Below are 65,981 nucleotides of genomic sequence, written 5' to 3'. Positions count from 1 at the left end.
CGAGCTCACTTTATGAGACTGGCAAGCGGACAAGAGCACCGAGGCCATGAGTGAGGCGCACGGGGCGCAGGGTGGGTGCCCTGCCCTGGGTCCCCAGGGCACCCACCCCCAAGCAATGTCGCCTCTCCCAGCTCGGCCGCCCAGCAGGCCCAGCGCACTGTGTCCCCCAGCGTGTCACCACTCCGTCCCCCGAGGCGGGGGCCATCTTGCATCCTGGCCGAGCCCACCCCTCCATGTGGGCTTGATGTCCCCTCCTCCCACCAGGAGCCTCAGGCGCAGCCACAGCCTCGCAGCTGGACCCTCCCTGGAGATTTGCAGCTCTGCCACAGGCTCAGGCATCGCGTCTAAAAACACCGTCCGTGTGGACTGCACGCCAAGCCCCGTGGCCGCCCCCACGTCCCCCGTCACAGCCGTATTTCTCAAAGGACCAAAGCTGCTGACTCTACTCCTCCCCCACTCCCACTGGCTCCCCCAGCAGCGACCCCTCGGGGTCCCGCCACACCCACATCTGCCCACGCTCCACATGCTCCCCTCTGCACCCCCTGGGACCCCCAGGCCCCTCCCATGCCTCCCGCCAGCCCCCCAAGTCCTCTCTGATTCAGGCACCCCACTCCCATCAGCCGCTTCTCACGGGACTCAGGCTTCCCGCCGGGGAGCATGGACGGGGGGCCACTGTCACTTTCTGAATCTCAGCAGAATCTGACCATTTCTGCCTCTCCAGCTGTTTTGTTTCTTTGCAAAAACTGGCAAACCAATTCTAAAATTCCTGTGGCAGTTTAGAAAAACCTGTCTCACAGCATACACAAAAATTAATCCAAACGTAAGAGCTGAAACTCTTAGAGAGCAGGAGTGAATCTTCCTGCCTTTGATGGGTTCTTAGCTACGACACCAAAAGCACAAGCAATTAAAGAAAAAAGGAATAAACTGGGCCGCATCCAAATTTTAAACTTTTGTGTGTCAAACACTGTTAAGTTGAAAAGACACCACATCGACGCGGAGAAAATGTTTGCGAATATCTGGCAGGGGCGGCACTGAGGCCACATGAAGACCAGCCCCCAGCTGCACGACGGCACGAAAAGACGCTCGAGTCTCACCGTCCGGAACATGCACGTGGAAACCGCGGGACACCACTTCACGCCCACACGCGTGGCCACGATCTGCTTTTAAACAAAACCGACAATAAAAAGAGCCGTGTGGGCCCTGGACCCTCAGCACTGCCGGTGGCCGGGGAGGCACACGCGCCTGGGGCGGGCGGCAGCGCCTCGAAGCCGGGCGGCCCACGGCTGCGCGCTCGGCACAGACCCGGGGGCCGCGCGCGTCAGAGGCGCCCGGAGCAGACCGCGCGGGGCCACGAAGCTGCGGGGACCAGGCCGAGGCGGGGCCGACGTCGCCCTCGTAACCCACGGGCACACACGCCCTCGGCGGCCCCTGCCCTGCGCCGCACGCAGCCCCCACGCCCCGCTGCACCTCAGAGCTGCACAGGGAACACCTCGGCTGCAAAGCCGGGCCCTGGGGGTCAGTGTGCACACATCTCTTCGTTTGAGGGGGAAAAAATGTTCTCCTGCCATTCGCCCCATTTTCACTGCTACTCTGGTTCAAGGCAAAGCCCGGAAAGGCAGGAAGAGAGGTTAGAACAAACATGTAGAAACAATTTGAAGCCACACGAAACCAACCACAGGTCGCAGGAGACATTTCGGGGCCCGCAGCTCAGAATCCCACACTGTGGGCCCAGGGAACCTCTGACCCCAAAGCCCCAAGGTGGGAAGACGGGCCCTTGGGGGTGACAGGGGCCCACACCTCTGCCCTCTGCCCTCTGCCCTCTGCCCTCTGCCCTCTGCCCTCGCCCAGTCGAAGCACCAATGGGAAACAGAACAAAAACAGCTCCAGAGAGACAGCTGCAAACCACGCCACCCGCTGGGCGCAGGCCATTCAGGGGCAGGGCAGGGTTGGTTACCCACCAGAGGGAACCCTGTCCCTCAAACAGTCCTGGTTTGCACTGCTTGGCCCGGCAGTGAGAATGAATGCGTGACGGTGACACTCAGTGTTCGGGAGCAAAGAGATGGCTGTGACTGGCAGAGGCCGGTCCCAAGGCCGTGCCAGCAGGGTCTGTCCTGCCCCACATCCTGCGAGCCCAGTTCCGGTCTGGCCTGGAGTGCCGTGGGGTGTCCCACGAAGCGTGGGTGTCAGGGGCCCTGCAGGGCGAGGAGGGGGCCGGTGTGGGTGTCGGCCCCGGGTGGAGGAGGGGTTTGAGCCAGTAACTAAATACACGAAGGGTCACGGCCCCCAACTTCTCGCTGCTGGAGGAAAGCCGCACGCACAGAAGGGAGAAATCCGGACTGCAGCCTGCGGGGGGCTGGAGGCGGCGTCCGTGTGAGTCGGCACAGGCGCGGTGCACGTGTGCGTGTGCGTGCACATGCGTGCAGCGAGGGGCCGGGGCACATGCAGCACCAGGCCCCTCCCCAGAAGGCTGGCCGCGGGGGCGGGGGAGCCTCTGAGGGCAGTGGCACCGGTTCAGGCCACGGAGGCCCGCTGCGGTGGGCAGTGCCGGGAGGCAGGGCACCGTGAGCACCTGAGTGACGTTATAATCCGGCGGTCACCTGGACCGCGTCTGCTCAGGTGTCAGCACGGTGAGCAGACTGGCCGTTTCAGAGTGCCCGCCACCGCTCACGGGGGGACAGCGACATGGCAGCAAGGGCTGCTGGGATGGCGCCATGTACACCAGCGACCTCACCCCTGGGTGTCCCCGACTCACCCACATCACGGGGTCCGCTGACAAACACAAACCGAAGCTCCACGAAGGGCAAAGGAGGCGCCGGCTGTCGGGACCGGGCGGGGCAGGAGCCCGGGCGAGGCCTGGGCGCTGCGGGTGCCGGTGGCTCTGCAGAGAACGCCCAGCAGGCGGCTGGGCCACAGGCCTGGACTCCGGGGGACTCTCAGGTGGCCCAGGAAAGACACTTTCATCCCGAATCCGCGCCATTTCTGTGAGTTTGACACTGTTTCGGAACCTGCTTTTAAACGTGACTCATGATTCGGTAGTGGGGGTCCGTGGGGGCGTCTGTGAGGAGTCGCCAAAGCAGCCAGCCCCACGTCCTCAGGCCCCTCAGCCATGGGGCCAGTCCCCAAAGCCCAGCATGGCCGAAACGTCCTGGCCGTGACTGGCTTCCCCAGACACCGGCACTGCCCTTGTGAGGACCTGACGGCTGTGCCCCGCACGCACGGGCCCCCGCGGGCACCGGCCATCCCTGCGCCCCCTCAGCCAGCCCAGCGGGCCAACGGGGCTCTGTCGCCGGCTTCGGAGTCTCGAGGTCTCGGGGTGGTGCTGACACCCCGCCCAGGGGCCAGCTTCGAGCGGGAAACACAAATAGGGCCGAGGGGCAAATCAGGGCAGGTTTTGCTCTTTTTCCTTCCATTTTTTAAAGCTGGAATCCAGGGAGAGGCAAAGCGAAGACCTGCTGAGCAGAGCGAGACGGGCCCTGCCGGGAGCCAGCGAGGGTGCGGGGCAGGGCGCGGCCGAGTCCTCAGCTGTGCACGTTTCCCTCATTACTGTGCTTCCAAATCAGCCTCGCCGGCACTTTCTCTATTCAGTAAAAGCCAAACGCAAGCCATGTCCCTTAATCGCTCCAACAGCAGCTCACCGCTGAGAAAATAATACGGAAGGGACCTCCAGCCTGTACACTTTCTTTTCCATTTATATGCAAATAGTGACCTTTCACCCAGGCTGTCTCAAAGAAGCGTTTCCTTAAAAATGCAAATAGCATGTTGCAGGCAGTCTTTCACGTGTTATTATTATTATTTCTCTCAGCCTTGCCCGCACTGTGAAAAGCACAGCTAGTAATCACGACATCCCAACCGAATCACAGGACAACTCCCCAGGCGCCTGTCACGGAGCCACGCAGCGGCGGGAGGGGCCCAGCCTGCCAGAGGGGGGGGGAGGAGGGGGTGCTCCACCCAGGGAGGCCAAGGGTCCCGGGAGAGGACCCCTAGTGTCAGCGGCTGGTCAGTCACCTCGATGCCCGCCCAGTACATGCTGCTCCTCCCCCAGGATGTACAGGTTTCGACCCCGGGGGGTCCAGCGGTGCACCTCCAGACTGGGCTCCGTGCAGGTGCTCCTCGGAGGGGGAGACGGGGAGGTGACCCCTAGGCCAGCAGGAAAAGCCAGGAAAAGGGGGGAAGGGGGCAAGGGGCACGGACTCGGCCACCCCCTCACTCCCCTGACCAAGCCGGGCCACGGGCCAAGTGTCACCTGCATCCGCCTGCAGCACCTGGAGCTCGGGCCACCCCTAGGTACTCAAGAAAGAGGGCAGTGGACGGCCACACTCACCTCTGGCCTCCTCACCGAGCCGTTGCCAGAGCCCGTTCAGAGCAGGAGCATGAGCTGACGTCTGACCCGGGGTGCAGACGGGGTGCAGAGGGGGACAGGCGGTGGGAGGGGACGGGACAGCGCAGGCTGCGTCCCACAGACGGGGAGCTGAGACCACTAGGCCAGGGCCGTCCCTCCAGGTCCGGGGCCGTCTCTGGAATCCTGGTCCCACGCCACTGGTTCCCGAGCCCTGGGACCCCTGTGTTACTCAGCACAGTCTGCCCAGGAGGCCACTGCCCGCCCCGAGGTCGCCCTCGCCTTGGGCTCCTGATGGCGCCACCCAGGACGCGCTCTCGTGCAGAGGCCGGCGATGGGCTCGGGGCTCCCGCAGGGCCTGTCTGTGCCCTGGCTCGTGTCCCGTTAAGAAAGGACAGTCCAGGCAGCTCTGGGGCAGCAAAGCCTGGGGTGGGGGACAACCGTCTCCCACCAGCTCCTCTGCCTCCAGCAAGGGAAGCACGTCTGCTTGGGGGACAGCGGCCAGGTGGCTGGTCAGTAGCTGCTCCCTGGAGAGTCTGACCGCAGCCCAGCCACAGGCCCCGAGTGGCCGTGGGGTAAGGGCACCCGTCAGCCTCTGGCTCTGCCCAGCAACGACGCACTCTGCTGCCCTGTGGCCCAAGGCCTGGCTCTGGGCAGGGAAGGGCTGCACCAGGAGGGGCGGGCTGCGGCCAGGACACAGCGGGGCCCTCGGGAGTGCCCACCCCCGGGTTGCTACTCGCACCCAGGGGCCTCCCCAGCCTTGGAGACCTGGGGACCCAATAAAATGGGGAGAGGCGAGGACGCAGATGACTTTGGCCAGAGCCCTCAGACCGATGTGGAGCAGGGTCAAGGTGTGAAGCCCAAGGTGATGGGGTGATCTGTCAGCAGCTCAGGCCAGATGGTGTCCCTGACACACCTCCTGACACCGAGACCACACAGTGCACGTTCACAGCCCACCCAGCACCACGAGCCATGCAGACGCCAGGGGCCACGGGCGACCCCACTGTCCCAGGGCACAGCCCCAAGCCAGCCCTCTGCGCAGCCCCCAGCTCCCGGGGGCTGGCCGACCCCCACCACTGCCCACTGGGCCTGAAGGCGGGGCCTCAATGAGGAGGCCCCAGGCCCCGTGTTGGACACTGCCCCGCTGGACTCCGCCCCCTGCCAACCCCGACAGAGGCCTCCACTCACACCGGATTAAGAACAGCCTCAGTTACTGTCATTCCCTCTGACTAAAGTAGCCCCGCATTTTTCAAGTGCAAATTTACAGATGAGAGTGGGGTGAAGGGTGGGTCCAGCCACCACAGTGAGGGCAGACAGGGCTCAGACCTGCCCCTTTGCCCCAGCAACAGGCACTTTCTGTTTGCAAGTGTCATTTGTCTATTCTCTCCGGAGCAAGCTCCATGCAAAAGTGTCTCAAGTCAGGTGACAAACGTCTCTCTCGTTGTTTTGAGTGTTTCTTAAGCTACATTTGTTGAATGTCCGTGAAAGACAAAATATGCTGGGAACCTGGAGACAGTCCACTCCAAAGCCCCCGCGCTCCGGGCTAGGCGGCGGCTGCCCCAGAGAGGGTCTCAGACTGGGCCCCCACCCCACAGGAAGCAGCACTCCCCTCCCCGGGCCCACTAATCCCCCAGCGGTGCCAGCTCCAGAGACAGTTTTCCTGTAAACTCGCACCACAGAATTCCCGTTAAAATTACATCTGTAGACACTGAACTTCTGGTTTATTCATGAGCGAGTTCACCGTAGCAGCGCAGGGAGGGCCAGGAGTGGGTGTGGAGGGCCCCCAGGCAGGACCCCTGGCTCTGCTGCCCAGCTTTCCAGATGAAGCCACCAGAATGGGGATCGAGGTGGGGTGGCCTTTATCTCCCCAGCCCGAGTGACAGCAAGTGTGCCTGGGCCCAGTGCCCTGTCTGCCGCGATCAGGTGACTGTCTGCAGCCCCGCCCACCAGCCGGTTCCCTGCCTCCCCGTCCACTGTCCACTGCGGCCCAGTACTGACCGGAGCATTCTGGCCAGTCCTAGCTGAAGCCTTCCCGGCAGCCCCACACCTCGCTCACTTCTCTCCAGCACGTCACCCAGGTGCTCGGCCCCCAGCCTGCCAGCTATGCGCTGTCGGTCTGCAGAGCCCGACCTGCTCCTCTGCCCAGTGCTGGGCCGTGCACCCAGCTTGCACACTGTGTGCCATCGGCCAGGTGTGGGCAGAAGCGGGGGGCTGGGGGGCCCGGCGCTGGCTGCCTGCACCATCCAGCCTCCCTGACCAGAGCTGGCGCAGATCCCACGCCCCCACACGTCCTCACAGAGTCATGATGTCCTCGTGGGCACATGAGCGCCCCAGGCCCAAGGGGACAGTAGGGCCCAGAGGCCCGGGCTCCAGGTAGCACCAGGAGAGCACCCGCACACCCACCCGCTGGAGCGGGACGGAGCCCCGCTGTGGGTCAGCCACCAGGCAGTGCCCAGTGCGCACGCCTGCGCCAGCACCTCTGCCGGCCTCTCCCAAGGCCTCCGGGCACTGACAGGCCTCAGTGGAAGCCGCTCTGACACCCAGCGCCCGGCACCCAGAGCAGGCTCCCCGCAGGCCCCAGGGCCGTGGGCAGCTGCCGTCTTCGCCAGAACCTTCCAGCGCCTTGGCTCTGAGCACTGGGGCTGCCACCAGACCCATGGGCAACACCTAAGGGTCACACGGGCCCCTGGTCACACTTTAGACAGAGGCTCCTGCTGCCCACAGAAGCTCTCAACCCACGGTCTGGGCCCCGCAGCCCACAGGGTGAGCCCAGGAGGACCCACGACTGAGAGGCCTTGCCGGCACCGGCTCGGCCCCGACCAGCAGCCCCCTGACGCCCGGCGCTGCCCCGTGCGGATGGGGCCTCCTCTTTGCAAACGCACTGCCCTCTAAGCCCTGGCCCCACCCCCTCCGCACAGGATGGCCCGGGGAGCTGGGCAGGGTCCTGCCCTGTCGGAGCCGGCACCACACACCTCCAATCCCTGCTGTCCCAGTCTTTTGTTTACCAGTAATTACAGACCGCACGGAAGGAGGTGATAACCATGGCCGAGGACCAATGGGATGGGAGCCCGGGGCGAGGACACCCCTCCCCAGGCCAGAGCAGGGCAGGCCTGCCGAACACGCCTCTGGCCCCGCCAAGGGCTTAGTGTGCCGAGCTGCCTGCCTTTGTTCATGCAGCCGCCAGCCTCGGAGACCTTCTCAGGTTTCTTGGGGTTTTTTTCAACCACTGGGGCAAAATTTCTCACCCTCCTGTCCCCAAAGGGTGACGCTAACAACCGATGCCGTCATCGCCACCACAGTGACACAGTTGGTGGCCCGGGACCAGCCCACACCCTGCTGCCCAGCCCGCGTCCCCGACGCTTGGCTCAGAAATTCAGCACAACTTTAACAGCCAGTGGCGTCCACAGGGGACAAGGAATCTGTAGCAGCTCAGAAAGAGGGGCTTGGGGGAGAAGGACCCAGCGCCCCACAACACGAGAGCCACCGTGGGCTCAGCGATTTCTCAGAGTCACAAAGAAGAAAGTGAATCCAGTGGACAGAACACGCTACCTACAGGCATCAGCCCGACATGGTTCGGAGCTCACGCCAGCGGCCTGGCTGGCCCTGAGGGTGCGTGCGAAGTAGTCAGAGCCGGTCACGCCGACACGCGAACGGCCGCTCCCGTGGCCCACACACCACGGCCAGAAGCGGGCTGAGGAGCAGGGCCGTTTCCTTCTGCCCTCCTGCCTCACAGACACGGGCCCCGGAGTCATGCCTGGATCGGGGACGGGCGACGTGCAGACAGAAGGCTCACACGCCGTCCCGCCCCGTGTCCGGCTGAGCCCCACTCGGGGGGGTCTTTGGCTGGAAGCTCCACGCTGTCCCAGACGCAGAGTGGGGGTCCCACAGCTGCAGCTGCATCTGTGCTCCTCTTCCGGAAAGGCACTAAAGTTTCTCGGCGCAACACGAGGTCCCCCAATGTCTCTGCCAGACACACAACTAGACTCTCAGAGAGGCCCCTAGAGCCAGCCAGGGAGGCACAGCGAGGGGCGGAGGCAGCCGGGCAGACCCGGGGGGAGCAGGGAGCCTCGGCCCAGCAGGCGGCTTCAGAAAGCCACCCGACCCGTACCTAGCAGAGAGAGGCTTCCTCTGGGAAAGGAGCTGTCTGCGCCCTGTCCCCGGCCCCGGCCCCGGCCCCATCCCTGTCCCCGGTCCTGTCCCGGCCCTGTCCCCGGCCCCGGCCGTCAGATGGGAGAAGCCAGCACTGGACATCCGCCTTTGTCAGTGAAAGAAAGAACGTAACGTTGACTTACCTTTCCCCGAGCTATTGTCTGTCCTCTTTCAAAATGACATCACGGAAAGCAATCATGAAATTTACATGGGGGGTGTGGGCGGCCGGGGGCGGGGGAGGCAGCTGCCTCCTGACAGCGTCACACGCGGGGAAGCCTGTGTGCGGGTTTCAATTAAACGTCTTCTCCCCTCTGTGTGAGCTCCGAGCCAACACGGGCGACGTCTCATCTACTTAATGACCGCTCTCATTAGCGGCGGTGGCACGGGCTGGCAGAGAGGCTCCTTTGTAAATACGCTACCCATGAACCCTTGGGGCTCCAATATATCTGTTTACTCTCCGAGGTGAAATAAATTTACAGTGCAGCATCAGAGAGATGGGTCTGCTGACTTGGGGTGACGGGTGCCCAGGCCGGCAGAGCCCCTATCCCCTGCTCCGAGCCTCAGCCGGCAGAAAGCGCCTGCTCTCGCCCACCCTGATTTATAACTGATGTGCAGCATGATGGGGTTTTTTTTATGCAAAACACACAGAAGGGCAGAGAGCGTCTCCGCCGCCATGCTCACCCCCCTCTGCCTTCTCCAGCAGTGGTTCAGTCCGGTAATTCCTAATAGCACAACCGGAATGACAGATGCCCTGGGCCAGCACGGCTGCTGCGAAAGTGCTTCACAATATTTATTGGTGGTTAGGAGTATGACCTACCGTCATAAAGAGCGACTGCAGATTCATCACTCAGAGAACGGCAGGGCGCATCTGCATGTCCAAGGGCCAGCGGCTCAGACCTGCGTGCATTTTTTTAAGTGCCTAAAATAGCACCCATGGCCACAGACCAGAAAACAGAGGCGTGGACACGGAGGACAGATCTGGAGGAGATGCCTTTCTTTTAGCAAGACATTCCCTCTTTGTTCTGGGTTTCAAAATAGTAGAACCCTCCCGAAGAGACCCTGGGAACTCCCCGAGGCACACGCACACTGCGCCTGCAAACTGCTAAGTTTGTCCCAGCCAGAGGGACGAACGCGCTCAAGTTCTCTGCTCAAGATTTTCGAGTCTTTTTTAAACTGCCTGCACGGAGCTGTCCAATGAAAACCAGGAGGAGCATGCCAGACACGCACGACGGAGGCACAGCCCTCCCGAGGCCGCTCACTCCTGCTCTCTCGTCTGTCACTTTGGGGTCGCTCCCACACACAGGGCAAACGTACTGGCTGCCTCAGTGGGCTCCGAAGAGCCAGGGTTCTCCCACCCACTGTGAAAATCCCCTCCTCTCGCTGACAGATCGGGCTCGCACCTGTCCGTTACTCTGATCAGGTTGTTGGAAAGTGCACTGCGTAAGCTGAATTTCAGACCCCTGCAGAGGACGGCTGTCGCGGCCAGCATGCCACCGCTCAGAAGCTCAGTGCACAAATTTCAACAGACACAAATGTCATTTCTTGGTGAGTTATTCAGAGACACAGTGACGGTAATGGGCCCAGGCCCCCAAAAGCATGAGTGAGAAAGGACTGAAACATTTAGTCTTCTCTGAGAAAGTATGTTTTGAAAATCAGCTAAAACTTCCACAAGCAATTATTTTTAACATGTGGCGCTGTTGTCCACGTAGCATGTAAGGCAATGAGCTTCACCCTGAAAGCAAGTGTGTTCAGTTCCCAGACATGCACACACAAATGCACCCACGCACATGCACGCACATGCATGCACACATGCACACACATGCACACACATGCACATGCACACGCACACACACGTTCTCGACAAGTAGAGCGCAATGTGCACCACGGGCAATCCTCTGGACTGAGAGCCGGGAAATGAAGACAAGCCTTCACTGGTCCAGCTGGGGATGAAATGTTAATGAGAACGCTGGAGGCTCCCACAAGGACAGCCCACCATTGTTTTCATTCCCCATAAGCTCCCATCCAGTGGCATGGAAGGACACAGCCAGTCGTGAGCCTCCTGAAAAGCCACTTGCTGTCTCCCTGGACATGCCGTGAGCTCTGGGACACTCTGCATCCTGGACCGTTGGCATTCAGAAATCCTGCCAAACCCTTATCGGCAGGCAGCAGGCTCGGGCCTCCTGCAGACGGAGGGAGGGCCAGTGCCGAGTCAACCCAGTTCCCCACAACACTGGCCTTTCTGGAAGCACTTGATTCCGACATGTAGCGGCCAAGCTTAGGAAGCAACACAAAGGGGCGTGGGGGGCACAGGGGGCGGGGGGAGCGGCCCGCACCACAGAAGGCCTGGCGTGGCTGCTTTCCAGGCAACAGAAACTGTATTTGTGCAAACCTAAGCATCTCCGCGTCTCATGCCTCCCCAGCCGCTGTGCGGCTCTGGTGGGTGGATGGGCCTGGACCCACGGGGGTCTCTGGGGTGACTGTTCCCAGCGTGCTCAGAACCTTCCTACCAGTGCCAGCTCCCAGAACCCGCAGAGACGCCCTGGGGGTCCCACTGGGAGCTGATTCAGAAGATGGTTTTCGATGAGTGTAGGTTCGAAATCCTTCGCTGAGTCGTCAAGAAAACAAAGGGGAAGTTACAAGAAACGGCGGGGAGGGGCCTTGCGCGCCAGCCCTGCGCGGTGCGCTCCCTTCAGCCCGAGCGCCCGGCGGTCTGATCAGCACTTTGGACAGCGCTGCGCTGGCCCTCGGTCTCCGGCAGGCTGGACTGCGAGCTCGGCGCCCCGGACCTGCCGGCCGCCGGCTGCCGGCTAGGACAGGCACCGCCACGCCAGCTCCCAGCCGCTCCTAAGCGACGACAGCTTTCTTACACAGCTGAAAAACAGGAGTTTTAAATCGTAAAAAATGTTCTTTTGCATAACTACGCATTGAGATTGTTCCTTTAAGCTTTATTTTATAAAAATCTGTGGGGAAGTCCCACATGACGGCGGCATGTGGGGTGTCTGACTGGAGGGTCCTAGAACTCCACACAAAGACAGAGGTTTGCCAGACGGAACTCGTGGCCGGGTCCTTGCCGAGAGGTGCTTGGTGGGGAAGCGGGCTCAGTTGGTCACCTCGCGGGGGAGGCCAGTCCAGGCTGTGCAGCCGCGTGTGCACCTCTCTGCACACAGACGGCCCACGTCCCAGTTCATCTGCTTCATAAAAACTCCTTCGAGTAATTTCGGGCTAAATTTCGTGTATCTGTAATTGGCGCCACCTTCTCCAGTGACCAGCTGGGGGGTGAGGGTTTTCTTGTTTTTTTTCTGAAAGGGTCCTGCAGATGGGCGCCCGCCTTAACGCTGCAGACGACAATTAGGGCCGTTGTGTGTGGAGCCGAGACGGTCAGCATTAATATTGTATACGAACAGCGGGGGGGGGCGGGGGGGTGCCCCCAGGCAGGCCTGGCAGATGGAGCAAACAAAACCGGGAGGCGCTCTCACCAACACCCCGGGCTGACTCTGCCGTCTCACACACATGCTCACGCACACACTCTGGGCCGAACCGTGAGACTGCTTCACGCCGAGCCCTCAGACACACCAGCTCCGGACACTGTGTGAGCACGCACACGTGTGGGAGCAACCGTGGGGCTCACACACTCACCGTTGCTCCAACACTGAGTCAGCGTTGCACACGGTAACGGCACATGTAATGAGAACACAAGCAGCAGCACTCAGCCAGAGCCCCGCCACCCGGAGAGCAGCCCGGCCACACGCAGAGACGCAGAGACTAGCCGGCTCCTCTCCACCCTCCGCTCCCAGAGCCTCCGCCCTCCCCGCCTTCGACCTTTGCAGTCCAGCCGGGAAGGGCAGCTGACAGGGCTGGGTAAGCTGACGGAGGCAGCAGGCCGGTCCCCCAGGGCCGGGCCTCCTTCGGGAGGAAGCATGTGTCTGTCGCCTCCTCTGGGGCACAGAGCGGAGCACTCAGTGCTGACGAGACATAGCAGCTCAGCCCCTTGGCACCGCAGAGGAGCCAGGGAGGGGCGCGCGGGGCCGGGGGTACGCACCCAGGAAGGTCCCGCAGGGCGTCATCCTGGCTGGGTGGGCACGCCTCCACTCGGACGCCTGGACGCAGGGTCACTTCCTGCTGGAAAAAGTTGCTGCAAAAACTTCTGTGTCCCAGGGCCCTGGGGAGCCCCCTTCTCCTGCAGCCAATCAGAGCCAGGGAGCAGATAATCACAAATCGATGCCCTGCCAATGAGGCCTCTTCCACACACAATGGGCCCCAGGCGGAGACAATGAGTCCCGCCTGCAGGTGGCGGGAGAGGGGACCACAGCCCCAGAGCCAGGGCTGACGGAGGGCCCTCCCCCCTCCCCTCCCTCCCTCCCTTCCCCTCCCTCCGCTCGCTCCCCCAACCCCCCTCCTCCCGCCTCCCCCCCTCCCCCTCTGCTCGCTCGCTCGCTCCCCCCCCGCCCTCCCCTCATCCCTTCCTCCCTCTCCCCGCTCCCTCCCCTCCCCACTGCCTCTTCCCTCCTGCTCCCCCTCTCTCCCTGCTTCATCCCCAGTCAGGCCAGAAGCCGGGATGGAACAAGGTGGGACCAGGTCTGGGAGCCCCGGCCTGCCCCCAGCACTGTCACGGGCTGCCTGGGGGGCAGGCCCCTGCAGCCCTGGCCGGTGGACTCCACGCCTCCCAGGTCGGGAGCCCTGGTGGGGCGAAGGGAGGACCAGGAGCCAAAGCCTGAGGGTTGGGGGGAGGCACTTGGGCACTCCGGTGTCTGTCCAGACTGGGGTCAGGAGGGGGTGCAGGAAGCCTTTCTGGGATGAGTCCTCCTGCCTCGCCCCTGTCTGTGACCCCTTGCTGCCCACAGCAGCCCTTTGGACTACTAGCTTGGCCATCCCCAGACCCTGCTGGACACTCCCAGCTTCAAGCCTGGGTCTACTCACCCCTGAAAGACCTCAGGTGTCATCTCCTGGGGGGTAACCCGTCCCATCCTCTATTTCGGGCGCTCACCTGCCTGTGTGCGGGAGCCTGCCCCTGGCAGGTGGGGGCCTGGGTGCAAGGCCCACGGCCAGAGCCTGGAACCATAGCTTCCCGGGTTCCATAGCCTGAGAACGGATTCCAGAGGCGGCAGAAGGCAGATGAGGCCCGAGGCTCCTTGGATGATCCTCTGGAGCAGAAGACCTCAGAGCTGGCCCCTGGGGCAGTGGCATCAGGGGTGCAGTCATCAGAACTGGCCCCTGGGGTGGTGGCATCAGTAAAAAGGGCTGCGGGCCCACTCTTCGGTGAAGCTGTGAGTGACTCAGACCAGCCCCTCAGGCCAGCGTGAGCCTGGGCCACCTCATAAGCTGAAGGGACGGGTGCTGGCAGTCAGGCATCACTGTCCTGGAGCCAGGAGGAGGGGAATCTAAACAGAGCTGGTCAGTTGTCCCTTGACCCCTCCCAGCCCCACGACTGACAGCAAGCAGTTGAACGTCTCCGTGTCTGCAGTAAGGCCTCTGGGCAGAAGACGGACAGGTGGACAGGCGGCTGGTCCCAGGGGAAGCAAGCCCAAGTCGGGGTACAGGCTAGGGGAAGAGCCAGGCTCCTGGGAGTCTGCATATGGGGTGGGGACAAAACAAGGGCCCAGTGGGACTCTGGGTTTGGCCTGAGTCATTGGGTGGGGGCAGCGCCACTTCCTGAGGGGAAGGGAGCAGCTTTGCGGGACTCAACAAATCTGCTGTCCCCAAGTTGTCCCCAGGATGTGAGTTCCAGCCTCAGGCTCAGGGCCAAGATCAGGCTGGAAGTAAAGGTGAGTCGTCTGGTCAGAGGGCAGCACGTGACTGGGCGCGTTGCTGGGAGGTGGGCCGGGGTGCAGGGAGGAAGGGGCAGAGCAGGGGGATGGGGAGATCCCCTCTGGCCTGTCGCTGTCCCTTGTCTGCAGTGACAGGTGTGCTTACAAAGAACTGACCTTGGGCGAGTTACCCAGCTCTTCTGAGACTCAGTTTCCTCATCTGAAAAGTGAGGACAAAAGGGACAGCTTCCCTGTGGGTCCCCAAACAGGGTGGCCCGATCGGCTGGTGCCAAACCATGGCTGGTGGCCTCCCACACTGGACACCCCAGGATGCCCCAAAGCCTCCCTCCGGGCAGCACAGACACCAGGTGCCTGCAGTTAGCGGTTCTAGCTGCTCTACCTCATCCGGATTCCCTGACCTTCGGGAAAACGCGTTCTTCGGACGGAGTTAATTAAGACTGATTATTTAAAGAAACAGTGGGGGACCTGTGCACGCCTATGCTGTTTCTTTTAATAAAACCAAACGGCCTCCTAATCCATCAAATGGCAAAGCCACTTGGACAAGTTCAGAGTCAGATGAGACAAAGCAGCGGTTCCCTGAAGGCCTGAGGGGCTGCAGGGGGCGGGGTCCTCAAGGCCCCTCCGTCCCCCACTCAGCGTGAGGTCAGGGACCAGCAGGCCAGGGCTCAGGTCCACGGTCAGAACCCACGACCTGGCGAGACCACCAGGTGGCCGACAGCACCTACGTCTGAGGAGCCACAGTACCCTGGGAGAGCTCCCCGCCTGCGGGCTTCGGGGGTGGGGATCCGCCCAGCCTCTCCCACGGGGTGCCTCCGTCCCCCTTGACCAGAAGCCAGGACGGCCCTTGGCACCTCACCTGCCACAGCTGTAACCCCGCAGAGACTCCAGCAGGCAGCAGCACGCAGCACTGCAGGGCGGGTGGAGGTCACAGCTGAGCAGGTCTGCCTGCGGGGAGGGCACCCCAGCATCGTGGCCGTCGGCAACTCAGGCTGGCACCAGTGCCCAGAGGCGCTTGAGTGAAGCCCCAGCATGTGCCCCCAAGAAGCCCCTCGGATTGGCCTCTTTGGCTCCCGTGCCGGCTCTGCCAACACCAGGGCCTACCTGAAGCCTGTCAGAACATGGTCTGGGGCATAGAGGCCCGGGACACCCCCCTGCCTCCCCTCCCCACCCCAAGGCCCCAGGGGTTTCCAGAAGTGGTGACCGAGCCAGGAGCTGAAGGGTTACAGCATCCCACAGGGACACGGCATCCCGGCAGCCTCCGTGCAGGCTGGGGTCGGGTGCTGCCTGCCCACAGAGGGGGTTGCAGTGAGTGAGGGGTCGCAGTGCAAGCTGAGGGCAGCCACCCCCAGCTGTGGGGGCCCCGGAAGCTGGGTGCAGTGTCGGATGGCCCCCACCCCTGACCAGGCCATCGTGGGCTGGGAGAAGGCAGACAGATCCAGACACGAGGAGGGGGCAAACAGCTGCCCACTCCGACGGTCCTCGGTGCATCCAGGACAGGGAGCAGGGACCAGAAGCTTCCCCAGGGCCCAGTCTGCCAGGACAGAGAGGAGAGGGACAGCAGCTGACCCCGTGGGGAAGAGACGGAGAGAAGGCGAGGTGGTGCCGGGGAGGGGCTGGGGGCCGAGGTCGAGGGAGGGGACACAGAGATGGACATGAGCAGCAGGACGTGGAGGCAGAGGTGAGGCAGAAATCAGCCGGGAGGGACAGACAGGTGGACAGAGAAGTGAGGAAGGCAGAGAAAAGGGACAGACGGATGGCCACCAGGGCCCCTGGAAACGGTGACCCCTGGGTGGAAATCCTCCGGTTTTGCCCTATTGCGGCCTTGTACCCTGCAAGCGCCACACCTCATCTGCGTGTGAGCGTGCGTGCGTGCGTGCACGCGTGGGAGGAGGGCTCGCGCCTTGCCCTGCGCCAGGGTCTGGTTAAATGGCTTTGGGATTCTGCTCCCAGAACAGATGGCCTCAGAGATAAAGCCGCCTGGAGCCTGGACAGAGCGAGGCCACAGGCGGTTGCCATGGCAGGCCAGGCTCCTGGCGTCTGCTCACTATCGGCCATGAGAGTGCCGCCCACAAATGTCAAGAGAGCTCGTGTGGAGGGGAGCCCCCCAGCAGAGCCCAGGAGGGGAGCCCTCCTGCCTCAACACCGGCACCTCGGCCCTGCCGTGGAGCGTGCTGGAGCCCGTGGGCACCGGCAGGCCACCGGCTGAGGTGCGAGAACAGCCTGGCCACATCAGGAGGACACTCCCTTCAAGACTCCGTCCCCAGACGCCGGCGGAACTCAGAACACGCGACCCTGGGCTGTTCCAGCCACGGCCAGCGCTGGAGATCGAGGCGTCCCGTCTCCACAGGTGAGAGCAGCCTGGGACCGTGTAACCCCTGTGCGACCCTCCCACCACACACACTCACACACTCACGCACGCACGCACACGCATGCACACGCATGTACACTCACATGCACATACACATGTATACACACACGTACACACTCACATGCAGTCGCACACGCACACACTTGCACACATGTATGCACTCACGCACACATACACGCACTCACACATGCACGTGCACACTCCCATGCACATGTGCACGCACACGTACACACTCACATGCACTCACACATGCACATGTGTGTACATGCAGGCATGTACGCACATGCACGTGCACACTCACACATGTACATGCACGCATGCATTCACTCACATACGCACGTGCGTGTGCACTCACCTACACTCACTCTCACACATTCACACATGCACATACACACACTTGCTGACTCACATACACACTCGCACACACGGACACTCACCAACTCGCCAATGCACACACACGTGCAATGCTCACATACTCATCCACACACTCACACATTCACACGCTCACATTTGCACACACTCACTCTCACATATATTCACATGCAATCACACACACTCACACCTGGAAGCCTGAGCACATCCAGGCACGGCAACTCCAAGCCGACATGCTGGGCATCCTGGGTCTGGACGAGGAGAGAAGCCGATGGCAGATGGGGAGCAGATGTGGACCAGGTGAGCCCAGAACTCCCCAACCTTCGCCAAGGTGGTGAGCAGAACCTGAGGCCGTGAGGAGAGTGGGAGCCCCCGACCCACTGGCTCCCAGGCTGTTGGAAGGCAGACTGCCAAGCAGCATTCTAGAAATAGGGGTGCGTGTCCGACACTTACATCTGGAAGTGGGGCCCTTTACACAGTTGAGCGGTTCGTGCATGACTGCTGGGTTAATAACACTGAGACACACAGCAACGCAGGGCCTGGTGACGGGCCTGCCAAGCCTCACCGTCCCACCTGGCGGAGCACGACCCTGTTCAAAGAAAGCCCCGAAAGCCTCCCAGAGGCCTGTGTGAAAGCACAGCCGGGGCCTAAGGGTGACTCTGCCTGGCCACCTCCACCAGGCATGGGGCGCAGTCCCCTCACACATCCCGTCCCTCAGCCCCATCACCCCAGTTACGGATGAGGGTCCAGGGGGAGCTGATGGCAGAACAGGGCCTCCTCAGAGGCCCCGAGCCCCCGACCCCACATCCCCCACCAGCATGGGAGCGAGGCCACAGCTCCGCGGAGGTGGCAGTGGGACGAAACAGCTTTCTGAAGGGGCCATTGTCCCACCACCTGTGCTCCTGTGCTGCTGGCCCCACCCACTCTTCAGCTGCACCAAACAGGGACACCTGTATGCAAATCCCACAGAGGGCGGGGCGGGGGAGCAGGCCCAGAGGACCAGGGTGCAAGGGAGGGTGGGGTGGCCTCAGGGGAGCCCCAGGGATCCGGGGGTGACAAGCCCACACTCTGCGGGAATAAGCAGGACCATGGGGAGGGGCTGTGAGCCCTCGCTCTGAGCGAGAGAGCCCTGGGCTGATGGGCAGGGCACTTGGAGCGTGGGCGTGCCCTGGACCTTGGCACAGCGTCACAGCGTGAACTCGAAGCTGTTCACGCAGCCGTGAAGCCTCCTTGGCGACACCATAGTGGACGGTCTGAGTCCCGAGCAACGGCGATGACGACAGGCAGAGGGGCGGGAGGGGGGGCAGTGGCAGGCACGGCAGCGCCCACTCACGCCGTGGTCACTGTTCGCCGTCCCTGCGTGTCAGGGGACGCTGAGTCCACCTGCTGTGTGGGCCCGGAAAGGCTAACGGGCTTCTGGGAGGTCCGCAGAGTCGGGCCACAGTGGGGCCGAGGCACGGGTTCCCCATCCTGCAGCCACCAAGACGGCTCGGAAACTTGAAAACCACACCGATGTTTCCGTGTCCCACAAGGCACACGCAGAGCACAGGACAGGCACTCGTGGGCACACCGTCCACGCTGGGTGCAGGAGTGGGGCCGGACAGACACACGGCCCTGCAGCACGCACACGGGGACGGGGGCCAGAGAGGCGGCAGACTCAGCCGGTGTCCAGGGTGCTCAAAAGGGTCCACGCGCCCCGCCCTGCGGCCACCTGGGGCTCATCCTGGCACTCACTTCTAAATCCGGACCCCAGACCCTGGTTAGGCTCCAAGCTGACCAGGCCGCCCACACAGTCCCGCACGTCTCTCTGTGCTGCGGGACGCGCGTCGCTGACAACTGCAGAGGCGGACTCTCCAGGGCCAAGGGAGGCGATTGCGAGTGGAGAGCCAGGGTCCCGACTCCATCTTGCAAGGCCGGGGGCTCCTGGCAGCCACCAGCGCATGCACAGGGCAACGGGCTGGGGCAGTGCTGCAGCCAGCTGAGACCCACACCTCACCAGGGGAGGGGCTGCCATGCCCTCTGCTTGGCTGGATGCCAAGCCTGGTCTGGGTTCTGACTCCCCAACAAGGCTGGTTCTTCCCAGCCCCTTGGACGCCTGGACCCTGCTGCCCCCAGCACTCAGCACCCTGAACAAAGAATGTACCTGGATGGGCCAGGGGTCTCCTGTCCACTGAGGAGTTGAGTGCTCGGACACTGGACCTTCCAGAGCAGCTCCTCCAACGCCGGTGCAGTGAGTCCTTCCAGGTCATGCACGGCCGCCCAGGCGCCCCAGTGGCTGCCCGCAGAGACCCTTCCCTCACGCAGCTCCACGGCCAGGCCCTGCTGTCCCCTGTGCTGACGCTCCCCCCACCCCCGGCCAGCTTTCCCCTCCACCCCCAGAGGCCTCCTGACACCTGTCCAGCCACCCAGATGCCCCCTCCTGGGTCCGCATACTCACCCCAGTCCCCATGACCTAGGGTCGTTTTCCATGGCATGCCACCCTCCAGAAAGCAGGGCCCATCTCCCCCAGCACCCCTCAGGGAGGGCACCTCATGTCTCGGACAGTGCTCACCCAGTCCCCACGCTGGCAACACCGGCCACCGCGGGCTTACTGAATGAATGACGGCGAAGAGCCTGGGAGGGTGCAGCTCGCCCACTGAGCAGGCTTCGCCTCACACCTGCTGGGAGCCCTCTGGGTCCCTGTGTCCCTCGTGGAGCCAGGAGAAGGGGTGAGGAAGCCACAAACAGAAACAAGAAATTCTGTAGCCCGAGACCCCTCACAACCTGTCCCCAGCTGCCCTGGAGGTCTGCGGAGCCCCACGCGCTGAGTCACCCATGTCTCAGGAGACACGTGCGTTCCCCGAGAGGCAGAGAAACCAAAACCACGTCCCTGCGGTCAGAAATAGGGTGCTGATCCGGTGTCCTCCCTCCCGGCCCCCACACCAGTAAGATCCCACGCCGAGCCCTGGCAGAGCTCGGTGTGTGTGCGCACATCTGTGTGTACCTGTGTGCATACATCTGTGTGCACACTACATGTCTGTGTGTGCACATCCTGTACAAGTGTCCAGGCACATTTACATGTTCATGTGTGTGTGTCTGTATGTTTGTATACATCTATGTACATGTGAATTCTGTACAGCGTATATGAACATTTATGTGTGCGTGTATGTGCCTCTCTGTTGTGTGGGTCTGTGTGTCTACATTGGTGTGTGCATCTCTGCATGTGTGCTTATCTGTGCATGTGTGTACGCACATCGTGTGTTTACACACATGTGCATCAATGTGTGCACACATGTGTGCACGTCTCTGCATGCGCATGCATGTCTGTGCATGCACATGCGCATCTGTGTACACACACGGTTTCTGCCCCCATGGTGGGCCCTCGGCTGGAGAAAGCGCAGAGCTGCAGGTCTAGCCCCTCACCCACAAGAGGAACACATGTGCACCCGCCCCCATCAGCCCCCATGCAGTGGGCGTGCGTCTGGACATGGGCCGAGGTCTGGCCTCCCTCCCGCCCTGCCCACTGGTGTCTACATCTATGTCCGCCCAGGCCCATCACACTGCCCTGCACCACCCCACTCAGACTCCGAGGCCAGGTGGGCTGTGTGCGCCCCGGACTAAGGCCTCTTGGGCCTCCTGCTCCCACAGACACTTGCACGCGCTGGCCACAGCAGAGACACTCTCCAACTGCCCATCACTGAGGGAAGAGGCTGCATCTGAGGATCTCGGCTCAAGCGGCCCTCTGGAGGCCTGGCCGGGTCCCTCAGCCGGTCAGTGGAGCCCTCTGTGCACACTTCCCCTGGGGTGTGGTCTCCGACTGCGCCCCGTCTGCGTGTGCCTCTCCCACTGGGCTGCGAGGCAGGCATCTGGGCGCACAGTGCAGCCTGGCATAGTGCCTGTCGGCACCTTCTGGGTCTCTCCCTCCACCCTGACCTATGAGGGCACCCACAGGCCACAGCCACAAGCTGCCGCAGCCATCCGCCCCCTGCAGATGCCGATCCAAAGTCTTTACCTCCTTGCCTCTTTGGGGGCTGTTCACATCTGTCCTGCAGCGCGGGGCCATTACACGGGAAACTGGGAGGTGGGACTGTGTGAGGGGAGCAGTGAGCCCCAGGGAGAGGAGGTCCTGGCCCCCAGGATGCCTCCACCTCCCTCTGGTCTCGTCCTGCCGTCCTGCCGTCCTGCCGGTGGAGCTGGGGTTTGTGGGGACTGGGAAGCAGAGGCTCGCCGCCCACACCAGCGCACAGGGCCAGAGGGGGCGCCGGAAGTGAAGTCTCGGGTGTGAAGCCAGCCACAGAGGCGGCGTCCTCCCAGGCAGGAGCGTCCAACGCACTGTGATCTGAACCGACAGGGACAAGAGCACTGTCCTCAGCAGCTCTGTGGGTGGCGCCACCGTTTCCAACACAGTCCCGCTGGGGCGTGAGGTCACCATGTCTGGAGCCCACGGCCTTGTACCGGTCGGCATCCCTTCCTTAGAGGACCCTCCGGGGCGCACTCGCCTGCTCAGCAGGGCATGGACACTCGCATGTGCTCAGGCCCAGCACAGGCACCTGCGTGCTGGACAGCACAGCAGGACGGGGTGGCTGGACACGGGGCGGCGGGGGGAGCATTTAACAAGTGGGGGCAGGCCGGTCCACTCACCTCCTGACATCCAGGGTCAAACACTCCCAGAGCCCACCCCAGACCGTCTCAGCTGCCCGCCCAGCTTAGCCCCTGTGACATGTGAGGGCATGCGGGTGTCTCCACCGAGTCAAGCATGCACCTTCCTTGCCTGGAGAGCAGGTGGGGCCCATCCCACCCCTGCCCCCGCCTCCTGCTCCAGCACCTCCCTGCACCCACCTGGGTATAGCCGTGTCCCTGTCAGGCCCCATCCTTCCAGATAAAGGCCCAGGCCTCCAGCTGCCTGAAGGAACCCCGTCAAGCCACAGCCACCCCCCAACCCCAGCGCAGCCCAAGACAGCTTTGCCCCGTCCACTCCCGGGCAGGTTCGCCCCGCCCACTCCCAGGCTTTGCCCCGCCCAACCCCTTCCGGGGGCTCCTCTCCTATAGCCTTTCTGGGAAGCTCCGGTACGGTCAGGGCGTCTTCGGAGCTCTCCGGGCCCCTGGCCCCTCCTCCCCGCAGACAGAATCACACAGGAATTGTGTCACCGTTTGTCCAGCGTCCAACCGCTCAGGGAGAGGGTGACGGACAGCACGAGCATCTTGCCCAGCGCCCAGCGCAGCGCTGGCTCAGTCTCAGATCGAGGAGGGCGGGTGAAGGAAGGAAGGGGGTGGAAGGACGGCTGACGCCCCACACACGCCTGAAGGAGGCCGCGCGGGTGGGGGTGCCCCAGGGGAGACCCGAGAACAGGCCTCCTTTGAGAGGCCGGGGGAGTGGGGAGGGGCAGGGCCGGAAGGCTCGGTGGGTCTGGGCACAAAGGGTTCTGTCTGCAGAGTGGGCCCTGCACCTGCCCTCGCCCCCCAACATCTGCGCCCCCCCACGGGGCCCACCGCCAAGGGCCTCACCTCAGGGCGGCTCAGAAGGCTGTCTGCAGGGCACAGGGTGGGGCACCCCTCACCCTGGTGTGTGGAGTGCTGAGGCCAGAGCCCAAACAGAGGCTGGGGGTCCAGGGGGGCAGAGGCTGGCACGTCGCCCCTCCCCGCAGAAGTGGGAGCAGCTGTCGTGAGCAGGAATGTCACAAACTCACCCTGTGCCCTCACCACCCTGAGGACAGGGATGTCCTCCTCCTCCAAGCAGAGGCCTGGGAGGTCTGCGTGGGCACAGAGGGAGGCGGGAGGGGGCCCACAGCGGGGTCAGGCTCTGCATTTGCACCCAGCACCCTAGCTCAGGGGCTGAGCCTCTAACCATCTTTGTCACTCTGTCACCTGCACAAGCCAGCCCAGGTCAGTGTCTCTGGGTCTCTCCCCTGGGCGCACCCCTCCCCTCCTCAGACCCTCACCTCCTCGCAGACCCGGCGGAGCAGGCGAGGCCTAGGCTGGGTCTGTAGGACAAGCAGCAGCTGCGAGGCTAGGGGCCGAGGGGCAGGTGGGGACGAGCGCATTCAGCCTGCAGCAGCCTGGCTGCTAATTCTCCCTAATTGCTTTAAAGTTGTACTAATTGAACTGATTGGAGGCAGAGTCTGGGGTGGGGGCGAAGGAAGCGGGCCGGTGGGGGGGGGGTTCAGCCCCGCCCCCAGCCTGAGCTGGCCCTCAGCTGCTGGGATCTCAGCAGGGCGGCTTTGTCTCCACCCCGGGCTCAGGCAGCAGCTCCAGCTACAGATGTGGGCAGTGGTTTTTGCTTCTCCAGCCAGTGCACAAGCTCCAAAGCCTTGATCAGCACCAGGCCAAGATTTGCTGCTTAAGCCTCCTCCTCCAAACCTCTGGGGACTCGCTTGAACCCCCCCAGGCACCTGCCAGCCCCATGCAGGCAGACAGAAGCAAGTCCCCTGTTGTGGCCACAGGAGACGCGGGTCCTGCACTGCCCGCTGACTTGCCCCAGGTTCTGTGGCCTGTCTGCTGTCCCCATCACCACAGGCCACCGTAGGGCCAGGGGTCACGACTGCTCAGTCTGAGCATGGCATAGATCCAAAGCCAGGGCCCTCAGCATCACCCCACATGAACCCCACCAAGTCCCCAGCCCTCCTGTTCATCCCGGTCTTCCCTTTGGGGACAGGGCCCTGGCATCTGTCCTTCCTCCAGCCAGCTCCGGTCTGGACACCACCAGCCCATCTGGGCAGCTCTAATGATGTTTGGCCTAAGAAATGCAGGGTCAGTGGGATGGGAGTGGTCTGTCCCTTTTCTCCCAAGAGGCTCCAGTGCAGACATGTCCTGCTGGGCTAGGCCTTGCAACCCAGCTGGACTCCGGGCACGGAGGGACCACCCTCAAGGGAATATGCTGGGAGGAAGTGTTCGGCCAAGTTCTCTGTGCTGAGGGGCCTGGACAGGACTCCAGAAATGCCACTCAGACCTAGCTCAGGCCATCGTCTGCTCCACCCACCGGGTTGACCACCTCGAGCTCCACTTTGCTTCAGCCCCACTGAGGCACAGGGGACAAGGGAGGAGGGGACAAGAGCCCCCGGGAGAAGGCGGGGGCAAGACTGAATGAATGAATGAATGAATGAACAGACGGGAGACCTACTTCAACACTATAAGGCGCCTCCCAGGACACGGGGCCACACTGGGACCAAGGAGCAAGCAGCAGGGGCTGTTAGGGATGCGTCCTATGCAGGGAACAGGTGGGCCTCAGGCAGGGGGACGTGTGGGGAGGCCCCCTGCGAGCTGAGGGGCTGTGACAAGGGCGGGGAGAGAGGCAAGGCGAGGCCTGCAAGGAACCCCAAGAAGGGGAGCAGTCAGGGGAGGTTCGCAGGTCATCGTCTGGGTGGGTCACAGGGGCACGGACCCTTCTGGAGCAGGGACAGCAGGACTCGGGGATCCGGCAGGCTGGCCTGAAGGGCAGCTGCAGGGGTGGCAGGAACAACAGAGGGACCTGGGAAGTGGGGACATGGGAGCAGGAAGAGAGGTAGTGGATAATGAGCTGATTGGCAGATGAACAAACTAATCGCTTGATGGAAAAATGTTTATGGTGCAGTTAGCGGCTGTGCCATAAATAAAAGTTTAACTATGTTTATTATAAACTTGTTGAGCCACGGGAGACAGCGCTCGGTGAGTGAGCCCGCCGTTAGTGCGCTGTTTGCCGGTGCAGCATCCTCGTGCAGTGCACCCCACCCCGAGAGGAACTGACGCCCCCTGGGCCATGGCACGTGCCCTGCCCAGACCTCGCAGGTGCATACCCCCACCCCACTGCGCTCCAGGTTCCCGGAAATGTCCCTCTGATCCGATGTGACCTGGTCCACCAGCCTACGGGGAAGCCAGAAAGCCCCCTCCGCGCTTCCTCCTGCCGTGGGCTGCCCTGCCCGCCGCCCGGGGGACCTCCCTCAGCACGCTGCCTCCTCCACCCGGCTGTCAGCCTCAGAGTCTTTCTTCTTTTACGTTTTAAGCATGAAAATGTTCAAACACATGGATGACGATAAACTCGGAATTCACCACCCTCCCCAGAGCGAGTGTCTCTGAAACTGGCTCGTATCAGCTCTGCACGGTTTTAGTTTTCCACGCACATCCAAGAACAGCGCTTGGCGTCCTGTGCAGATGGCACTAACGCGACCACGCAGAGTGAAACCCTCGGCTTCTGTCACTGTTTCTGAGGTGTGTCAGAGTTGGTCTGCCTGGTTTTAACCCCGAATGGCGTCATACGGAATTAATAAAATCCATTTTCTTGCCGAAGGACTCCCAGGTCCACTTCTTCTGTCACAATAAGTACATTTTCCATGACCTTGTCTTCTCGCTGCTGGGCGTGCGGACGACCCCGGGTGCCCGGCGGCGGCTCCAGGCTGCGTGGCGGTCGCCCCCCCTTGCTACACACGAAATTCACCAGCTCACGCATCCACTCGCCCACACTCGTGGCCTCCGAGTCTTCAGTTTGCCAACCTCTCGTGTTTTTGGGGTGACTCTGAGGTCGGATTTGGGGATGTGGAGCAGCCGCATGGAGAGGAGGGGGTACCACGCACTCGACGAACCAGAGCCTCAGGACAGTCATGGGCAGGGACACTTCTCATGGGTCGTGCTCCCTGAGGGCCTCTGGGCCCAGAATGTTCTCCGTGTCACACAGGCACGTGGTGCTCTGAGGAGACTCACACCGTTGAGGCTCCCACCCCCTGGTTGCAGGTTTTGGGGTCTCTTGCCTCTTGCAGGCAGCCAGGCATCCGTAGGACTACCTGTCTGTCTGGGGAGAGATGGAGGCAGCATGCAGGGCTCCCCAAAATCCACCCTCCGCCCCATGTCTCTGGAAGGCTCGTCTCTGCTGCTCTGCCGTGGCCCTCTCCCTGCTGACTGCGACGTCCCTGTTGGTTTGCAAGCATCTCCCCCGTGTGGGGGAGGGACGCATGGCAAACGCCCACATGCAGCGGGAACTCCCCGCATTCCTCAGGCTCTGACCTTGGTATCTTGACCTCCAAACCTGCCGCACGCGCTGCCCTGGCTCGCACACGCGTCCCCCTGCCCGCCACCGGCCCCGGACACCCTCTGCGAACCAGGTGTGTCTTGCACTTTGCTGCTACGACTTTAAACACATTTCAAGTGGTTTTTAGAACATCTTTTCATCATAGAAGAAGTGGGGTGATATTGTCACCAAGAAAACAGGAAAGAAAGCAGCTTTCTGGTGACCGAAGTGTGTCTGTCTCGCCCGCAGGTGGGTCTTGGTGGGCGCAGGAGGCCAGCGGACTCTCCAAGATGCCCGCCCTGAAGAGGGGAGGCTGAGCAAGGCCTTGCTTTACCTCTCAGTGAAAACCAGAGGGTTGGCGCCCACAGGGCAGGACTTAGCTGCGGGGAGAGAAGGCCCGGCAGGGGGGGGGTGCCTCCCCGCCTCCGGCCTCACTGCCTGGCACGTTCCCTTTGTCCGGGATGCCTGTCCCTCGCCACCCTAGCTCCTCGTTTCCACCTCGCAACGCCCCTCCCACACTCAGACCTTCTGGGCCATGACACCCACGCGGGGCATGGCTGTCCCTGACCGTGGGCTCTGTGAGAGGGGACCGCACCTGCTCATCCCATCCCTGGTGCCAACCTGCCTTCCCCTCTGCATGGCATCCTCTCTGGGGCCCGAGCTGGGGACACCTGCTGCCTCCATGCCAGCCCATGCCTCGCCCAGCTCAGGGCTGGAAGAAGGGCCACCAGGCTCCACACCCACCAAGCCTGAGAACGATGACAAAAAGGTGAGCTGTCCCTTTAATTTCCTCCCAGGCAAAGCCTCCAGACTCCTGAAACGACACTTTAATTTAAATTCAGATTCTACATTCATTCACGGAGCAGCTCGGAGCAGGCATTTCATTAAAGGCTTTAATAGATTTTATAGGACTTGTCACATCCGGAAAGGTGATGGAGCGGATGCGTTTTCTCTGCTCCCAGAATTTCAACAATGGCTGGGAAAACAAATTTGCCATGAAAATACAGAGCAGTCCAGCCCTGCACGCACAGGGAGAAATGAGGCTCACTCCCATAAACAGGGTTCTGGTGACCCCCCCACTCAGACGCTGGGGCCACTGACACAGAGGAATCAAAGGATCCCTGAGACCTGGGGTGGTCAGGATTTGAACAGGGGCACAGGGGGTCCCGGGTAGCCCAAGTCTCTGCAGGACGGGGAGAGACGCCTGGCCTGTGAGCCGTGGCTGCCCTCGGTGTCCATGGCTCCCTTGGTTTGGGGAAGGGGAAGCAGCTTGAACTTTGACCTAGCTTCTTTCCTGCTCTCCTGTGGGGGCCCTGGCCCTCAGACACAGGGGGCAGCTGTGATCCCCTGGGCCACAGTCAGGATCAAAGACACGGCCGGGCGGCCAGCTCACCAAGGTCTGGTGAGCTGATGTCCTGGTTTTAAAACTGAGAGCCGGGGGAACCCTCATCGAGGCCGAGCAGGGTGCCGGGCCCCAGGGTCAGCCCCGCAGGCCACCCCACACGGAGCTTTCTGCGCAGCCCTTGGCCCCGCCCCTCGCCGTGTTCCAGCCCGGGGGAGCCCCCACAGGTTCCCCAAATTCAACGGTCACAAGCAGGACCAGTCTCTGCCCCCAAGGCCTTGCGGGGCAGGGCCTTCTGTGGTGCTGGACCCGTCCCACCAGGTGCCCCCAGAGGAGCGTGCCCACCAGCGCCCCGTGCCCCCTCCTCTCGTGCGGGGCAGCAGACCGTGGCCCGCCCCCGCCCCGCCCCCGCAGGCGCGCGCGGCCCAAGCCCCGCCTCCCCTCCCAGCGCCGTCCGGGCCCCGCCCACAGTCAGAGCTACTGTCGGGGCAGCAAAAACAGCGGTTTTGAGAACTGGGTTTTCTTTTTAAGGGTCCAAACACTCACCTGGGGGAAATCATTGTTTTGGACTTTGCTACACCGATTTATGGCTAAATGTTGCATTTTGTTCAATTTTACATCAAGAAGGATGGTATCTTTTGTCAAGGGCTCGACACACAGGTGCCGAACGAATGAATGAGTGAATGAGTGAATGAATGAATGAGTGAATAGGGGTGCAGCATGGCTCCCTCGCTCGTACACCCCACCCCCACTCCGTGCAGCTCCATACCTTCCAGACCAGTCATGGTCAGCTCACTCCACTCAGGCCCTCTGCCCGCCGGGGGGCCCTCTGAGCCAATACATGGGGGCGGGGGTTCGTCTGAGTCCCCTGCGTAGCTCCAAAGGGCCGGTCCCGAGTCAGTGTGTTGACTGAGTAAGCGGTTCGCCATCCTGAGCTGGATGAGCCCAGCACCCAGCCTCAGCCTCCCTGCCAGGGCAGGGGTGACCTACAGGCAGGCCTGTGGGCCGCCTCTTCCCTGGCTGTGGGTGGGGTTGGCCCCACAGCAGTTGGGGACATTATCCCCCAGTCCCTCCCTGCAGGTCCTCCCCCCAGGTCTCAGCTCCTGCTGGGCAGCCTTCTGTGGGTCCCCTCAGGGTCTCAGGTAGCCCCAGACTTATCCCCAGTGGCTTCTCCACACCCTGACCACACACGAATCCCTCTGCTCAGCTCTCCTCAAATTTCCCAGTTTGAGGACCCTAACTCACACAGATCCCTAACTTGGATCTGATACCAGAATAAATCCTAAATGAGTCAAAGATACAAACGTTTAGGAATCATTGTAGAAATACTAAAAGAAGGTGTGGGGAAAATATCACGTGCTCACAAAGCCCAAATCATAAAAGATTAATTACGTCACGTAATAAAAAGTTTCTACATGGCAAAACTACTTTAAACAAAGACAAGAGTCAAAGAACCAACAAGGATAAATATTTGCAAATGTTTAGGAACAAAGACTTACTCTGTAAAGAGCCTGTACCACTCAATAAGACAAAGTCCGACAACCCAATTTTAAAAAATGGGTGCAGGATATAAATAATCTGCAGGACGAAAGAAAAAAACTTCTAAACAAATAAAAACCTCACTCCTGGTAGGAGAAATGCAGCTTCGAGCCACAGAGCGTCCCTTTTAAACCCAGGTCAGCAGAGATGCGAAGGCTCCCAGCTTGGTACGCTGGCCGGTGTTGGGACGGCACACTCGCCGGCTGCCATGGGCGCGTGTCTGGTGGGCTCTGCCGAGGCCACGCGGACGACAAATCTGCCCAGTTTAAAATGCACACACTTTCGCCAGTGCTGCCAGGGGCCCACCCTAAGCCCGCTCATCGCTGGGACACGCACCGCCACCGCTGCCCGTGAGAAAGATTAGACACAACCGACCCGTCCCTTGGTAGGGCCAACGACCACGTCCGCTGGCTGCAGGGCGGCCGGAGAGGCACGTGTGTGGTGACAGATGGCAGGACTGGTGGCTCTCATGGCTGCGGAGCCAGTGACAGACGCTTCCTTTTCACCATGTCCCTCCCTGGGCCTTTCATGTGACCTAGACCTTCTCTCTCCAAAAAGAAAAGTAAGATATATTAAAATATTTCAATCTCCGTGTTTGAATTCCCACTTCCGTTGCCAATCCCAGAGGTTTGGGCCCTGGGGCCTGGGATGGGCCCCCCAAGAGATTCTGAAGCACAGTCTGGGGCTCAGGTGGAGCCTTCAGGGAAATCTGCAAACTCTTCTCTGTGACCCACCCCCTCCCTCGCCACCCCCCGCAGGCCATGTACATGCGACTCCCCTATTGGGACGCGACTCCCCTATTGGGACGCCCCTCCCATGCAAAGTGCACGTGTGTCCTGAGGCCTGATGTCTTTAAAGAGCAGCAATGTGTTCTCTGACAGCCTGGACGGCGGAACTCCAAACCCAGGGTGGGCAGGGCCACTCTCTCCAGGGGCTCCAGAGGAGGGTCCTTCCTGCCTCTCCCAGCTCCAGGTGGCCCCAGGTGTCCTTAGCCTATGGATAGGTCACCCTGGTCACCGACTCCCGCACTCCCAGGTGTTCTTCCTACGTCCTCTGCATCCGTGTCCAAACCCCTTCATCTACAAGAACTTGACCCCTAACTAACTGCATGTGTGTGCAGAGACCTGCCTTCCAGTAAGGTCACCCGCATGGGTCCTGGGGGTCAGGACTTCAACAGGTCTCTTGGGAGACACAATCCAACCTACAGCTCTCATTAATGAAGAAAGCAGTAAAGCGTGACAACCCAGTGCAGAGGAAACCCCAGACCACAGCACGGGCGACTAGGGATCCGCCAGCAGAGGCGGAACTAGCCAACGCGAAAGGGCCAGCCTTGGCTGCTCTGCACGGGGCAGCGCTGACCGACGCCAAAACGGTTCAGAACAACGAAGGACAGAGAACCCGGAAGGGCGAGCAGACAGGACACACGCGCGCGCATGCGCGTGCAAGCAGGACACAGACGTGCGTACGCGTGCACGCACGACACACATGCACACACGCTGCCCACACGAGGTCCTCCCACTCCAGGGCTGACAGCTGCACACCAATGACACCGCTGGCAGGTCCCCGAAGCCCCTCTGGACACCATCTCCTGGAGCCCTCCCCACTGCTGTGTCCCTCTCAGGCCTCATCCACTGTCCCTCTTGGCTCCAGGCCACTGCCCACTACCCAGACACCTCCCTGCCCTTGAAAGACCACCAGGTGCTCTCCTCTGCCAGGCAGGGGGCAACTGAGGCCTCCCAGGGGCCCAGGTTCGTCTGAGGCCCTTGAGGCCTGTCGGCTCCTCCCCACAGACCCCTCTGTGCCTCCTCTGACCCCAGCCAGCTGGCAGCTGAGGCTCCAGCCCAGGCACCCTCCTCTGCCCCAGAAGTACGGCTCCCATAACCGCCCTCCCTGCCAGAGACTGGGCTGGGGTGTCAGCTGGCCACCCACTGCCAGCCTCGACGCTTCTGTCCACCTGCCGTCCAGCAGCCAGAATAACTGTTTTGAAACACGAACGTGGCCATGTCACTCCTCTGCCTAAAGCCCCCTGAGGCCCTCTCTGCCCACGGATAGCGTCCCATTACGGTCCCCTCCCAAGGTGGCCCTGCCTGCCCTCAGCCTCACCCCTCCCCTAACTCCAGCCACCTGAAACACAACTCTGTCACCCACCTCACTCGCTCCCGTTCATGCTCACTCCCTCAGTCCCCTGCACCTCTACACCCTTAGAAACACAGCTCAGGGACCCCCTCTCCAGATGGCCCGCCCTGACCCCCACAAGGCTGGCCCATCACAGACAAGCCTCTAGCACGAGCATCAACTCCAGGATGGAGTCCCTGGGGGAGGGACCCGCTTGTCCCTGAACCCTCAGAGTTCACAACGTGTTGACTGAAACACGTGCAGTCCTGTCACCGAGCTGGGTTCCACACTGGGGCCTCCTCTGGGTGTGTCCAGGTTGGTCTCTAGGAAGGGAGCACAGGGGTCTGGGCTGCTGCCGCAGCTGCCACGGGACAGCCAGGCACCCCCTGCAGCAGTGCTCAGAGCTGGCCGCTGGGGGTCAGAGTTGGGCTGCGCTGTGCAGACTGGCCCAGCCTGGGGATGCGGGCGCTCTGCCTACCTACCCCAGGCCTGGGGAAATGGCTGCCCCTCCACGGTCGGCAGGGCTAACCAAGGAGGGCTCACTGGAAGAGCGGGGCTTCAAGATGCTTGACCTCTACAACAGGGTCCCACACCTCAGGCCAGTGGGTGGCCACCTGGTCTCCCACCTGCCTGCACAGGCTGATGATCCCCACACACCACCTCCAGGAAGCCCTCTCTCCCTGCAGCCAGCAGCTCACTGCCTCCCGTCCCGCTCACAGCCTATGTGCGCTCAGGGTTAAGCCCAAGAGCCCAGGGCTGAACCCGGGGCCAGGAGCGCACGGCCTGGGCGGGGGCGCAGCCCCTCTCGGCACTGGGCCCGGCACGTGCAGGTGCCCAGCAGGGCAAGGCCCTCGGCTTGCGTCTTCTCCTCGTGGAGGCTCCGAGAGACTGGGCGCCTCTCCCGGGTCACGAGGCCAGGGCAGTGCTGGCTCTAGACCGACACTCCCAGCTATCACCTCCCCAGGCACCAGAAACGGTGGCTGTGGCCCCAGGAAGCCAGACTCTCCCCCTAGACGATGAGGCCCAGCAGGCCGGCCAGTGAGGCTGCGGAACAATGTTCTCCACCTCCGCCCCCCGCCCCCCCCCCTTCCCTGCTGCAGAGCCATGATTTGGAACTGGAAGGGGGCTGAGGGCCCAGGCAGGAAATCTGTGCCCTGACCAGGTCACATGTCTCACCCATGTCACAGTGCCAGCTTGGAGTCTCCTGTGGCTCCCATGCACGCCCAGCCCAGGCACAGATGGCACGTGTACACCTGCTGTAGGATGGCACTCCCAGGACTCAGAAAGCCAGCTCCCTCTAGGCCTCCCCTCCCATTGAAAGCTCCGTCCACCTGTCACCACTGTCCCTTCCTCCCATCCTGGCGCCCTGGGCCAAGCACAGCACAGTGGGACAGGATGGCCCAGACCCCAGCCCAGGGCTCTGTGGAGGGTCAGGCAGGAAAGGCACATGTGTGACTCACAGGACACACGATGAAAGAGGCCAGGACAAGTGGCTTCCTAGACCTAAGTTGTCACTCCCTTGCCTGAGTCACTTGGTCCTCAGACAGAAGCCCCACCGGGCCTCTGGTATGGAACCCACCTGGCCCAGCCTCAGGTTTCAGGCTGGGTAGAGCTGTGACCTTCAGCGGGACTGGGGGTCCCAGCCTCAGCCCCCTCTCCTGACAGCTGCCACATAGTAAGCAAGAGCACCCCTCCCATGAGCTCCGAACAGAGGCAACACCCCAAGCCCACCAGGTCCTGGCCCCATCTGGCCCCCAGCACTGAACCCGGAGCCTGGCACACAGTAGGCCAGCACCAGTGTCTGCCACACAGACAGCACAGGTGAGTGTGAGCAAAGGGGGCAGGCGGGGTCCAAGGCATGGCAGGGCCATGGCTAGGGTCCCTGGCTGAGGGTGCCTCCGCTCAGTCCTGGCGGCACCATCCTCCAGCACCCACCACGGGCCCGCACAGCTAAACGCTGGGCCGTGCAGGTGAGGGGCCCAGAGCCGCTCTGCAGCCAGGGCACCACCTCCCTGAGGTCCCCCCGCTGCCCTCCCAGCTCCAGCCTTGGCCTTCAGTGAGTTTCCGGCACCTCCCCAAGCCTCTCTGCTCCTGACACCCAGGTCGCATTCAGCCTCGTGACACAGAGCTCTGAGTGGTCCGTCCAGCTGTCATTCAGAACTCAGCCATCACTGCCCGAGGTGGCCCCAGGGTGAATGGCTGACTGGCCCGCCCACTACACACTGGCTTCCCTGGTCACACGGGTCCTTGCCTGTCTGGCCCCAAAGGGCTCGGCCCACGTCCGCTCCTCTCTCTGCCTGAACAACCCAAATGCCGCCTGCATCCTGTCACCTTCCCTGATGACACTGTGTTGGTGACATTGTTGCGAACAAGTTCTCCCAGAATCGCAGGTGGCCTCACTTTACTGCACCCTGGAGACACAAAACATGGACGCGCTGACGGCTCAGATGACAGTCAGCACTCCAGGCTTTTAATGAAGGTTTGTGCATTGTTCTTTAGACACGACCCTGCTGCACTGACGAGCCTGCAGCACGGCGCAAACGCGACTTAAATGCACTGGCGGCCAAGCAATCGGTGCGACTCACTCTATTGCGATGCTTTGTTGCTGTCGTGTGGACCGTGGTGCCTCTGCCGGAGGCCTCAGCTCCTCCTGCATACCCGCCATAGGGCTGCTTGGGCCACTCACGACGACCCGTGCCTGTCCCCAGGGCCGGCCATCAGAGCGAGCCAGGAGGCAGCCTCAGCCCCTCTGAAGGCGGGTCTGGAAGCACATGCTGTTCATGGGAGCGAGCCCAAGCTCAGTGGCTCCGGACACTTATAAAACGCTACTGCCACCCACATCTCCCTGGAGACCAGCCCATCTGTCTGCTTGCGGCAGTCACACCTCCGAAGCAGCAGCAATTACACCTTGAGTTCGTCCTGTGCCCTGTGAGCCCCTCGAGCAGAGAAGCAGAGACAGGGCGCCAGGTCTAAGGCAGGAGGTGTGAGGTGCAGAGGGGCCAGTGAGCTCGGGGCAGTGCAGGACCGGAGCACGGGGGAAGGGGAAGCACCCAGGGGAGCGCTGGGGAGGGGGGCAGGGAAGGGGGAGCGCTGGGAGCGGGAGCGCCAGAGGTCCCCTGCAGCCCTCGGCTGCAGTCTGCCACTCCACCCAATTTGCCCTCTGGCTCCAGCAGAGCTGGTGCCAACCAAGTCTCGTCAGAAGACCCCAGGCCCTTTATTCTTTTGGGTGGCTCCTTCTCTCATCCACAGCTCAGCAACGGGAGTGACAGCGACCAGGGCAGATCAGTGCCACCAAGCCTAGCGGTGCAGATCCCTGCCCCTCCCTCGGGCCACGGTCTGCCAGCTGCAGGGGAGAGGCGAACCACACCCAGATTCTGCCCAACGGAGCTCCGTCTCCCAGGGAAGCTGGTTGTCTCCCCTCCTCCACTGGGGAGGTAGTGTCCCCAACACTCTGGACTCCTGGTCCCAGGCAGAACCTGGCCTTCTCCTTCCAGTCCCCAAATGCCACCACCCAGACCCCAGCCCCACACCAGGGCCTCCTGGGGGGCCAGGACCCCAGGTGGGCAAAGCCCAAAGCAGCAGCTGAGCCCATAGCTTCCCCAAGTGGAAGCAGGCATAGGTCCCACCCCACCTCGCAGCCTTCCCCACAAACCCACAAGCAAGGTTCACACGTAACTTTGCACATGCGACAAAGCTGGGGCTCAGAGAAGTCAAGAGACTTAACTAAGGCCACCGGCTGGTGCGGCAGGCGAGGGCAGCAGCCAGGCCATTGTCAGGCCGGGGGCAGGGCAGAGTCCTGGAGAGCTGGGCATCAGTGGGCCGCTTCTGAGGTGCCCTCAGCAGCTCTCCATCCCCTCACCCCTTGCAGGGCCGCCCCCAGAGCCAGCCTCCAGCCCCCTCCATGGGAGCACACCGCCCCCGGGCACTCTCCTGCTGACTGCCCAGCTGTGTGCTGTCTCTCCCAGACTTTCCCTTGGCGCTAAATTTTTAACTGCAAAGTGCCCGTCATTAAAACTTGTATAAAACCACACCTTGTCCCGTCTGCCTGAGAAAAAGCACTTTGGCCCAAGGTCGCCCACCCCACCCCCTCAGAAGCCCCTCTCTCTGACAGGGTCACCCGTGTCAACCTGGGTAGAGCTCGGCCACAGAAGCCAGGAGGCTCCGACCTCTCAAGGCCCTAGTGAGGCTGCTCTGTTCATTGGTCCTCAAAAATCCCCTCGCTCTGCTGGGCCGGCTGTGGGGCGGGGGTCTGCTGAGGCTACGTGGGGTGAAGAGAAGCCGGGACCCAGGAGGGAGGGACGTCCCACACACCGGGCCCACAGGGTCCCTCTCATGCAGGAAGAGGTGTCGTGGTTGGTTGTTTAGGGAGAAACCATGTTGAAGAAAAGGTAACAGCCCCCGACATGCCATGAACCAGCCATACCCCCTACCAAGCTGGAGCCTCCAGGTGGCCCCTCCATCCAGGGCAGAACCCAGCCAGGTGAGGGGCACAGAGCAGGTGGGAGGACTACACATGCTAACAGCAGAGAAGTGACCCCAACAACCCCACCCGCAGGCGTCAGAAACACCTGGTCAATGGGCCCTGCTTCTGGCTCTGAGAGACAGGTCGCGGGCGGATACACGCAGGGGAGACCACACTTGTCGCATGCACAAATACATGAAGGTACATGTGGCACAGGCACAAAGTCACAAGTCCCTCAGCCTTGGCAAGAAAGCACCAGTCACGGAGGTGCAGGTCCCAGGGCCAGGCTCCCCGGAGCCGGAGCCAGCCCAGAGTCAGCACTTTCTGTTCTTCACAGGCGCCCGAGGTCGCCTGGCCAGACCACGGCGTAGCCCACGGGTGGAGAGTCTTCTCAGTGTTGCAGGAAGAGTGTCTGCAAAGTCACCAACCCGCGGCTTCCCTCTGCAGCCTGGGTACGGTGCTTCTCCAGTGACCATGGTGGGGAGACACCCCGCCACCAGTGTCCCCACAGCCCAGACACCCCTAACCTAGGCTTGGCCCCACCCCTCACCTAGGTCCAAAGGTGAACTCGTCTGCTGGTTTGGCACCGTTTAAGACAAGTCCTGGTGCCGGATGCTTGCATCTCCCCCACAGACGTCGGAGGCTTGTCGATGAAGCAGTGGGTCAGCCCCAGGGGATGGAGAGCAACACCCACCCCGGATGCCACCCTTCTGAGGCCACCAAGACCCAGACGGGGCCCAGGGTCCTGCCAGCTGCACAGCAGCTAACCCCCAATTTCAAGAATAGTAAAGACTGTGAGGGAGAGCCGGGGAGGGTACCAGGACCCCGCAGTAGGGACCCCCAGCACCAAGCAGCCAAGACCAGGCGGCAGCTTTGAGAACGACAGAGCAGCCTGCAGCGGTGGCACAGCCCCCCGGCCACTCCACGCACCTGGACGGCCCTGCCTGCAGCAGAATGGTGCGCTCACTTCTGGAGGACAAAGGCCCGCTGAGGAGCTTCCGAGGGGTGTGGGGTGGGGGTGGTGAAGCAGCAGCAGCAAGACCACATGGCAGCTCCAAGCTGAGGGCGAGTCGCTCGGCCAGACATCTGGCGGGCTCTTCAGGCAGCGCCTAGCTCGCCCAGGTGCCCCAGGAGACACAGCAGGGTGCCATGCAGACAGCACAGGGGCGCTCAGGGCTGCACACGCTGCTGTTACAGCCTGAGGTGTGCGCCCACCCCAAGCATGCAGAGCGAAGCAGGGGAGAGGCCAGCAGAGCCCCTTGCTGGCCTGGGCTCTGGCCAGGCACGCTCATCACAGTCCAGGAGGTCAGGCTCCGCGTGACCAGGGCCACAGGCAGCCCTAATGCTCTGACTTGTCCCATGTCACCAGGCCTTCGGGGCCACAGAGAAGCCTTCTGCAGCTGGAGACGCCCAGGGCTCGGGCAGCTGTCAGCCTAGAGCGCGGTGACCTGGGTGAGCTCCGTGTTGGGCGTTGACGGGCTCTGCGGGCTGACAGGCCCCATAGGCAGGTCCACGCCTAGTCATGCGGGCCGCGGCACGGTCTCGGAGGTCTTGCGGGCGAGCGCCACGTCCCTGGCGATGCTGCGCACGCGGTCCGACGCCGGCGCCTCCCGGCGCAGGGCGGGCGCGCAGCAGAACCTGCGGAAGCAGGCCTTGAAGTTCTCGTCCAGGAAGGCGTAGAGGATGGGGTTCAGGCAGCTGTTGACGTAGCCGAGGGCTGTGCAGAAGCGCAGGACCGCCACGGCCGTCTCACTGCCCGGCTGGACGCCCAGCCCCTGGACCAGCACGAAGACCTGCACCGGCGTCCAGCAGCCCACAAACACGGCCACCACCACCAGCACCAGCCTCGTGATGCGCCGCAGGTTCCGGTCCTTCTCGCGGGAGCCCGAGAGCAGGCGGACGCCGCGCAGCCGGCGGATCATGAGGCTGTAGCAGGCGGAGATGATGAGCACCGGGATGACGAAGGAGAAGAGGAAGATGCACACGGCAAACAGGGGGCCCCAGTAGTCCTGCGGGGCGGGCACCTCCACTAGACACTCTATCTCTGTGGGGGAGAGGCGGGGTCAGGGCCGGAGGTGGGGGCGGGGTCAGGGGCCGAGGCGGGAGTGGGGCAGGGGGCGGGCGGGGCGGGCAGGCCTCCCACCCTACCTTCGTCCCGCCCCCTCCCCCCGCTGCCAGGAGCCAGGGAGCATGGCATTGGGGAGGAGGGGCCACCCAACTGACCTTCATCCTCGACCTGGGCGGAGCCCATGATGGCAACCGGAACGCCCACCACAGAGGCCATGGCCCAGATGGCCACGTTGACAGCCTGGGCCTTGCTGGACGTCCGGACATCAAGGGCGCGGATGGGGTGGCAGATGGCTACGTAGCGGTCCACGCTCATGGCGGTCAGTGTGAAGGTGCTGGTGAACATGTTGTAATAGTCGATGGCGATGACCGTCTTGCACAGGGCATTCCCAAATGGCCAGAAGCCCAAGAGGACATCTGTGCCCTGGAAGGGCAGTGTCAGCAGCACCAAGGTGTCTGCCAGGGCCAAGTTAAAGATGTAAATATTGGTAGCTGTCTTCATCTTGGTGTGTCTGCAGAGAGGTTAGGGAGAAGAAAGGCTTCGTTCGGCCACCCTGGCTGGACCAGGCAGCAAAGGCAAGGGCGCAGACGCGGACTCCAGGCCCGCCCCACGGCAGGGAGCCCGCAGGCGAACGTCTTAACAAGCTCTCGAGCACCCCTGGCACACACGAAGGGTTGCGAAGACTGGCCTGGTTTTGGAAAGTTGGGTGTGAGGGAGGCAGGGGAGCCCAGGGAGGGGTAAGAGAAAGGACCTGTCCTCCTTCCTTTCCAGTCTGCCCCGAGACTGCATGGGCTACAACTGCCAGAGGCCTCCGAGGGCCGCAGAGTCTGTGACAGCACGTCCACGGCCTCCCAGGCCACACAGCTGTCCTGCAACCAAGACGGGAATGGGGACCGTGACGGGAGCAGTGCTAATGCGGTCTGACTGGGTCCGGCACCCGGGACAGGGCTGGGGGATTGCGGGCGACAGAGGGGATGGTGGCAGTGGTGGTGACAGTGGCCGCGATAATCATGGCGATGGCAACACCGGAGATGACAATGTTCCACGTCAATTAAGACGCCATGAGAGAATCTGAGGCTTAGTTCTGCCTCTCAAAGAGAGGTTGAGAATAAGCACAGAGGCCTTAATTGTCACCAAATAGCAACGGCCGTGACCACGATGACGGCAGATACCCGTACCAAGCCCTTCCCATGGGTTTTATCTCATTTAAGATTCAAAAAATGCTGTTTTGATCCCAACTCTGTGCAGGAGGACACAGTGGCTCAGAGGCTCCGAGTGGCCTTCTCACGGCCATAGAGCTGGTAAAAAGCAGAGATGATCGAGAGAGTTAGAAGATCAGCTGCAGATAGGAGGAAGAAATTGCCAAGACGCATGTGATACAGGGCTGCTGTCTGGAACACACAGGGAACTCCAGACTCAACAATGAGAAAACAACCAACTGCCTGAAAAGTGGGCAAACACCTGAGCACACCTCACCAAAGACGATCGCACGACGGCGAATGAGCAGACGAGAGGACGCCGCGCATCCGGTGTCACCGGGGAAAGGCAACTTAGAACGGGGAGACACCAGCGCCCTCCTATCAGAACGGCCAGACCCAGGGCACTGACGCCAGCACACGCGGGAGGATGAGGGGCCACAGACACTCGCGCCACTGCCGGGGGACGCACGCGGAGCAGCCGCGGGGGGGACGGCCGGGCGGACCTTACAGAACCGGACGCGGCCCTACCGCGTGAGGTGACAGTCGCACTCCTTGGCGTTCGCCTGAGGAGGTGACCACCCGTGTCCACACACAGACCTGCACGCGAGGTCTGCAGCAGCTCACTCAGAGGCGCCAACACCTAGAAGCCCCGGGACGCCCCTCGGCAGGTGGACACATGCTCTGTGCCCGTCCAGACGGCGGGATGTCGCCCAGCACTAGGAAGAAAGGAGCTGTCGCGTCACGAAGAGACACGGAGGGACCGTAAGCGCATGTCGCTAGGGGAGACAAGCCGATCCGAAGCCACACGCGGTGCGATTCCGGCTACGCTCAGGAAAAGAAGCTGGGGCGGCGACAAGATCAGCGGAGCCTGGAGCCGGGGATGGAGCGGGGAGCGGGTGGGGCACAGGGGACTCTGCAGGGCAGTGAGAACACTGTGTGACAGCGCGATGATGGGTACGTGTCATCACGCATCTGTCCAAACCCACAGAATATACAACAGCAAGAGGGACCCCGATGTGGCCGCGGACTGGGGGACGATGACGGCGATGTGCCATGATCAGCTCATCAGTCGTAGAAGCTGCACCGTGCTCCCGTCAGCACGGTTCGGCACGGGGGAAGAGGCAGCCGCTCCTCTAAGTGCCTTGTCTGAGCATGCATGCCACACACACCAACGCACGAATGCATAGTACACGTGTGTGCTCACACTCACACGTACACATGCACACACGTGTGCATACACATGCATGTGGGCATGCACACACATGCTCCCGTGTGCGCCCCTGCCCTGGCTCCCCACCGGCTCCCCATGCTACCCCCCCCGTGTCCCACGCTCTCCTCCACAGGCTCACCCACACCGTCCCTCTGATGTCCCCCCAAGCCAGCAGCCTGGCCACCCCTCCTGGCCCCTCATCCTAAGCACCAGAAGAGGCTGCAGCCAGCCCAGATGCCGGCAGTAAACAGGGGCCCTAGAGCCAAAAGAAGGGGCCTGCACCCCCTGCCCAGCCCAGGCCCTGGGGTGGGCTGACGAGAGCTGTCTCTCAGGGTGACGGCTGGATTTCTGAGGTCCCCACAGCAGCTCGGCTGGGAGCCTGGCCAGTAGCTCAGACCAGAGAGCATCTGTGTTGGGAGTGAGGGACAGAGCTGCGCCCCCTTCCCCACCTGGACTGGGACAGAGTGGGGCTGGTCCCCTCCCCGCCTCTTCCCCTAGTCAACTGCCTCAGGACCGACCCTGCTCCACGACACGATGGCCAGGGAAGTCCCACCTGCCAGGACCCCCAGAACAGCCCCCACCTCAGTCTTCCCCCGGTGGCAATGTGGGACTCACCGATCGGGGACCAAGGGGGGGCCCAGCTTACCTGAGGATGACGTACATGACAAGGCAGTTCCCCAGCAGCCCCCCAATGCACACGGCCAGGTAGAGCCCCACGATGGTGACCTTGAGCCCGAGGGACAGGAAGTCGCCGTGGCTGGCATTGATCAGCAGGTGGGGGGGCGGCAAGCTGTGATTGGGGCTCACGAGGGACAGGTTGTCCTGCAGGTGGCTGCTGTAGAGGACCTCCCAGAGTGGGGCGGGGAAGAGGGGCTCCATGGTGCACCCTCGGTACCTGGGAGGGCATGGGGACACGTGACCACAGCACCTGACACCCACCCAGCCAAGGCCGCCGGCACAGTGTGCATGGCCCGGCAGGCACGTGGACCCCTACGGACAGCCACAGTCACAGAGGCGCATACACAGGGACACGAGCACATACGCGCACACGGGGAAACATGGAGATGTGCAGACACGCAGCACGACAGGGACACACACGAAGCACACGTGCACACACAGGGACGCGGTCTCATTTGGCTCGCAGACTCCCACATAGGATGTATGGCTGGCGTTACAGAGCAGGACACGTGTCCACCCCCAGGGACTCAGACATGCAGCTGCCCGCGTGCTCACTGGCGCAGGGACACATGTGCGCGCGCACACACACGCACACACACACGCAGATGCCCAAACCTGCTTTCACGCACACACAGGCACAAAAGGGGCTGAGACGTGCCCAGAGCACCTGGGACACAGGACACAGGGCACAGAGCGGCACAGTGCACAGCCCCTCCCTGAGAGCTGCAGGCCATCACCCCCACGCCCAGCACATAGCGGCTTGGATCTTACCTGGGCAGCCTCTACAGGAGCTGGGACTGCGGGGGCCCTTGGCCTTGGCCTTGGCCGGCTAGCAGGGCAGGGCCGGGAGCCCTCCCTGCCTCAGCACTGGGTCTGCGCAGGGCTGTGGCTGCCGCAGCCGCAGCCGTGGCAGCTGCTCCCTCTCAGCAGACGCCAGACCAGACGCAGCAGCCTGGCGCTCAGGGCGGGGGGAGGGGGAGGAGGCTGCAGCTCTGGAGGGGGAGGGGCTGTGCAAGCTGGAGCAGGGGGCCACTGGGAAGAGGGTCACCAGGCCCCACGCTGATGGGGACAGACACGAGGACCAAGGCACACGTTTAGAGATAAATGACAGACAGAAGTTCAGACTCACAGAGCCCAGACAGGGACAGGCTCAGACACAAAGATGCACACAGTAATTCAGACATGGGGACAGACACACACACATGGACACATGGGGACTCGGGGACAGACACACACAAGACAAAAGGAGACTCACACAAAGACATAGGACAGAGACATGGGGAGATGCGTGCAAGACACTCAAACCGGGACACGGACATGGGGCCACGTCTCACAGGCAGAGACACAGCCTTGGACAGACTCAGACCAGCCCTGGCTGGCATTCCATACCCAGAACTGTGCCCCTCAGCTGGGTTCCCGGGGAAGCTGAGCCACTACGGGCCGGCTGGTGGGTGGACACACAGCCATGTCCCTGCCTGGCCAGCCCTGAGTAGATCAGAGCCCTGTGTCTCTACTGTGCGTCCTGCGTGCCCTGCATGCCTACTATGCTCCAAGCCATCTGCAGCCACAAGCCCCTCCACCCCCACCATACATGGCCACTGCTATCAGCGTCACCTTGTGCAGACAAGAGCATTCAGCATCAGAGGTGTGAAGCTCCATCAAAGTGGCAGAGACAGGGTTCAAACCCAGGCTAACGTGTCACTTTGAGACCCACCGAGGGTGTCCTTGCCACAGGTGTGTCCCAGAGTAGCATCCGTGCGTCCACCCCTCACAGCCTGGGCCCTGGGCGACCACACAGCTGAACAGCTCCCTGGAGAGGCTTCTTGCCCAGCACTGGGGTCACGTGTCATGTGGGTGACCCCTGAGCTGAGCCATCAGCCCCACCTAGTCAGGGGGTTACTCTTCCTGCACAGGCTCTGCCCACACAACCCAGACCCTTCCCTGAGCATCTGTCTCCAAGGATGGAGACCTGGTTGCTAGGTTACTGGCAGTGGCGTCGCTAGGATACCTGGCAAATCAGAAGAGGATGGAGCAGGCAGATGCCCCAGGACTCAGCATCTCAACCTGTCCCCCAGGACTTATCTCTGCATCTTCGCTGCAGCCGACTCAGGCCATGTGTGGCATGAGGCATGTCCAGAGACACTCAGCACAACAGGGACACACACACAGATGCCTGAACAGGCATATGGGAAAACACATGGACACAGGTATGTGCTCAAAATCGTGAAGGCCCTCACAGTGACGGACGCACAAACGCATGGGCCACACACGTACCTACTCACACCAAGGTGCTCACGAGGCACACGTTATGCCGCTGACCTCAGGAACGCAGCAAGGGCAGGGACCTGGAGGCCTCGTGTCCTGCAGCCACGCCCGGCAGGGCCCACCAAGGCCTGTGGAGCTGCGTCTCCTAAAGGCCTTCCGCGGCTGCCTGGTCTGGCCTCAGACAGGACACTGTGGGCCATGCGGCTGCCTGGGTGCTAGAGGTGAGTTCCAGACAGAGCCAGCACGGAGGACTGCTGGAGGCGGACACCTGGCTCCTCTCAGGAACGGTCACCTGGCTGGTGGGTAGCCAGGCCAGGATACTGACTACACTCCCTGGGGGTGGCAGTGGCCCAGCTCTGGACCCTGGAGGGCTCCCGCGAAGGGGCCTGATGGCACCGAGAAAATGGCCCAGGCCTCTCTTGATCCCTGAGTATCAAGAGTAAGGGAGTAAGACAAAACATACATGGCACACAGGGGACGGCAGGGGACATGTTCCATAAGAGCATCTACATCCAAGCAGGACAACCTCAAACACTCAAGCCACAAAACAAAACATGTGAGAACACACGGGACAGCCCGAGATACGCAGCTTGCATGAGTGACAGTACGGAGTGTGTCCACAGGTCACCGTCAGAGCCAGCCCTGGGCCGCATGCAGAGGTCATCGGCACTATTCACTCCTGCACACCTCTCTCTTGCACCCTGTGACTTAGGGCCCACAAACGCCAGGTGGCAGACGGGCCAGACACCCCATCTGCTCCTCTTACACCCCCACACCTGTGCTAACCTAGGGCTGGCACAGGGATCAAAGTAGAGTCACTGGGAGCCTCGCGAAAAGTAGCTGACCCCGGGATTCAGCCGCCAGGCCACACAGCCGTTTATGCTGTGGGAAAAGTGAGAGCACTTTAATAGTTCTGAGTTCATAGTCACGAATTACTTTGTCCTTGTGATTTTAACTTCCCGATGTTGATGCGCAGCAGCGAGAGAGAGGGCCGAGCTGCAGACTCTCGATATAATGCTGCACCGCAGATTCAGCTCAGCATCGTACTTCGGCGCCCGTCAACACGCTCTCAAATCTCAGCCTTCCAGGACGACACCGACCGCCGGCTCTCGCAGAGGCTGGGCCGCACGCAGGGGGCATCTCACCTCCCAGCGGAAACGCAGGAGGAGGAGAAGCAGGACGAAGCCAGGAGAAGCAGGACGAAGCCGTGCTCAGGAAGGGGACCGTCCTGGGATTAGGGCAAAGGGGATGTCAAAGGAGGCCATGCCCCATGTGGCCCCACTCCAACCCTAGGAGCCAGCCAGCCACTCCCTTCTTGTGAGCCCCCCTAGCCTAGACCACAGGAAGCAAAGCGAGTCCAGAGCCCTGTCTCAGAGAACTCACCCATGTGGGAGCACAGAGTCAGGGCCAGGGATGGCCCCAGCCTGCGCCGTGTGCATCCAGGAGGCCAGCCCGGAGGAGGTGGCCTGCAAGGCTGGCCTTCCTAAATCCTCACTGCTTCTTCTGGAGCCAGAGGCCTTTGTCTTCAACAAGCCCCCAGGTCAGTGCTGAACTCCAAGGCTCAGTCCATACCCCAAAGGCACATGCAGGGCAGGAGAGGGGAGTGTCCGGGGAACAGCTGTGCAAAGGCCTGGGGGCTGGGGCAGAGCTCAGGCTACAGGAGGCGAGAGCGAGCTCCCCAAACCAACGACAACAGTCAATAGCCTTCTGCAGAGAGGCCAGGACCTCCGCTGAGACCCCCAACCCCAAAAGCAGGACAGTCCCCCACTCAGGGGTTCAGGTCCTACATTCCCAAAAAGGCACCACCCATGTGCCCCAGCCCCCACGCTGGCCCTCAGGACACGCCTGTGAATGGAACGGGGAGCTGGCTACCCCTGTGGAAGCCACCCGTCCATTAACCAGCTGTAGCCCAGAGTAAACTGTGGGATGAGCATGCGAACAAATGAATTCTAGAATACACTGACGACTGCATGAACAAATTACAGGACGAATAAACTGAGAAGTGAATTAGTTACAGAATATTGTGAAATTAATAAACACACAAATAGAGTACAGAAATCCAGGACCCAGACTTTTAGAGTTCAGCAAACCCGGGTCAGCCCCTGCGAGGCCCCTGGGACCCTAAGCTCGCCCTGGCAGAGGTGAGAGGCTCTGAATTTTGTCCCTACTTCCCGTTCTCTGAACACCAGCGGCTAGTGGAGGCCTCCGAGGGCCTGCAGAGGGAAAAGGGCTCCAGCTGCGCCCTGTCCCCAGAACTAGCTGCCAAAGGCCGCCCCACAGGCCCCAGAAGAGTGCATTTGGGGCTTCTCAGAAAGAAAAGAAGGCACGCTGGGGCTGGAAAAGCTGGCGGTGACAGGCACCGCAGTCTTCGACTGGCCGGGGCAGCTGCCGGCATCTCGCCCCCTGGGCCTCAACACCCTCCACTCACCGGGACCGCTGCTCGGCCCACCCCCTTCCCTGCCCCCGCCCCTTAGCCCTCACAGGGTTGGGGGAGGGGCGGGACTCCAGGTTGCCAGGCAATCAGGTCAACAAGTCCCAGCAGTAAGAGCTTTGTTGGAGGCTCAGAACCAAGAAGGCAGAAAGTATGGAGTGTGGGCACCAGGTGGGGGTTGGGGGGCAGGACCTAACCCAGGGTCTGGAGTCTGGGATGCTGGGGGCTGGACTCTGGGAAAGAAGGAGCCCTGCAGGGCTGAACCAGGCCCCTGGGGTGCGTCCCCCTATCGCCCCCTCCCTGGGCTCTGCTGCCCCTTCCTCCACCTAGACCTGGGGGCAGGCTACGGGGATGAGGTCTCCCTGCAGAAGCCAGCTGTCCGTTTGGCTCTGAGCCTCCCTTGGGTCTCCAGTGGGGTAGGGGTTTGATGGCTGACTGGTGACCACAGACATAGGGCACTCCAGCGTCATGGGGAAGGGTCCACCAGGCCTCACTAAAGGCCGTCCCACCTGGTCTCCACTCTGGGTAAGGCCTAAGGTCAACTCGGGGGTCTTGGCCAGTGGACAGAGAAGCAGCCCGTGGACAGGAAGGGAAGGCCCTGAAACTCTGAGAGGACCAGAAAATTCTAGCCGACTGCAGGACTGAGTAGGGAGGCTGAGCTGACGGGGACGTGTGCTAGGCTTGAGCGAAAGCTCTGAGGCTGCAGATGCAGGACCTCAGGTGGGCTGAAGGAGTCTGGAGGGGCCGAGCCAGGCCAGAGGGGCGGGCAGGAGCCCCACGGACATCGTTCGGGCGCCAACGACAGGACACCTGCTCCCGCGCAGGGCCCAGGATGCAACCACCCGCGGCCAAAGAGGTCGGGTACAAGGACCCGCGGGAGCGAGCCCGGAAGGGCACTCAGGGCGCAGGGTCCAGTGAGGAGCGCGCCATGGGGGCACCCACGGGGGCGCCCACGGGGGAGCCCCCCAAGCCGGGCTGGACCCTAACGCAGGAGGGGCTGGAGGCCATGCACCCCGCACAGTGCCACCGCCACCTGCTCTTCGGCGACTTGCTTGAGGACGTGGGCGCGGTCACTTCCATCTTCCCGCGCGAGTCGGTGGAGCTGGGGTACCGTATGCCCGACCTGTGGGCGTGGACGCAGTCCCTCGAGCCGCCCGCGGCGCGCCAGGACCGGCTCCTCGGCGTCCTCAAGGCGGCCGAGGCCCGCGGCCGAGTCCGCGCGCTGCGGCTGCGCTACGCCCACATGCGGGTGAGGCCGGGCCGGAGGGCGGCGCGGGGCGGCGCGGGGCGGTGCGGGGAGCGGGACGGGGCCGGGCCCCCAGCGGAGGCGGGGCGAGGCGGAGCCGCGGAGCGGGGGCGGGGGCGGCTGGGGCTCCCCGCGGGCGCCGCGGCCGGGCAGGACGGCGGCGCGGGGGGTTGGAGACCGCAGCCGCGCGCGGCCCGGCCCGCAGGCGGAGGAGATCTCGCTCCTCATCCTGCGCCAGAAGTCCGCGCGCGCCGCCATGCGGCTGGAGCTGTTTCTGCCGCCGCAGCTGAAGCCCACGCGGATCCCCGACCCCCTGAACCGTCAAGAGGTGCCCGCGAGCCCGGGAAGGGGCGGCGAGGGCCCCCTCACCGCCTCCCTACACACCGGGTCCCAGCTCCTCTCCCCCGCAGCGGAGGCGCGTAGAGACCATCCTGGAGGAGAAAGTCGATGGCAGCATCTTCCCACGTTGACCATGACCCCACTGCGCGCGACCGCCTACATAAAGTTTTCATGCTCCAAGAGCCTGCTGGTCTTTACGCTCCCCCTCCATGTCCCCGGGGAGGGAGGGGAAAATATGGGTGCTGCCTCTCCCACATCAGACATCGGGGAACAGAGTGGGGCTCCCCCAACAAAGTAGGAAGGTGCTAGTGGGTGGGTGTGGTTAGCGGGACCCCTCACCCCCCAAACCCCCGGCTGTCCCATTAGGCAGCCTAGTGTTCTGTGAGTCCATGGAGGCCAGGCAAGGGGCCAGGAGGAGCCTGGCTCAGCATAGTCACCCCCAGAAAGTAAGGGAAGCCTCAGGGAGAAAATGGGGCCGAAGTGGGACCCCAGATCGCAGGTTATCCAATCAGAGAGAGAGTAGGGTGACGTTCTGGGCAGGGAAAGTGACTACACAAGCCAAAGCTGGCCTGTGGAGTTGGCAGTGCTGGGAGGTCCTCCAGAGGCCTAGGAGCTTGGGGACGGAGACCCCCCCACACAGAGCCCCTGCTGTCCCAGACAGAAAATCACTCTCTGGTTTTCCTTCCATCCCGAATGGCCTCCTCGGCCCCCTCCGCCTCCCTTTCCAGCCCACCACACACACACACACATGCTGGCACACACACGGAGGACAGGAAGGAAGCTGCCACCGTCCCATTCTGACAGACCCATGGCCTGCAAACAGTCTGGATTCTGAAGAGCCTCCACGTTTCTGGACAGACCTTCAAGAATACTCTCCTCCCACGCAGGCTGTCTGCAGAGCCCAGGACTTCTCTCAGCCACCTGGGGTGGGGGTGGGGGGCTGCAGGGACTCAGACAAGCCCCACCGCAGCGGGCCAGGGGTCCTGCAGAGTCAACTGCAGGCAGAACTGATTCCGGCAGGTGAGTTCTTGACCGGCAGAGCTCAGAACTGGGGTCTGGCAAGGAATCCTGCTCAGTGGCAGTCACTGCCCCTCCCTGACCTGGCTCAGGATAGGACAGCCACATGGGGACCTGGGCCCTCTGCTCTCAGCAAGCCCTTCTCCCCTGGCACTGACCCTTTGCCCCTTTGGGGCAGTTGCTGCCCTTGGCCTTCGTCCACACCCAGAACCGTGTGTGCGGCTGGAGTCCAGAGGCATGGGAGGGAGGTGTTCACACAGGGATGGGGACAGGATCAGGGGGCAGAAGGGGGCTTGGGCCAGGGACAGAGACAAAGGAAGGAAGGTAGTCTCTGTCCAGAAGTGGTGGCCACTTGCACTGGGACACATGCAGTGTAATAGCCAGCCCTGGCCCCTCTGGCCAAGCTCCCTGCCATCTGGACCCAGCACTCTGTCTCTTGGGATGCGCTGAGTGCCTAGGATGATTTCATCTGTTTAGTAAAAGCACATTTTATTTCATCACTTCTCTGAGCCTCCATTTCTAAAAAGGAGGTCTCAAGGGTCTTGCTTGGCGCCATGCCACCCACAGTGATTACTCCATAAAACAGAGGTCACTCTGCATCAGGCAGGCACCTGAGGACAGAGGAACAAGACACGCACAAAGCCCTGAGGAGAAGGCCAGCAAGAGGGTGGCCTCACAGATGGCTGGACACATGGGGTGCCCTTTGACCCTCACACCAGGGAATGGGCCCTAGGTCTGCAGAGGAGGCCAGGAAAAGCGGCTGAGGAAAGTGACAGGGCCTGGAGGTGGTTTCCGCCATGAGGCTGTGAGGGATCAGGTGGGTCCTGGGCCATGAGCTCACTCTCTGGACAGAGTCCTTGGTTCAAATCCCATCTGCACAGTTACCTGCCATATGCCCAGCCCACCAGGGCTCCTCCGATGCAATACAGAGACACTCTGCAGAGAGACCCCCCCAGAGGATATGCGGGAGACCCGGAGGGCGGAGATAAGGGGAATGGAGAGCAGGCCCAAGTGGCCAGGGGACATGGGGCATGGTCCAACGCAGGAGAGAAGTGCGCTGACCCCGGCCCACTGCCAGCTGCACCCCTGAGCCCCGTATTTCTTAGGAGATGGGTAGAGCCCCGGCCACACCAAGCAGTGCAAGTCAGCCTGGCTGTGTGACCTTGACCAGGAGCGACCCATCTCTGTAGGACCTACCTCTCAGGGCTGTTTCTTGGGCTGAATAAGACGCAGCCACCTCCTGTCTGGATAGTCTTCCGGCCTCGGCCCTGTCCCGGCCAGCCTGTGATCCTGTTGGCCAAGCCCCTTGGGCATAATCATCAAGAGGCACCGCAGCCTCCAGGGCCCCCCGGCCTCTCTGACCTGGCCCCCACTCTCCTCCAGCTTGGCCTCCACCCTCCAGGCCCGTCCTGAGCCCTGGAGCGCTCCCTCCTCTGCTCCCCCTAGTCGTCCTCACCTCTCACCCAGTCTGCATCTGGTCTGCTCCACGGCTGCTCTGTCTTGCTCGTTGCTAGGTCCCACTGCCTGCCACGCAGAGGACACCAGGTACTCGCTGAATGGTGAAGAGTGCATGGGAAACCTCCCTTTGCATCCCAGGACGTCTAAGAAACATGCAGGAGTAAGGACTTACGAGCAGGGCCAGCTGCAGGAGCTCACCAGGAGTGCCCGCACTGGGGACAGGAGCCACACGTGGTCTGAGAGCCCGGGGCCCTTTCCAGAGCAGGGTTAGGGCCCCTGTGACACTGGCCGAAAGCATGCTGGGATAAGGAATTGAACTAACAGCTGTACCAGGTCATAAAATATGAAGAGAGTCAGCCAAAGAGAAGGGGCAGGACATTCCTGGCAAAAGTAGGGTGTGGCTTTAAACTGCAGGACACCTTGGGGCGACTGGAGCAATCTGAAGGGACTCAGCCAGGCACCACGGATAGGGACACTTTGTGACTGCAGATGTGAGAACCCATACCAGCACTTCAGTACAGGACGCCCACCCCTTCCTTGGAAAGTCCGCTACAGCTCGGTGACAGCGCGCTCTCCTCCCCATTTTACAGGCGAGGGCACCCAATCTGGGAGAGGATAGGGCCCAGGGGAAGTGACCGCCAGACTGTCCTTTCCAGCGGCCTTTTCTTATTCAGGTGGGACAAGGAGCGTACGTGGAAGCCGGCGTCTCGAGGGCCCTCGTGCCCTCGCATCGGGCAGCAGGCTCCCGGCCCGTCCACATGAATGGCGAAGCAAGAACCGCCCGGCTGAGCAGAGTCGGGGGCACGGCCACACCCCCACTCACTACGGTGCTAGCTCGGGCGCCCACAGGCCAGAGGTCCCATTGTTAGCATCTATGTCCGCCAGCCCCCCTAAGCGACAGTGGGGACCGAAGCGCCCGGACGGACCTGCGGGGCGCTGGGGAGGGGGCTGGTGGGGCGCAGGGCCCGCGGAGCGCGGGGCGGGGCGCGCGGGGCGGGGCGGGCCGGGCGCCTCCCAGCGCGAGGAAGTGCCGGCCCCGCGCTTTGGGGAAGTGCGGCCGAGGCGCCTGCGCACTGCGCCCTGCGCCCCCTCCCCGACGAGCCGGCCGGACCTCGCAGCGCGCGGGCCCTGCGGCGGCGGCGCGAGTGGCCCGAGAGCGCGGCCGGTGAGTGCGCGCGCGCGCGCGGGGCCGAGGACGGCGGCCCTGCCCCTCCGGGCCCGGGGCCGAGGGCCGTGCGGGGCGGGAGCCTCGGGAGCTGGCTCCGGGACCCGCACCCAAGGACTCCCGCCGCGGGGCCCACGTGGACCCTGGGCCGCGGCGGGACTGAGCGCGCCCCCCGCCCGCGCGTGGGGGAGGGGGCACTGCAACCGGTTCCCCTTTTCTGCAGCTCAGAGCCTGGGGAAGTGATTGCTCAAAGGGGGGCCGGAAGAACCCAGGTTTCCGCGTCTCCCGCCCCCCTCAGCCTGGCGGGGAGGGGCCGAGGCGGGACACCCCATCCGCCCCCGCCCCGTTGGATCTGGCAGCCTCCGAGCCCTGGAGTCGCAGGGGAGGCGCTGCGCCCCGGCCCCAGCCGATCGGGCCCGGCGCCGGACGCCCTCCGGAGCGCCGCAGGAGAACCTCCTGCCGTCTGACTCGAGTCCCTGCGGCTGCAGCGCACGCCCCTTCGACAGGGAGGGTGGGGCCCAGAGCGAGCGTGGCCCCTCCCGCCCCCCCTCGCCATCGGGTCGCTGGTGAGTGGGGCGCCACGGCGAGTACCTGGAGGTAGGGCTGGGGACATCAGAGCCTGGAGGAAGGGGCCCCTACTGCAGGAGACAGGCTCCTTGGGGCCAAACCCTGCCCGCAGAGAGGGCTGAGGCGCCCCAGCCATTGGCGAGGGTTACCGGGGTTCAGGAAACTGACCTGCCTTGCTGGCACCAGGCTGGGGCTCCCCTACCAGCCAGGTGGGGGGGGGCAGCAGATAGGAAAGGTAGTGACTAGGGTCAGAGGAGGGATTAGAGTCGCTCTGTCAAACCCCTCCAAAGGTTATGACATTTTTTTCTGGGATTGTCACGTTTTCTTATTCTTTTTTTGGACTGGGCGGGCTCCGGGACGTTCTTTTTCCTTCTGTGGAGCAGAGCAGCAGCCGCTCCCGAGGGAACCTCTGTCCCCAGAGGCCAGACTTGCTGCCTGTCCAGCCTCTCCTGTCCCAGACCGAGGGGCCAGAGCTTGGAGGGGTTGGAGGAGGGTAAGGAGCCCCCTCTCAAATTCCAGGTTGAGGGACAGGAACCCTAGTCAGACCCTATACCGCCCCCAGGAAAGAGCAGGTGCCCTGGGGACACAGAAGGGGACGGAGGGGGGGGGGCAGCCCGCCTGAAAAGAGTGGAGGGAGTCAGGTCCAGCGAAAGGCGACCAGGTCCAGGGTCTGAAACCTGGACAGAAGGGACTGGTAAACCCTCTGCCCCAAACCTGGCCCCAGACACCTGGGCTCTGCACCCTCAGTCAGGCCCCCACTGCCAATTCAGAGCTGAGTTAGAGATGGTGGGGGAACGGGCCTGGGGCCCTGCCCCCACTCACTGGGTGGGGGTGCAGGGAGGAAGGGCAGCTCTGCCTGGGGAAGTCGCAGTGCCTCTGGGGTACAGCTACCAGACCTCAGAGGCTGCCACACCCCTTCCTTTCCCTAGAAACTTGAACCCTGAGGGAAAGGCTGTAGGGCTGCTGCTTCCCGCCCCTTGCTGCGAGCCCCCCATCCTCTCAAGGAGCGGCAGGCAGGTGGTGAGGAGCGTAGGTCCCAGGGGACCTTGCACTTTGCCCTAGCTTTGGGTCAGGGCAGGGGCCTCTGGGTGCCCAGGCCCTGGGGGCAAGGGTGCCCTAAGTGTGCGTTATCTGGGTGCTGTCACCTCTGAGCACTGTTCACCCTCCCGGCTTGAGCACGGAGCCCCCAGAGGCCAACATGGGCCAGACAAGATTAAAAGGCCACAAGCCGAGAGATGAGAAAATAAAGTGAAACCAAGTCGAGAGCCTCCAGGCCAGGACGAGCCGCGTGGCAGACGTGCGTGCGTGCGTGTGGGTGGGTGGGTGGGTGGCGGGGGAGGGAGGGCGCTCACCTGGGCCGAGGTGGGCACAGGCAGGGGCGGTGGTTGGGAGGCGTTCAAAACTGCCTCCAGGGCGCTGATTGGCCGCTGGCGCCGGCGCCCGCGGACGCTGGGATCCTCCATCGGCTTCGCAGGGGGCACGCGGGGTCGGCTCGCCCGGCTCGTGCCTGCAGCGCCCCCTCGCGCCTCCAGCGCAGAAGGTGCGAGGCCGACGCCGCCAGGACGCGCCCACCCATCGTCTGCCCCAGGGACCCCGCAGCTCCCACCCGGGAGCAGGACGCCCCCGCCCACTGCCGCCCCCGCTTCCCCGGCTGGCGTGGCGCGCCCGCCCTGTGGCGAGGCCGCAGCGGTTTCCGCAGCCTGATGGGGGAAGGGAGACCGGGGAGGTAGGCTGCTGGCTGGGGGCAGGGGGCACCAGGGACCACATCTAGGACGGAGGAGTTGTGGGTCCCCGGGAGGCTCGTAGCCCTCCTCGTCCGCGTGCCCCACCCCAAGAAAGTCCTGCCCGTTGTCCCACTCAAATCCTCCATGCTTCAGGCCTCTGGGCCCCGCAAGCAGCTCTGGACTTGTGGGAAGCAGCCCTGCCCAAAGCCCCCCACACCCACAGAAAGCCCGGGATGGAGCGAGCAGGGATCCGGGTTCTGAGTGTCCAGCCACCACCCGGATAGCCCCAGACTCTTGGGGCCCTCAGCCCCCTTGGGAGGGGCTAGGAGCCGGAAACCAAGAAAGAGGAACCAGGCTTCCGGCTTCCCAAGGACCAGGCAGATGGGGGTGTCCTGGAACCTCCTGTGCAGATCTGGTCAGGCCTCCCACCTCATGGCCCTGCACCCCTTCTGGCTGTGCTGGAGGCTGGGTGGGGAGCAGACCCCGCTGGAGTATGGACGAGGAGGGTGGGACTCTCGGGGACCTCGCCAGGGGGCACACAGGGGCTGGGGTCTCAGATTCTCTGAGCACCTCGGCCTCTCTTCTCAAACCCCCAGGCTGTGGTAAGGGTCCCAGAGCCAGCACCACGGAGCCCGGGCAACCTGCACCCACCCATGCCCACCCCGCATGAGGCTGGGAACCAGGTGCGCCTCTGCCCCTTGGAGGACCGGGGGAGCAACCAGGAGTTGAGAGGCCCTCTGACATCTAGGAGGCGGCTACCAGCAGCGGGCGGTGGGAGAGGTCGGTGGCCCTGTGGTTCCGGCCGTGGCTGAGGTGCCCCATCTTCCCCTAGCACACAGGGCCAGAGGAGGCGGACCAGCCCCCCTCAATGTCCAGTCATGATGTGGCCTCCCCGGCTGCCCCCAGCCGCAACCCCTGCTGCTTGTGCTGGTGTTGCTGCTGCAGCTGCTCCTGGTACGTGGGGCCTGGGGTACACAGTGCACCTGAGGAGCGGACGGGTGAACTGAACAGACGTAGGACCCAGGGTCCTGCTTCCCAGACCCTCAGGGGGCTTCAGAAGTGTCACCAGCAGGCAGGATGCCCCTGCCACCCACAGCACTCATCCAGCGGTGGCCAGTGGCCAGTGCCCAGGCCCCTCTGCACGTGTGCAGTCCCTCATCCCTATGCTCAGCACATGCTTACTGATGCTGCTGTGAGCCAGCCCTGCTGGCCCCAAGGGCCCTACAGACTAAGGTGGAGGGGTACTGAGCAGAGGCCTGGCCCTGGGGATGACGAGGACAAGCTTCCAGAGCGACCAGCTGGCAGGGCCGAGGGGCCTTCCAGTGGTACCAAGGTTTTCCATGGGAAGCTGCTGTTGGTGCCTGGCAGAGGCCTGGCCCACCTCAGGCTCCGGCCCTTGGCTGTTGAGTGGGCAGTGCTGTGGGAACCAAAGGGGGACACCTGACCAGTGCATGACCGAGGCTTGAGTCCAGAGCCAAGATGGGAGGGGGCGGCCCGGGGTGGGAGAGGAGCAGTGAGGCCTCACCGAGAGTTTGACCATGGGGACCAGGGGTGGATTTGGGGTCCAGCAGGCAGGAGGGGGATGGGACCCAGCTCTGTCTGGACCCCTGGGTTTGAGGTATCTGTTGCAGGTTGGGAGTTGGGAGGTAGAGGAGGGAAGACGGTCCCTAGAGCAGTGGTCCCCAACCTTTCTGGCACCAAGGACTGGTGCTCCCATAAGAATCTAACGCCTGATGATCTGCGGTGGAGCTGAGGCGGTGATGCTAGCTCTGGGGAGCAGCCGCACATTCAGATGAAGCTTCATTCGCTGGCCGCTGCTCACCTGCTGTGCGGCCCAGTTCCTAACAGGCCGCAGACCAGTACTGGTCTGCGGCCCAGGGGTTGGGGACCCCTGCCCTAGGGAGCCAAATTCTTGGGTGGGGGCTTTCCCATGCCATCAGTGGGCCTCTGGGAGAAAGGGGTCAAGGTGGGAGGGGGAGATGTGTACCAGGAGCCAGTGAAAAGTCCCAAAGGCAAGAAAACAGTGAAGGTCCAGGGTTGGGCGGGACAGGAGGGGGGAAGGCTGCCACCTGCAGTGGGCTTACACAGCGCCGAGAGCCCTGGGCTCGTGTCCACACGCATGCCTGTGTGTGTGCGGAGAAGGTTGGTGCCACCTGTCCCTGTGCCATCAGGAATGAAGAGCGGCGGCGAGCGTGGCGGGCCTCGCGGGAGAGCAAGCTGCAGCCCCTGCCCAGCTGCGAAGTGTGGTGAGTCCGGGGCCGCGCATGCGCGTCTGCCCGCGAGGCGGGGCGGGGCGGGGCGGAGGGGCGGGTGTGTGAACTGGCGCGCGCGCCCACAGCAGCACACCGAGCCCCGAGGAGGTGCGGGGCTGGGCGCAGTCCTTCGACAAGCTGATGCACAGCCCGGCCGGCCGCAGCGCGTTCCGCGAGTTCCTGCGCACGGAGTACAGCGAGGAGAACATGCTCTTCTGGCTGGCCTGCGAGGAGCTCAAGGCCGAGGCCGACCAGCACGCGGTGGACGAGAAGGCGCGGCTCATCTACGAGGACTACGTGTCCATCTTGTCTCCCAAGGAGGTGCGCCGCTGCGGGGACGCGAGGGTAGGGGGTTGCCCGCGGACCCTGACCGCGCGCCTGTCCCGCAGGTGAGCCTGGACTCCCGCATTCGGGAAGGCATCAACAAGAAGATGCAGGAGCCCTCCGCGCACACGTTCGACGACGCGCAGCTGCAGATCTACACGCTCATGCACCGGGACCCCTACCCCCGCTTCCTCGGCTCTCCTGCCTACCGCGCCCTGCTGCTCCGGGGGGCCCCCCAGTCCTCCCACGAGGCCTAGGCTGCCTGCTGCAGTACAGACAGGCCCCGACCTGTGAGCAGAGACTCGGTGGCCCTCGCCCGAGGGCAGCAGCAGGTGTCCGGCACACTGGACCCAGCACCGGGGCAGCCCCGTCGGGAGGCTAGAGCCACCACCCACCCAGGGGCCACAGTGCCCCCGAGGTCCGGCAAAGAGGCAAGTGTGAGGGCCTTGGGGTCGAGCGGCTCCTCTCACACCAGCCCCTGCTGGCCAGCCTGTGCTCCTGCTTGGTCAGAGAAGGGGCCTCCCAGGAGGCATCTTGGACCTACTCACCTCACTCGGCCCCCCTCCCAGGCGGCGAGGGGGCCTCCGGACTGCCTTTGGTGGGAGTAGAACCTCTGTACTGTCTAGTTTTGTGTTTTGGAGAGACCCTCCAACTCATGCCGTCTGCGCCCCGGAATCAGACCCAGAACCTCAGATCGAGGTTCGAGGCGATGGGACTCAGTTTCTTATGTTTATTTTAACTTTACACCTGGAAACGTGTCCTCAGTGTTTTATCAAAAAAAGAAAAACTGTCTTCATATTTATCTCCATTCCTCCTTCCCACAAAATAGGATGTCTTATCACTGAAGATATTTTTAAAACAAAAGTCTCCTCTTTTTCCACATTTGGGGGAGATTAGAGGATCAGGAATTGTCTCAGACCCAACACAGGGCAGCAGCCCAGCTCTGTGAGGAAACCTGGCTCGTGTGTTCCCTCCCCACCCCCACTGCCCTTCAGTGAGGGTGTGGGCCAGGGCGCCATGACCTGGGCAGGTGTGGCCCCTCAGCACCTCGCGGAGGCCGGTGATACAGTGAGCGGCATTGCCCAGGCCTGGGGTGGGCAGGAATCCCTGGTGCAGCAAAGGTCATCCCTGGAGGCTAGCCGGCTGGGGCCAGACACTACTGGGGTGACCTCCCGGAGATTCCACTGTCCCTCAGGCCCCATGAGGCATGTGCTTGCTGGCCTGTCTGAATTTCTGGGAGACAAAGTGATTCAATGCTGCAACTGGTCCGCCGTGCGCTACCACCCACGCTGCCTCCCAAGTGCAGACGTGGGGTGAGGACCGGCCACCACGGAGGGCTGCGGGACCCAGACTCCGCCCTGGGCCCTGAGCAGCAGGGCCGGGGAAAGGGACCCTAGGTCGGCTGCCTGAGGCCCCTCCCACCCGATCTCCTGCTTGTGTGTGTGGGCACACAGGCCACGTGGGTGGGCTCCTCCCTCCAGCACTGCTCCACTGGGGCCATGCCCAAGTGTCACCTGACCTCAGGAAGGAGGGTTGTCCCCAGTGACGGGGTGGGGGAGTGGGGGACCCAGTTCAAGCCCAAGCCTGTACATGGCCCACCAGGACCAAAGGCCAAGGAAAACACGGTGGCAAAAAGAAACATTTAATACTTTGGGGGGAGGGGGGAGTGCACTGCAGCAGGGCTGGGCAGGGGCTGCCTTCCGGGGGCAGCAGGCGGGCACGGGTCTCCAGAGAAGCTGTGTCTGGGCAGGACTCAAGGAGGGTGACAGCCAGCGCTGGCCAGGGACCATGGTTGCAGGCACATCTGCACAAAGGCTCAGCAGAACTGCGAGGAATGGGGTATGGGGTCCGACCCTGTGGCCCTCATGCCCCCCACAGGGCTGGGGTCTCCACCACTGTCTGCAAAACTCCCAGGAGGCCGGCTGGGCAGGGCTGTCCCGCAAGTCACACCACACAGACCCCACACTGGCCGGAGACGCCCACTTCAGAGAGTGGGACCGGGGCGGCCTGGCCGCACCCACCTACCTTCCAGCGGTTCCCACACTCGTTGCAGACCACGAACGTGGTCATGGGCTCGTCAGAACTGCGGGTCTGCACCTGTGGGAGGTGTGGTAAGGGCGCAACCCGGGGAGCCCCCGCGCTGAGGCTGCCCCAGCGACCCCGACCTTTCAGCCGCCCGACGGCTCCCCCCTCACCAGGCCCCACGTCTCATGGGTCTGAGTGTGGTCCTGCAGCCAGCGCCAGGTGACACATCACACCCTCCCACCTGCCAGCAGCAACTCCTGGGGACCCCTCCACGCTGGGCCGGCCAGTTCTCCCAACTTTGGCGTCTTAAGGCAAGCGGGTCCCACCCCCGAGATGCTGCTCACTGGAGACCGCTGGCGGCAGGCGCCGCGGCCCCGGGCTCTGGCGGGCCACACACCTGCGTGTAGGTGCAGTTCTTCTTCCTGCACTTTCCGCAGGTGAACAGGTCAGTCTGCGTGCCGCCCGTGCGTGCCATCTGGTGCTCGCGGATGGCCTCCTTGGTCATGGCCTTGCGGATCTCCTTCAGCTCGTCGCTGGCCATCTCCTGCAGCGAGGCGTGCTCAGTGCGCAGGCCCGGGCGGGGCGGGACAGGGCGGGGCTCTCTACCCCTCCCGCGGGGCTCACCTCCGACGTCATCACGGCGATCTGCTGGGGCGTTATGGAGCCGCATAGCACCTGGCGCCGCAGGCCGGGGTTCTTGGCGTCCTTGAGGTTGGAGATGCGGCTCCGCACCCGGTTCTTGTACTTCATGTCCGTGTTCCCCACGTCGCGGAAGATGCGTGCAGGCGTTTAAGGAGCCGTCGGGGGCCACTCCCTCCGCCCACCTTGCCACCCGAGGGCCTCCCCCTGGGCTGTGCGGACTGACTCCAGCCAGCTGAGGAGCCCCTGGCCAGGTCCCCCAGCGGACCTACTGCCTGCTGAGATCCAGTGGCAGGCTCGGGGTCCCAGGAACCCAGGCCCCACCAGCAGGCCCAGAGAGGGCCCCACTGGTTAAGAGCGGGGAGCCCACCCCTGGCCCAACGCCTGGCGAAGGCATTAGTGCAGTGGCCACAGGGCAGCTGGCCCAGCTGCCCGTGAGCCCACCGGAAACCCCAGCGCCCACACAAAGGATATATTCCTCAATCTGGGCCGAAAGGCGCTCGCAGTCTGCATCGATGGCCATGTGCTCACCTGAAAGGGACAGGCCTGGACTAGCCCCTCTGCGGGCTCCACCCTCCGGCCCCTGACCCACCCAGTGCCCCACAGCGAGGCCCAGGATCCAGGCGCTCTGGTGTCCCCAAAGACCCCTGAGCCCAACTGGGGTCAGCAGCAATGGGCTGGGAGAGAGGCCGTCCCCAAGGGCCTCTGACCTCGGGCCTGCGCGGGAGGCAGCCTCGTTGGGCACTCACGGTCCGTCCGCAGCGCGGCCGTCAGCATCTCCCGGCACTTGTTGCGCACAGCATCGCAGGTGACCGGCACTGGGGGAAACGTGGTCATTCTCGGGGTCAGTGTCCTGGGCAACTCTGGCCTCTTGCGGCTGGAGAGAGACAGGCCCGCTCAGGCCATGTGAATCCATGTGAGATGCTGGTCCCCAGAGAAGCCAACACATAGTCCATCTCCCCCAAATCCCACTGTCTCTGCCCTGAGAGGGGCTGTGACCCTGCCCACCATGGTCCAGCCAAGCATGCCCCAGGGGTCTGCCCAGCTGGCCGGAGGCAGTGAGGCCTACTGGGCGGTGTGCGCTCCCCAGACAGGGACACAATGGGGAATGCGTCACCTATGAGGGTCCCCACCCCTAGGGCCACACCCCCCAAAACCAGCTGCCAGGTCAGGCAGAGGCAGATAAGGCTGAGAGTCACCCCATCCAGCATGGATGCCCTTCACAGGGCTGGGTACCCCCATTCCCAGGCCGCCTGACATCTAGGCTGCACCCACCAGCACCCCCCCTCATGCCCCTGCATCTCATGACCATGACACCCACGGAGTCAGTAGACGTGGCTTCCTAGAGGAAAAGCAGATGAGCCACTGGTGAGTCCAGAGGTCAGCCCTGCCGCCCCTGGAGGCCACTTCTGCCCGGGGGAATCCAAGGCACAGCAGCCTTGGACACACTCGGCTACAGCCTGGGCACCCACAGGAAGGGAGGGGCTGCTTCAAAGGAGTGCAGCCTGAGCTGGCCACCAAGAAGCAGACCCAGGACAGAGGCCTGGAGCCAGGGGACGTGAGCAGGAGTCCCCACAGGTCCACCCAGGGTGTGCAGTAGCAGCTCCTGGCAGGCAAGACACAGCCTCTCCCCTCGGATGGCAGGGGCTGCACACAAGTGTCCAAAGGAACTCTGGAAGGGAAGCTTCTAGAAAGAGGCCGACTGAACCAGGCATGGCTCCCTAGGAAGAGTCCCCTCCAAGGGGCTGGAAGGGCCCCGCTGTTCATGTGGTCTCGGCCCGCCCAGGACACAGACGTCAGCACCCTCACGCAGGCCGAGTGGGGCCCGGGCGGCGGAGGGCATGCGCTGCAGTCCAGGTGTGCTACCTGGGATCACCGGCCTCAGAGGCCTCCTTTGAAGACGACGTGGGCAGAGGCCCGCCCCTCCGGCGCTCTCTGGCTTTGGCGTCTGAAGCATCTGCAGGTTCGCAGAAAGGGAGGCTGACTAGGGGAAAGCAGCCCCAGGGCAGGGCCAGGCCAAGGACTGGGGAGCAGATCGGCAGGGGCGGCCTCAGCCTCCCACCGGCCCTGCCCCGACCCCGACCCAGGCCAGCCACTGGGTCTTCCTGCTAAGAACCAACTGGGGGCCCGCCCTCCCAGCCTCAGAAGGTCCTGAGACGGCCCTCAGACCCCTTTCCCATACATGGCTCCACTCGAGCAGGCTGCCTGTGGGCCTTTCTGGGGTCCCCTCACTGCCGGTCCTGGCACAGCGAGCTGCCATCCACCCAGGATGACCCTGAAATACGAACACCTCCCCCAGTGACAACCTCCACAGGTAAAGAAAGCATCTGAACTTGGACAAAGGCAGGTCACCCCAGGCAAGCAAGGCATGATCATTCCCCAAAACGCACCAGAGTGAGTCACTATCCACAGAGCATGTCCCCCTAAAGACTCCCAAAACCCAGGTCTGTGCTGGGGACCTTCCCACATGCCACCAGAATAAACACACTTGTCCCACGTGTGGCCCGATGGTCACGCAGGACTAGAGGGAGGCCTAGGACACACAGCTGCATTTTGCAAGGGTTTGGACAGAGCTCAGGAGAGGCTGGGAAGGGAGGGGGCCTCAGGGTCCAGAGATGGCTGTCTGCAGCCCTCAGTCACTGCGCTGTCCCCAGAAAAGACTGTGCCTGTTCCCTCCGGCAGTAACAGCCCCCTCCCCTCCCCCCACCTCCACTGCCCTTGCTGCCCTGACACCCTTCTGTGGAGCCCTCCCGCCCTGCTCAGGTTCTCAGCTCTCAGCTCTCAGCTCTCCCCTCCCCGGCTCTGCACAGACGCCCCTCCCTCTCAGCCCGAGTCCCAGCTTCCAGGACAGGGGTCTGTCTGGCCCCATTCCCAGGTGGCCCTACATGGCACTGGCCAGCGAGAGGCCGACGCTTCTCAGGGGCCCCTTGCCCCACGCTCAGCCAGTCAGTGCTGCCGGACACGCACCCAGGAGCTTCTTCCAGGACTTGATGAGCGACTTGGCCAGCGCGATGACGTCCTCATCCGAGCTGTGCTTCCGCAGGGCGTTGACAGACACGCCGACGCGGGTGGACTGCAGGGTGAGCAGCCAGGCTGGGGCGGCAACCGGACCCAGACCCCCACAGTGTGGGGCAGGTGACCAGCAAGGGGGCTGAGTGCCCATGTGGGACCTGGGGGCCTCAGTGAAGGACAGGATGGGTCACCGACGCTCCTCTCATCTCAAGCAATGCCTAAGGGCAGGGCTGTCTCCTCAGGGAAGGTGTGTGTGCTGACTAAGGACAGGATGGGGACCAGGAAGCCGTGCTAGGTGCCAAGGAGCTGTCCCTGGAGCTCCCCCAGGCAAGGGACATGCAGGGCCCTACCTGCAACAGGTGCAGCGTGACTGGCATGGCCTTCAGCTCCTGCAGCAGCTCCATGGCTCCCTCCTAGGAGGAGAAGGGACACCTTCATAAATGACTTGGAGATCTCAGGCGACAACCCCACCTCCTACACACAAGAATGGGGGACACAAGGGAGCGATAATTTGGAGGTCCACCTGGGGTCAGATGCCCAGGGAGGGTGGGAATGAGGAGGGAAGCAGCTGTATACTCAATCCTAGCATCACAGGTCACGTGACTTCTTGCCCCAAACCAAGATGATGGGAAAAGCCTTCTGGGGCCACAGCCAGGTGAGAAGTGGGGGCAAGGGCTGCCCACTCCCATCCCAGCAGCCTCTTCTCAAAGTGGCCCACCCACCACCTGAGAGGGGCTGACCAGGAGGAGTCCGTGTTCCCTGCTGAGCCCAAACCCCCGGGGCGCCTCCCCTCACACCCACACCAGCATCTGTGAGTCCCAAGGCCCCGCCCGTCAGTCCCGCAGGGCTTGCCTTAGCCCGCTGCGGGCCAGCACCCACGGCCTGGACTGCTGCAACCCACTGCCGGTGTCCCTCCGCTGCCACCCATTTCCCCAAAGCCCCCACACAAGGCCCCTGGGGCCACACCTCTCCGCTCCCGCACAGCTCGGGCATGCCGAGCTGCGTGCCCCTTTGCACCTGCTGCTCCCACTGCCAGAGACATATCGCCCAGGATGTCTGGGCTGTGTGCGTCCTCCCTCCAGAGCTGTGCTCACCCTGTACCCCCTCGGCAAGAACTCGCCCTCCTACTGAACCCTGAAACACCCCATTCTCCCCCCTGCTTTGCTTTCCTCCACAGATACGCTTTTTAATGCAGTGTGTGTGTGTGTAAGTGTGTGTGTCTCCCGTGACAAACAGGAGCAGAGATGACGCAACCCAGCCACCCAAGGCTGTGAGACGCTCATGTCCTGCAGCTCCGGTTAGGGGAGTGCTTGGCCTGCTCCCCACCCCCCCACACAAATTTGGGTGGCATCTCTGCTCAGGCTACAGCGCCCTCATCGCCCCTGGCAGGCCTTCCCCCTTAGGCTGTGCAGAGTCCAGCCCTGGGGTGACCTCCTCAGAGGGGACAGATGGTCACCAGAGCCAAGGGCACAGTGCTGCTCATTGATCATCTTCCCCAAGACCAAGCCAGAGGCTTCGTGATGCCAGCTTTGCATGGCTCCAGTCTCCAGAGGCGTAAACATGATTGTTGACCAGTCATCATTCCTACCCCCGGGCCCAGGGGCCTCACAGGCACAGGAACCACCTGGCACCTTTGCCAGCTCTCTCCCCACTCCACAGCACCCCCACGACCCAGCCACCTCCCCAGTCCAGAGGTTTGCCAGCCACAGCTGCTCCCCTCACTCTCTCCTGAGGCTTCATGCTGTGCTCCCACCTGGCCCACCCAGCCTTCCATGGCCTCCAAGGCCCTTCTCCGCCCCCCACAGGGTGGGGGGTCATGTTTTGTCCCCTTCACGAGGGAAGTTCCTTCTTTCTCTGGTCACCTCTGCAAAAGGCTAGATTGTTCCCACAGCCCTGCTGTGCTGCCCACAGCCGCCCAGGGACTGCACACAGCCAGGGGTGGGGGAAGCTGGCTGGGTCAGTGAGGGGCCAGCTCTGTCCCAGACCCGGTGTGGATCCCTGTCCAGAACTGGGGTCAGCAGGGACCCAGACTCAACCCTGCTCAACCCAAGGAACCATCCCCAAGCCACCAGTACAAGCGCACAGCCCAGGGGTGGCTGTGCAGACTTCAAAAGCATGTGGCTGACTGCTCAGCTGACCCCAAAAGCTTAGTCTGAGGGAAGAGAGCAGATCAATGTGTATTGAGCCTCTTGGGGAGCCAACCAGGACTCCCCCCCAACCCGCCAGAGGCAGGTTTGCTTCTGTGTGAGGTATGCAGTTGCGGAGGCCTCCAGGCTGAGGGGGGCTGGAATTGGAACCCCATCCGCCTGGCCCCTCGCAGAGACCACAGCGCAGTGACCTCCAAAGGCTCACTAGCCCCTTGATGGGCACGGCTGGCCAGGGCCCCAGAGCCGAGGCACGCCCAGGCCCGCTCCTCAAGCTCCTGGGGCTCTTCTCCAGTTGTCTGCATATCTCCCCACTCCCCCGTTGCTGCTGGCTGAGTCCCAACTAAAGAGGGGAAAGAATTTATTACGGAAACCTGGTTCTTGTGGGCGGGGGACACAGAGAAGGGACCTGACCACCAGGAAAGGGCTCTGGCCTGCTTGTGAAGAGGGATGGGGAGGGCCGCCGCCCCAGGCCGGCAGAAGCAGGGGAGGCTGTGGCTCCGGGGGAAAACGGTCCGATCTCACCCTCCAAAGTCGCAGGCAGAGTGAGGCTGTGGGAGGCCTAGGGTAGGACACGGGCCTGGGGCGGAGGGACAGTGGGGGTGCTGTGTGGATGCCAGGCTGGGACAGAGGCAAGGGGGCAGGCAAGCCGGCAAGAAAGGCCCGAACAGGCTGGGGCGTCCGCAAGGCCTGGAGAGGCGGGACGGAGGAAGGTCTCCGCTGCCTCCGCGCTCAGGGAGGGTCTGGAGTGAGGGGGCAGGGAAGGGGGCGGATCCCAGGTCTGCGGGGTCTCAGCCTGGCAGTTGGAGTCTGAGTCCAGGGTGGGTGGCTGCCGGGAAAAGGTCCAGGCCCGATCGCGGCCTCTGCGGTGGTGCGGGGGTGAAGGGCAGGGCTGGCCCAGGGCAGGGGTCTCGGCCACCAAAGGGATCTCCCTGTGTCCCGGGAGTTTCTGCCCGGGCGGGGTCTCGTCCTGCCCCTCGGGTGGTCTCCCGGGCCCTGACGGGGGCTCGGCGGCTCGGCGGGGGCTCGGCGGGGCGGGGGTCCCGGGGTCCTGGCGGCCCGCGCCCCTCACCGCGCTCTTCTTGGTCACCATCTTGTCCAGCCTCCGGGCGATCCGCGCAATCTCCTCCTCCTGGCCCATCACCACCTCACGGGCAGCGCCCCCAGCGCCCACCGCGCCAGCCTCAGCCTCCCGGCCCGCACGCCGGCCCCGGCCGTCGCCGCCTCCCGCACCCGCCGCAGCCGACGCAGCCCTGCCGCGGGGCGGGAGACCCTCCGTTCAAACCCCCGGTCCCCGCGCCCGCCGCGCTGCGTCCTGGGACGCGTAGTTCCCGCGCCCCTCGCCTCGCGCGCCCCCTCCGGGCCCTGGACCACATCTCCCAGGAACCATCGGGCGCGCACGGCTTCCTGGGAGTTGTAGTCCCGGCGCGGGTCGTCGCCGGGGGCCTATGGCACCGAAGGACTCGCAGCCCCACAAGCCCCGGCGCGGCCCGGACGGCCCGTGCAGGACGCTGCGGGGCTGTGTGGAGTGGGGACAGGCGTGCTGGCTGCGGCGTGGAACGCGCGGGTCGTCCCTTCCGATTCTCCGCCCTGGAGCGGCCAGGAGGGTCGCCTGCGCGGGCCCAGGAAGGCTCCTTGTAGTGCGTCCCGTCTCTCCGCCTTGAGCCCTCCTCCATCACCTTCGGTCGTCCCGGGGCGGCCGCACCCTGATTCCCGTGCCCTGGAGCCGAGGCCTGCGGGCGACGCCCTGCGCGCTCTGGCCAGGATTGGGGCCTCAGGCCTCGCGTGGGGTGGGGGGCCTGGAGGTGGGGGGCAGCAGGAGCCGGATGCGGAGTCCGGAAGAGGCCGAGGCTGGGCTTACAAAGGTGCCAGGGGACTCCGAGGGGCTGCGAGGCCAAGGCCCCTGCCTCCGGAGCCAGCTTCTGGTGCGAGTCCCCGGCTGTCACTTGGAACAAGTCATTGACCACCCTGTGCCTCAGCCTCCCGTATGTGAAATGGGGATGTTGGTAGTGTGTACCTCACAGGGCTGCTGTCAGGGCGGTGCGAGCTGAGGGCAGGGGCCAGACTGCACTCAGTTGGAGGGACTGGCCTGGCCCTGGGAGGGCTGAAGAGGGGAGGAGCAGGGGCAGTGTACTACCCACTCGGTGACGCAAATGCTGAGTGGTTTGCTGGAGGGAAAGAGTAGAGGCCAAGGGACCGATGTTGAGTGTTGTGGACCCCACAGTCACTGAAACTCAAGCCAAATAACAGGCCAGGTGGCAGATGGGTGTCCAGATGACCTGGGCTGACCATGCCTTGGACTCAGTGGCATTAGATATGACTGAGCTTCCCGGCAGCCAAAATGAAAAAGGAAACATGCCAGGTTATGAGATTCCTTAATAATTATCAAGAAAAAGCATAGAATCCCTCATAGGGAGCAGAGATTTTCCAGGACGGAGGCCCTGTGGCAGGTGGACACAGCAACTCGAGTTCATAGACCAGCTCTGACCCTGCCCCTCACCAAGAGCCTGGGCCACAGCCCTGAGCCCAGCCCAGCGAGTCCTCATGGTCAGGGAGTATGTGCAGCCTGTGAGGGTCCAGTCACACCAGGGACACTAGGGAGGCTGGAGCTGCACACCCTTCAACCCCTCTAACAGGCCACTGGCCGGGGTCTTGTGGAACAGCAACTGGCAGGGGCCCCAGAGAACTCGGCTTCCCAGATCAGGCTAAGAGGGCTTCAAAGCTGGCTCCCCACCGCCCACAGGGAGGTGTCCATGGAGGCCGCCCAGCCAGCGCCCCGCCCCCCCACAGCCAAGGTTAAGCTGATTAGAGGACAGC

At 63.1% G+C, this 65,981-nt stretch overlaps 5 protein-coding genes and 1 long non-coding RNA gene across 24 annotated transcripts in view; 2 read left to right on the top strand and 4 right to left on the bottom strand.

The window, feature by feature from the left end:
* Positions 1 to 8,917, bottom strand: part of MYT1 (myelin transcription factor 1) — a 49,481-nt gene extending 40,564 nt beyond the window's left edge. The window contains exon 1 of the mRNA XM_039864918.1: positions 8,629 to 8,917. The gene's annotated coding sequence lies outside the window, so the exon portion shown is untranslated. The remainder of the gene's footprint in view (positions 1 to 8,628) is intronic.
* Positions 8,918 to 11,409: 2,492 nt separating this feature from the next.
* LOC120603975 (uncharacterized) lies at positions 11,410 to 18,321 on the bottom strand. Of its 3 annotated transcripts, XR_005653244.1 has the most exons (6): positions 17,444 to 18,321; positions 15,107 to 15,195; positions 14,407 to 14,449; positions 13,470 to 14,051; positions 12,122 to 12,662; positions 11,410 to 11,820 (listed from the first exon to the last, which is right to left on the bottom strand). It is a non-coding gene; the product is annotated as an uncharacterized LOC120603975 (long non-coding RNA). The 3 variants fall into 3 exon arrangements; XR_005653242.1 differs by lacking the exon at positions 17,444 to 18,321 and having other exon boundaries at positions 15,107 to 16,657; XR_005653243.1 differs by lacking the exon at positions 17,444 to 18,321 and having other exon boundaries at positions 12,122 to 12,601; positions 15,107 to 16,657.
* A 16,789-nt stretch (positions 18,322 to 35,110) lies between these two features.
* On the bottom strand, positions 35,111 to 50,226 carry OPRL1 (opioid related nociceptin receptor 1). 3 transcript variants are annotated; one of them, XM_039864881.1, is made up of 5 exons: positions 50,005 to 50,226; positions 49,311 to 49,455; positions 49,052 to 49,144; positions 37,625 to 37,980; positions 35,111 to 37,445 (listed from the first exon to the last, which is right to left on the bottom strand). In XM_039864881.1, exons 2-5 carry the CDS (start codon positions 49,424 to 49,426, stop codon positions 36,922 to 36,924), a joined length of 1,089 nt encoding a protein of 362 aa, XP_039720815.1. In that variant the 5' UTR covers positions 49,427 to 49,455; positions 50,005 to 50,226; the 3' UTR covers positions 35,111 to 36,921. The 3 variants fall into 3 exon arrangements, with proteins under 3 accessions (XP_039720815.1, XP_039720814.1, XP_039720816.1); XM_039864880.1 differs by lacking the exons at positions 49,052 to 49,144; positions 49,311 to 49,455; positions 50,005 to 50,226 and adding exons at positions 40,525 to 40,773; positions 41,328 to 41,461; XM_039864882.1 differs by lacking the exons at positions 49,052 to 49,144; positions 49,311 to 49,455; positions 50,005 to 50,226 and adding an exon at positions 40,494 to 40,642.
* On the top strand, positions 45,347 to 47,951 carry LKAAEAR1 (LKAAEAR motif containing 1). Of its 4 annotated transcripts, none has more exons than XM_039864898.1 (3): positions 45,347 to 45,403; positions 46,077 to 46,501; positions 46,704 to 47,951. In XM_039864898.1, exons 2-3 carry the CDS (start codon positions 46,085 to 46,087, stop codon positions 47,133 to 47,135), a joined length of 849 nt encoding a protein of 282 aa, XP_039720832.1. In that variant the 5' UTR covers positions 45,347 to 45,403; positions 46,077 to 46,084; the 3' UTR covers positions 47,136 to 47,951. The 4 variants fall into 4 exon arrangements, with proteins under 4 accessions (XP_039720832.1, XP_039720833.1, XP_039720831.1 ...); XM_039864899.1 differs by lacking the exon at positions 45,347 to 45,403 and having other exon boundaries at positions 45,926 to 46,501; positions 46,704 to 46,826; positions 46,909 to 47,094; XM_039864897.1 differs by lacking the exon at positions 45,347 to 45,403 and having other exon boundaries at positions 45,926 to 46,501.
* A 126-nt stretch (positions 50,227 to 50,352) lies between the features above and the next one.
* RGS19 (regulator of G protein signaling 19) lies at positions 50,353 to 56,190 on the top strand. Of its 9 annotated transcripts, none has more exons than XM_039864893.1 (8): positions 50,382 to 50,477; positions 50,701 to 51,043; positions 51,974 to 52,064; positions 53,365 to 53,451; positions 53,601 to 53,722; positions 54,940 to 55,014; positions 55,107 to 55,341; positions 55,410 to 56,190. In XM_039864893.1, the coding sequence occupies exons 4-8, from the start codon at positions 53,422 to 53,424 to the stop codon at positions 55,599 to 55,601; spliced, it is 654 nt and encodes a 217-aa protein (XP_039720827.1). In that variant the 5' UTR covers positions 50,382 to 50,477; positions 50,701 to 51,043; positions 51,974 to 52,064; positions 53,365 to 53,421; the 3' UTR covers positions 55,602 to 56,190. The 9 variants fall into 9 exon arrangements, with proteins under 9 accessions (XP_039720829.1, XP_039720827.1, XP_039720825.1 ...); XM_039864891.1 differs by having other exon boundaries at positions 51,974 to 52,341; XM_039864894.1 differs by lacking the exon at positions 51,974 to 52,064.
* Positions 56,191 to 56,947: 757 nt separating this feature from the next.
* Positions 56,948 to 64,436, bottom strand: TCEA2 (transcription elongation factor A2). 4 transcript variants are annotated; one of them, XM_039864884.1, is made up of 10 exons: positions 64,237 to 64,436; positions 61,371 to 61,433; positions 60,976 to 61,186; positions 59,875 to 59,965; positions 58,719 to 58,885; positions 58,483 to 58,539; positions 57,994 to 58,148; positions 57,767 to 57,913; positions 57,370 to 57,441; positions 56,948 to 57,169 (listed from the first exon to the last, which is right to left on the bottom strand). In XM_039864884.1, the coding sequence occupies exons 1-10, from the start codon at positions 64,303 to 64,305 to the stop codon at positions 57,161 to 57,163; spliced, it is 1,041 nt and encodes a 346-aa protein (XP_039720818.1). In that variant the 5' UTR covers positions 64,306 to 64,436; the 3' UTR covers positions 56,948 to 57,160. The 4 variants fall into 4 exon arrangements, with proteins under 4 accessions (XP_039720818.1, XP_039720819.1, XP_039720820.1 ...); XM_039864885.1 differs by having other exon boundaries at positions 56,949 to 57,169; positions 58,758 to 58,885; positions 64,237 to 64,429; XM_039864886.1 differs by having other exon boundaries at positions 56,949 to 57,169; positions 60,976 to 61,081; positions 64,237 to 64,428.
* Positions 64,437 to 65,981: the final 1,545 nt, after the last annotated feature.

Source organism: Pteropus medius, unplaced genomic scaffold, assembly GCF_902729225.1.
Source record: "Pteropus medius unplaced genomic scaffold, Ma_sr-lr_union100, whole genome shotgun sequence".
Classification (NCBI taxonomy): domain Eukaryota; kingdom Metazoa; phylum Chordata; class Mammalia; order Chiroptera; family Pteropodidae; genus Pteropus; species Pteropus medius.
This window is presented reverse-complemented; position numbering and strand designations above follow the sequence as displayed.

Excerpts from the sequence above, each read along its gene's own strand:
- OPRL1 (XM_039864880.1), bottom strand. The coding sequence starts at position 40,757 with ATGGAGCCCCTCTTCCCCGCCCCACTCTGGGAGGTCCTCTACAGCAGC. Across the intron at positions 37,981-40,524 it reads GTCATGTACGTCATCCTCAG|ACACACCAAGATGAAGACAG; the intron begins GTAAGCTGGGCC and ends ACCTCTCTGCAG. Across the intron at positions 37,446-37,624 it reads CGCCCAGGTCGAGGATGAAG|AGATAGAGTGTCTAGTGGAG; the intron begins GTCAGTTGGGTG and ends TCTCCCCCACAG.
- LKAAEAR1 (XM_039864897.1), top strand. The coding sequence starts at position 45,959 with ATGCAGGACCTCAGGTGGGCTGAAGGAGTCTGGAGGGGCCGAGCCAGG. Across the intron at positions 46,502-46,703 it reads TGCGCTACGCCCACATGCGG|GCGGAGGAGATCTCGCTCCT; the intron begins GTGAGGCCGGGC and ends CCCGGCCCGCAG.
- RGS19 (XM_039864888.1), top strand. The coding sequence starts at position 51,338 with ATGACATTTTTTTCTGGGATTGTCACGTTTTCTTATTCTTTTTTTGGA. Across the intron at positions 53,723-54,939 it reads TGCTGCTGCAGCTGCTCCTG|GAATGAAGAGCGGCGGCGAG; the intron begins GTACGTGGGGCC and ends CTGTGCCATCAG. Across the intron at positions 55,015-55,106 it reads CTGCCCAGCTGCGAAGTGTG|CAGCACACCGAGCCCCGAGG; the intron begins GTGAGTCCGGGG and ends GCGCGCCCACAG.
- TCEA2 (XM_039864884.1), bottom strand. The coding sequence starts at position 64,305 with ATGGGCCAGGAGGAGGAGATTGCGCGGATCGCCCGGAGGCTGGACAAG. Across the intron at positions 61,187-61,370 it reads TCACGCTGCACCTGTTGCAG|GCCCCCAGGTCCCACATGGG; the intron begins GTAGGGCCCTGC and ends TCCTTCACTGAG. Across the intron at positions 58,540-58,718 it reads GCCTCCCGCGCAGGCCCGAG|GTGAGCACATGGCCATCGAT; the intron begins GTCAGAGGCCCT and ends TGTCCCTTTCAG.